The sequence below is a fragment of the Hippopotamus amphibius genome, chromosome 9 (genome assembly GCF_030028045.1).
Source record: "Hippopotamus amphibius kiboko isolate mHipAmp2 chromosome 9, mHipAmp2.hap2, whole genome shotgun sequence".
Taxonomy (NCBI): domain Eukaryota; kingdom Metazoa; phylum Chordata; class Mammalia; order Artiodactyla; family Hippopotamidae; genus Hippopotamus; species Hippopotamus amphibius.
In genome coordinates this window covers 49597771-49669859 of record NC_080194.1, presented here as the reverse complement: position 1 = coordinate 49669859, position 72089 = coordinate 49597771, and the positions used below count along the sequence as shown (strand labels likewise).

Below are 72089 nucleotides of genomic sequence, written 5' to 3'. Positions count from 1 at the left end.
GTTTGCTCTAGATGCACTGAGGGCTTTCCCAGGGAAGGCTTAGTGGCTCAGCCATTGGACATGAGTTCCTATCCTGGCTCTGCCTCTTTTTAGCTATATGACTGGGGCAAGTTCACTTAACCTAGAAATAGAGACACAGTAATACCCACCTCACTGAGTTGTTGTGAAGATTAAACAAAATGTGTAAAGCGCTTACACAGTGTCTACCACACAGTAAATGCTCAATAGAAAAGATCATTCACTGGGACTCACACACTGCTGGCTGGTGTGTACGTTAGGACAATCCCTCTTGAAGACAATCTTTTGGTATATATTAAAGCTGAACATATGCATAGATTATGACCCAACAATTCTACTCAAAGTTATAGTTTTTTGTTAGTTTAAAAATCACCATCATGGGAAATGTGTTCTGAGTCCTGAAGGGCCAACTAACAAAGTTTCAAATACAACCCAGGTATAACTTGAGAACTGTCTGTTTCATATTTTATTAATAATGCTGTGGTTTGGTGCTCTTTGGTACTTAAATACCTGAGCCTTACTGGCTTGAGGTTCTTGGCACTCCATGGTTAGGTCAGTCACGTGGTCATGTTTTGGAATTTGGGGCTCTGTTATTAGAAGAATAATTACATCTTGGGCTGTTCTTGGGATTGAATTGGAATGGGCTGACTTTCTCCAATAGACAGGAGTAAGTCCCATGATGCTAGGCCACTAGCAGGGTTTCTCAGTGTGTCAAATGTCACATTGAAATGCTTGACATTTCACTGTTGAGGACATTATTACTTGTGTAAGAACTAAACTCTCATCAAACTCTCACTTGGAGACGTTACACTCAAAGTTCTCCTATTCTCTCCTCAGTAGAATTTTCACACTTGGCTGTAATGTTTTATGAATAAAGCCTTATTGAAATACATTTTGATGCAATTATGAAATTGTCAGCTAATTCTACTTCTTCTCTTCCTACTGCTTTCCCTTCTTCCTTTGTATCTCCTCTGTAATCTGTTTTTAGATAGCTCATAAATACGAACATATATATTAATATGACATACTTTATGGCTTTTAGTTTGAAAACCTGCTGAACGATACTGTTGATAGGATAAAAAGTTTGAATTCAAGGTATGTCATTTTGAATGGCTCCATCCTTTGGACCAGGGCTACCCAAAATGTGGTCCATAGGGCAATGCCTGTCTGTGATCTGCTTGCTGCCAGTCTGATGACATACATATAGAACTTGAGAGTAAGTATTTATAAATTTTATAAGCAATTTGCCAGAGCAACTTTATGTCTATTGAGTATGTCGGTAATAATATCTTCCAAAGAGAAGCAAGTGGTTTTTCTCATGCTATTGCTTCTCTTCCTTTTTCACTTCCTCCCTTACCCTCCTTCTCCTCCTCCTCCTCCCTCCCTCCTCCTTCTCCTCCTCCCTCTCCTTCTCCTCCTACCCCCATCCTCTTTCTCCTTCTCCTTCTTTCTTTTCTTCTTTTTGTCCTCCTTGTCCTTCTCCTCCTCTAGCTATAAAAGTCCACGATATTTACATAGGTATATAAACAATTGTTCCTGTCAGTCAATGCAATGGCAACTTAGCTTAAACCATCATTGGAGGAGGTCATGAGAGGACATGACTCCTGGTTGACCCGAGAACTGGACCTGGGCAATTGGAGGCTCCTCACTCCTCCCCTGTTCCTGGAATGTATGTTCTGCCCACCGTTCCCACAGCTGAAGCTGTTTTCAAGGAGCAGCCTCGAGAGAGTGTGTTGTCATCACCTGGACTGGATATGTGACTTTGAATGAAGCCAGTTAAGATTGCTGTATAAACAAAATTCTGGGGGCAGGTGCAGAGATCTACTCACCTTGTGGTAACCCAAGACAAGCCTTGTGCATAAGTTCCCTTGCTTATCAAATCTGCCACCTACCAATCTGGAATGATCTGCCTTTCTTCGGTCTCTTTCCAGTTTCAAATTTCACCCAAGGAACTCCTGAGTTTGTGAACCAACAACCATTATTTAAAATACCCCCTTTCCTCTGTAGCTCCATTGAAAAAAAATTCCGTTTTGCCACCTGCATTTTTTTATTTTTAAATTTTTAAAATTATTTTTTAACTTTTAATATCACTTTATTTTTCTTCCTGGTGAATCCATGTCACCTGTTTTTCCAAATTATTTAGCATATCAGGAACGTTCATCTATTCCTTATGCAAATAATAATATGAGAACTCAGGCTACTTATCTGAAGAAATTATGCTGTGTTTTTGTTTTTTATTTTGTTTTTTTGGTTTTGATAATGTACTTTTTTTTCCAATTTACAAATTTCTCTTTATTGCCAGAGCAACCTGCATTTTTTGTTGATTAAAGTCCAGTTCTTCAGCTTGACCTCTAGGATCTTTCATAACATAAGCCCAATGTAACAGTCCGAACTCGTAATTCTCGTAAAAAGTTATATAATTTCTCCTTTTTGTCTATTTAAACCATTTCCTTTCCCAGAATGTCTTCTCTGCTTATGTATTTATTAACTTATTCACTCATCTAATGAATATTTAGCATCTACTAGATGCTGGGCAATGGGTTCCTGTCACTCAGTAGTTTTGTAACTAGTACTTCAAATATTTACCTGTGTTTTGGGGACAAGCTCAAGTCTTCTCCATGATGTGCAGTCAGAAAAAGTACTGCTATTATCAGAAGAGTTGAAGTCAGAAGACTTGGGTATGAATCCCAGCTGGTCAAGTTACTGTACTCCTTGAGTCTCATTTGCATATTCATCTGTAAAATGGGGATGATAGTGATGTTTTCTTCATAAAGACTTATTTTAAAAAAGATTATATAGAATAATGATATAAAATTGTCTGGCATAATGTGAAGCCGCTCAATGCTATTATCCTCTTTTCTCCTATGAAAAATTTTGCTTTCTATTCAATCTAATTCTGCCACCAAATGCATGTTTTTTCCTGTCCTCTACACTCTACACATTCTAAATTAGTTCCTTTAACTGGTACTTGCTATCTTCCTATTCCAACTTTTTCTTTTTCTGGAATCCCGCCCCCCCTTCCTATCTGCCCTAATTCTATATATTTTTCAGGATGGTATTCAAAACCTCACTCCTCCATAGTTACTCACAGGCCCCTTGACTTTTGGGGATTTTTTTATGGAACTCCTTCGGCTCTTAGCCATGCTACCTTGGGTGATGTTGGCGTCTTATTAACTCCATCTTGTCTGTCTAATGAAAATAAATATCCTTTGATGGCAAAGAGAATGTCATATGTTATTTGTATTTTTCTGCTCCCTGGAGTTTAGAACATATGATAGGTAGTTTAAAAATCCAGCAGATGGTTCCAGCAGTGTCCTTGGGCCCCTTTCTAACACTAACTCGTTGGAACTGATGCACTTTGTTTAATGTATGTGGTCCTTTTTTTTTTTTAAGCTGCTTGTTTGGAACAAAATGAAATGCATATTGCATTGTATCCTTCCTGCTTGCTGTTTTTCTCTTAATTTTAAAAGCATTGAGGATAAAGTACACTTAGGGAGAAATATGCACAAGAATACCTATTAAAATAACTCCCATGAAGTTTGATGGTTTAATTTCAAGGGATTAAAAAATAACTATTTTGGATGAATATTTTGGTGGGTTTTTTGTTTTTTTGTTTTGTTTTTTTGGTTTGTAAATAAGAGTATATATAAACATGTGGTAAATTATGACAGTTTTAAATAGTCATGAGAGAATTAAAACAGTTCTTAAGATATATTTAACTTCCTTTGACAGCAAGGAAGGCATCTTGACCAGAATAAATCCTTCAAAACTGTTTCCAGTGGGACCTCAGAGAATCACCTTTGAATGGAGGAGAAAGTTCCTTCCTGCTTCAATAAAATTAACATTTCCAGAATTCTCTCCCTTCTCCTGCTCTCTGATCCTTTCCCCTCTGGATTTGGGTACTTTTTCACTGCAGTTCAGAAAAGGTAGGAAGAGCGGAATTTCCCACAGTGAGCTTGCTCCCGGCACTGGGGACTCTGATTACTGAAGACTGCTTCTTGTTCTTTACATTTGCCTTGGTACAGCAGCAATGGGCCTTAGGATTCCTCCACATCTGGATGTGCAGAGCACTGCTTTGTCAATTCATTTTTCAGCTCTATGTGCAATTTTCCTTGAGCTGTGTCTTCAAGCAATTAATAATCTCCTTATGTCCAATTACAGTCTCTTCTGCTTTAAGTACACATCCTATTGTTTGGTTCTCTCTAAACATGAACTGTAACTGTTGAGCATACCCATAAGGGACCTTCTTAAACTTAAATACGGTAATGTAATTTTTCCTTACCTGTTTATTTTCATAACCTGATTTTCTGTATTTTCCCATGATCAATACTGGTGGAGAGTTTAAAATTTTATAAATTAAAAATCAATTTAATTAAAAAAAAAATCCAGCAGAAACTTGACGCTGGTGAAGGGTATTGACTAGTAAACCACACTGTAATGCAGATGCCCAGTGGCCAGCAGCATCTATTGCTCAAGTGCTTCTCTCATGCGCATCATCCTCACAGCGCAACAGCACCCCGTTTGTCCTTTAGCACAGGGGTCCCCAACCCCTGGGGATCTAATGCCTAATGATCTAAGGTGGAGCTGATGTAATAATAATAGAAATAAAGTCCACAATAAATGTAATGTGTTTGAATCATCCTCAAACCATGCTTCTCCCAACCCCCGGTCACTGGAAAAATTGTCTTCCACAAAAACGGTCCCTGGTGGCAAAAAGGTTGGAGACTGCTGCTTTAGCAAAATAATGAACCCATGTCCTTGGACACTTTGTGCTTGCAAAAAGCTGAAACTTCAAATTCCAAGGGTTTCTTATGCTTTTGATAAAGCTAGTTGTACCCAAAAACACTTAATGTAAAAATTCTTATTCAGCAAATTATTTTGGCATTGTACTGCTTCTGTAATAGACATGGCTCCTATTATCTGTCAGGTGTGGGTTAGAAGACTGGTTTCTAGGTGAATATAGACAAGGGAATAACTGCTAATCCTTGCCTGGAGGCTCTGGACCTGCCTGTATTTTCCCAGATCTGAAGGAGCAGATGCCAAGCGCTCCTTTAGGTGCTCAGTGAACTTCCAGAGGCCACATCAGCTGTCCTCAAAAGTCCCGCTCCGGGAAGTGCCCTTTCTCAAATATTCCATCTCTCTCTACTTTCTGAAGAACAGTATCTGGCAAAATGGAAGGAGAAAGCAGTGTTTTGATTTAGAAGACTGTCTTTAATTTTAACTTTATGTTGATTTTATTTGTAAAAGTAACTTCAAAAAGGAAAAATATAAGATCAAAGTCCCATCATAATATTAGGAACTAATATTAGAACTACCTTCCAAATAATGGCTAACTCTAATGGGATGCTTATAACATACCTGTGCAGTTTTTCTTAGTCTCAATGGATACGTGAAAGCACACTCAAAATCCAGCTGAACACAGAATTAATTATATGGGACTGAATAAATTGATGTTGGAAACTTTATTTTGGTTATTTATTTAAATTTCAAGAAAAATTATGGGACTTGGAAATGGAGAAAAAAGAGCATTGAGTGTTCTTTCAGTGGAGAAGTCCTGAGTGTTGTCTTGCTGATCCTCCAGGGATTGTTTGACTCTATTTGATTATTTCACTGTCTGATTGACTACTCTGTTTCATAGCTCTGTAGGGACAGAAACTAAGTTGCATAAAACTGATAACAATCTAAGTTTTTCCAGTCCACAGTAATGCAAAGTCTTGTCCCCTGAAATGCAAAGGCTCTAAAAAACAAACAAGTGAACAAACAGAACAGAAACAGTCTCACAGAAATTGAGAACAAACTGGTGGTTGCCAGAGGGGAGGGAGTGGGGGGTTGGACTAAGTAGGCCAAGGGGATTAAGAGGTAAAAAACTTCCAGTTATAAATGTCCTGGGGATGTGGTGTACAGCATATGGAATATAGCCAATAATATTTTAATAATTTTGCATGGTGACAGATGGTTACTAGACTTATCATGGCCATCAATTCATAATGTATGTAAATGTCAAATCACTGTGTTGTACACCTGCAACTGATACAATATTATATGTCAACCATAGTTCAATTAAAAAAACAAACAAACAAAAGGAATGCAATGGCATATTTTCTCATAGAGATAAAACTTTTAAATGTAAAATTTATATTTTTTAACCTATAGAATTTTAACCAGTTTTGTATTTATTAGCAAAATCATTTCAATGTTCCTAATTCCACATATAGATTCTCCAAAATCTCTCACTAGTATACCAATTAATTAGTTGAATAAACAAATTCTTTGATATATGTTTATTTTATGTTTGATAGTTATAATTTTACCTTTTAGAAAATTATAGTTTAGCAGTTTTGGAGGTTCCACTGAGAAGCCTCAGTGGGCTATCTTGGCAAAGTATCAAGTAAAGCGCATTTCCAGAGAAGTTCACTCATGGTTATTTAATCTGGACACATTCCTTCTTGGCCTCCAGAGTGAAGTCCAAGTAACAATAGAGCTTCAGCTTTGCTTACGCTGTTACTCTAGTTTTTCTTCTCTCTACTGATTTTTTGTTTTGTTTTTCTTTCTGATTTGCCCATAGTCAGTAATGTATTCCCGAGTGGTTGCATCAGTGACTGGATATTTGGTTTTATAGCGTAACCACTTGATGATCTTTCTAGATGATGGAAATGAATTCTCTGTTGGGTGAGAAACAACAGAGAAACTGATTGGTTAGTCTTTTTTGTTTGTTTTTCTGTTCATCTATATGTTTGTGAGCTCACATCAATTCAGAATTTTGTACCCACTGGGAAGGAGGATAACTTTTTAAGATCTAGGCCAGTTAATTTTTGTATTTCTGTGTTTATTCTTGACTCGCCTGAAGTGTGAAACTGAAGCCATAAGTTCTCTGTGTGCTTATATGTCCCTGCTTGTTAGTGTCTGTAACTGGAAAAGTTCTATCTTTTAATTGTGAAAGTAGGAAATGCTTTCCAAATTCTGGAAGGTATTGATATGAGAGGGTATTAATAAATTCGATTATAATGTCTTAAAGAAGCACTGTTCTGATTTTTTCATACAGGTAAATAAGCACTTAATATAATCTTTTTAAAAAAAATAAATGTATACTACATTTAAAAGGTGGTAACACTCTTCCCATTCTTATTTCTTCTTTTTCTCATAATGTGCAGTAGCAGGTAGAAAGATCTCTTGAAAGTTGCTCCAAAGCCCATGGAAGTGAATGTTCCTGTAAACCTGGGGCTCTGCTGATGGGGGCCAGGCCATGTGGGAGCAATGCTGGCACCAGGCTTAGTCCCCTCTGTAACAGCTGTCAGTAGTCTGATTGGTTTTGGCCAGATACAGACAGAAGCACAGATAGCTCCCGAGGAGGAAGCTCAGCACCAGCACAAAGCCCAATAGGAAGACAATCCTTGTGAAGGTCAGGAACAGGTACTGAATAAGAAAGACAGTGTCAACAACCTGCAAGTGTCCAAGGTCATCAATGTGAGTCTCCAGGTACAAGTCCAACACCACCAGCTGGACCAGAAGCACAGTGCTCACCACTGCCATGGTGCCAGCTGAGGCTGTCAATGTCAAGAGGTAGGAGAGGAAGTACCTGGTGTTCCAGGCCCCAATGCAGTTCACCTACACACAGTGATGGTCAAACCAGTGCACACACCAGTTACACACACTGCAGTGCTTGGATTGTGCTGGTTTCCTTAAGTCACAAGTAGAGCACCTCATGTTCTTTGGGAACATCGTTTCATTGAATTCATAAACTTGAAGGAACAGTAATTTGTTTGCTTTTGTTATGGTATGGGGGTTGGTTACACAACTTAGGGCTAAAAAGAAAGAAAGAAAGAAAATAAAACAAACAAACAAAAGGTTTAAGACCAGCAGCAGATAAGGCAGAAAAAGGTAAATACAAGGAGAACTCCAGCTCTTGACAAAGGCAAAATATTTCCCAGTTGTATTCAGTATAAACTATCCCTTGGGAGAGGAGATGTAAGATAACGAAGGTGGTTCTGTGTATGAAAGATGTAATGAAGCAATCTTAGCTTGGCTCTCCTAAGGCATTCTGGAATTATATAGGAAAATATCTGTGCTCCTCCTCTGACCAGGCCTTTCGAGCAATGGGTTTTCGAGCAGATGCAGATGGTAACAACACCAATCAGCACCAAAGCCAGGTAGAACAAGAAGAGAACCAGAAAGTCCATGCTGGGGGAGGTGACTCAGGCTTCCCAGCCTACATATTTCTTTTGTTTGGATAGATTTCAGCTGGCAGCTCTGGCTTCCCTCCTCCGAACCTTCATGGAGAATTCAGACGGGATCCCCTCTTGTGCAGTGTCGTATACCTGGCACAACATATGGCACCCAAAGCTGTCACCCAAGAAGGTATTGTTCCTCTAGGAAACTGGGTCTGGCGCCGGGATCTTTACGTAATCTTAATATGTCCCAGATTCACAGAAAATGAGAAAAGTAGTTTTAATACAGTAAATACATTATTTTTTAAAAAATTATTTTTTACAGACATTATTACTCAGAAACATCTTAATGATTTAAGTCCACATAATAATGGTAAGTCTTTGGCAAATCAGAATGGTTTAATAATCTTGGTTTTATGAAAAAAGCCATCTTTCCTCTAATTTATGAGTGTTAAGTATAATACAAGTATACATTTCATTGTATTTTAAATTAAGAAATGAGTTTGTTTTCTCATGAACATACTAATTAATTTGTACTTTCTCAGTGAGGCCTTCTCTGACAGCCCACTTTAAGTTAAAAGCTACACCTCAACTTCTGATTCCCAGTTGCCTGCCACTGCCTCACAAGTATTTTCCCCATAGAACTTATCATTTTCTAACATACTATACAGATTAATCACTTGTTATGTCTACTGTTTATTGCCTGTCTTTCTCAGGTACATTGGAAGTTCAATGAGGGCAAGGGCTTTTGTTTGCTGACATAATCCAAGAGTCAAGTAGATGCTCAATATATATTTTTGAATAAATTAATGTGGACTTGATGCTGGATGCCAGCAAAGATAGGAAGTCAGTAACAGGATAGGTAGTCAGCTTGACCAGTTCCTGAACAATCACGCCTCTCACTCCTTCTCAGACTAGACAGAAATAGCAGTAGCCCTCAGAAATTCTCAGAGCCTGATGTTGAATTTCTGAGGTGTCCCTGAAGGGAGGATCCACTATGGGGATGAGATATGAGAGTGGTTGAATCCAGACTTCAATACCAAGCTCCCTGCCCTGAGGTGCTTCAATTTCTTCCTAGCCCCTAATCTAGGCAAGAAAGCACAAACTAAGAGGAAGACCCTCATCCCTCTCCCAGCAGGGGAGACTGATAATCCCTGAAAATGTGAGCTCACAGAAGAAACAAGTGAGGCATCTGAGGAGAGAAAGATGTCCAAAAGAAAGTTCACATGCTGAAAACCTACATCTGTGAGATAGGCTGGGGCCCGGGACCGTTTACTGGAGTGCTTGCACCTGGGAAAAGGTCTCCCCCAGCAACAGAATACAAAGAAACTTATAAAAGACTAAAAATAATTGTTTGCATGTGCAGTTGGGGCAAATTATGAACAATAAGATACAAAAAGGCCAAAACCCAACTGCCAGGTCTGAGGTGTCAGGAGCAAAAGCAGTGTCCTGTGCATTATCTCTGCACACAAAACCGCCAAGGGGGTGGGCGGACCGCCTAAGCCACCCCTCTGGCCTGACCCATGGATCCACCCCTCTCATCCCATATAAGGAACCAGCTTGCCCCCCACCCTCGGGGAGCAAGCAAAGGAACCTGTTACTTGATTTCCCTCCCTCGTGCTGCAGCAACAAAGTCCCAATAAAGACTTGTTTGAATTCCTCATCTGGCCTCTTATCAATTTCTATTGATTAAAGAGTCCAAGAACTGGGATCAGTAACACCATGTAGGCTGACGAATGATTGGTCTCAGATGATTTCACCTAACAATTTCTGGAGATAGCGCCTATTGCTGTCAACACTGATGGCAAAGCCAGTGTGCTTTTACTCCTTGCTCCAGATCCCACAGGCCACTCATGCCTTGGCTCCATTCCATCAACCACGAAAGGGCTCCTGATGGGAAAGCTACCTCCAGCTTCCTTAGTTTCTCCCAGCAATGTTTTGTAGTTGTCAGTGTTTGGGTGTTGCACATATTCTATTAAATTTATTTATAAATATTTCATATATTTGATCTTCCTGCAAATGGTATTCTTTTTTATTCCAATAGTTCCAATTATTCATTGCTAGTATATAGAAATACAGCTGATTTTTGTATATGAAACTTGGATTCTGTGACATTGCTAAATTTACTTATTACTTCTGGTAGCTTTTTTGTAAATTTCTTAAGATTAATGTTTTTGCTATGACTTCTAACTTAATTTCATTGTAGTCTGAGAATAATATCTGGATGATACAAATTATTTTAAAATTTTCTGAGACTTACTTCAACTTGTTTTTTAATTTAATAAAAGATCAACTTTTTGCAAATGTTCTCTGTGTGTTTAGGTATTACCTACCCAGGTTCTTGGACTCTTTAACCAGTAGAAATTGAAGAGGCCAGAGGAGAAATTCAGGCAAAACTTTGTTGGGACTCATGCTGCAGCACAGGGGAGTAAAAACAAGGAACAGTTTCCCTTGCTTGCTCCCCAGTGGTAGGGGGATGGGAGTGGTGAGCTGGTCCTTTAAATGGGGTGAGAGTAGGGGTGGATCCATGCGTCAGGCCAGAGGGGTGGCTTAGGTGGTCTGCCCACCCCCTTGCTGGTGCTGTGTGCAGGGATCATGTGTGGTACCCTACTTTTGCTCCCCATACCTCTTTCGCTTTTTTGTATCTTACTGTTCATAATTTGCCCCAATTGCACATGCGAGCAGTTATTTTCAGCCCCTTATAGTTGCTTTGTATTGTGCTTAAGGAGACGTTTGTCCAGGTACAAGCACTGCAGCAAAGGGTCTCAGGTCCCAGGTTCCAGCCTGTCTCAGTGGAAGACCCTCTAAGAACTCCCAGAACTAGTTGTGAGGTATTTGAATCTGGCTGGATTTCCCTGAGATGAGAGGGAGAGCTCATCCCCATGGTGGTGGGACTCAGGAAACACAGTTTATATGTGAAGGCCATAAACCTAGACCAGCTGCCCTAGAACATAAAAATATCCTAGAGCCAGTGTCTTTGGTGTCTGGAAAGGTTAATTATGAGTCTTCTTTTTCTAATAAGCGAATAAATAAATATCCTGAATCAATGAATAAAGTAATTAATAAAGCATTCCCCATCCCCCTTTCCATATAAATAAAGACAGAGCCTTGGGCTGATGTGCTCAGGTCATAGAGAAATAGTGAGAGACCCCAGAATCAGATTGCTTGAGTTTTTCATGTGATATACTTTCCGAAACAGCCTTTACTTTCTGTAGTAGTTTGAAGCCTGCTTCTAATACAGTGAAATTTCTGTTCATATGCATGTAACCTATTTAGGTTTCAGGCTTTCATACTAAATTTGGTCTGACTGAAACTTATCCACATATTTTTGTGACTAACCTGTAATTAGCAAAGAGAGAAAGAGAAGGGGGAGAGATGGAAGGAGAGATACTGAGAGGGAGATTGATTATGTAGTTGTGTTTATGGGACATGGAAGTCCTGGCAGTTAAACCTAACCACTTTAGAATATTATGCTATGAAAATAATAGAATTGAACCTCAAGTTCACTTGCAGGAAGGAAAATCCAAGACTCCTTTCCTCTTTCCTTCTCTCTTGCCACATTTTCCTTATTTGGGTTTCTGTAGCCTGTGTGGTTCTTGTTACTCACTTGGCAATTAGTTAGCATTGATTTTACTCTCTGTACACATTTGTGTACATTTCTAGTCTTACCTGTGTAACTGTGGAAGTAGTAATACCTCTCAGGGTTATTGCGAGTCTCAAAGCAGATTAGGTGTGCAATGATGCTTGTGAAACTATGGTACTGAATATAATTCTGGGACACCAGCCAAATGGTCTGGGGTTCAAGGTAGGATTACAAATCTGTGTACCAGGAACAAACACTGAGGCAGAGGCCTGGTTGCACATACTGTGTCAGGAAGAAGAAGGTGTACCTCTCTGGGATTCATCCTAACTTGGTATTCTGGCCCACTGGAGAGCAAGACTGGCTCTTTTGATATGAGCTCCACTGATGGCTGGACTGAGGTTCCAGGCATAACGGTTGTTTGAACATTGACTTCGGTACTGGGGAAGGCCTTGACTGAGGTAAAGACATAGTGACTCTGGTTTTTAGGGAAAGACAGAAGAATGTGGTAGAGAACTTGCTAGTCACTTTCTCTCTAAGGCTTGGTAAGATTACAACTGGAACTGTTTTTCACTGTAAGAACAAAATGGATTTTTTTTAAATCTTGAAATTTCTTTTAACCTTTTAAATAAATTCCTAAGCTATCAACAGCTTTCTTCCAGAAGGGTAATCCTTAAGATTTTGTATTTTCTTTTGTAATTTATTCTTTGTTTTTTGTACCAAGAACTGTAAATACCAAGGGAGAAAACCCCTCAAAACCTCAAAAACTCTTGTTGAAAATTAAACCATGTTCTTGAAGAGGGGAAGAAGAATGGATTAGTAGACTGAGCACTGGATGGTGATTAAAAGACTGAGATCATTTTTATCTGCCTCCTTATTCTTTTATAATTCATTTTCCCCAAATTCCCTGTGGAGGAAGAGGGCTTGAAATGTTGTAGATAACAATATAAGGGCTATCTATGACTCCCAGATCTCCAGCTCCAAATTCCTTAAAGTCAAGCTTTTACATCTACTACCTAATTGGACAGCTTCTCTTGGATGTGTGATAGGCAACTCAAACCCCGTAAAGTCAAAATTGCACTCTTGATTTCCAGCCCTCATAAACCTGTTTTTCCTCTAATCTTCCTCTCTCCCACTTGCTTAGGCCAAAAACTTTGACTCCCCCACACACCCTTTTTTTCCTTAAATCCCACAGGCACTTCAGGAGAAAATCCTGTTGGCTTTGCCTGGAAAAATTTCCTCGACCTGACCGTTCTTAGCATCTTCATTGCTCCTTCCTTGGTCAGAACCACCATCATCTTTCCCCTGGGAAATGCCACTGTCTGGTGTCCCTGCACCCACTCATATGCTTTTACAAGCTTTTTGCCAGACTAACCCTTTGAAACCTGAGATCATGTTATGCACCTGCTCAAACTCTTCTCATGTCATCAGCGTTAAATTGATCTCCTCAGGTGGCCCACAGGCTCTGCTTAGTTTGGCTGGCTTCCTCTCGACCTCACCTTCTTCTACTTTTCTTCTCCCTCACTGCCTTCAGCCACACTGGCCTTCCTGCTGTGCCTCAAATGTGCCCAACTCCTTCCTAGCTCAAGGCCTTGCACTTACTGCTTCCCCCATCTGAAACCCGGAGACACCCATGTCTCCTTCCTTCCCTCACTCACACCTTTGCATAAATTTCCCCAACTCAGTTTATCTTTTCCCCACACACTTAACACCCTTTATCCCCTTCCCTGCTTTATTTATTTTTCAAGCCTTTCATTGCATCTAGATTTATGTATTCATTTGAATATGGAATGCCTCTCCCATTAGAATGTAAGCTCCTTGAGGGCAGAAGTTTACGCTTAAAAGCAGCTGAGCCTAGACTGGTGCCCACATAAAGTGAATGCTTAATAAATATTTTTTAACGAATTAGGAATGAATACTGAGGGTGATGGTGGGATACCTAGAGCCTTCAAAAAAGGCTGAATTATTTGTGGAGATAGAACTGTTTTAGGGAAGAGGTGAAGTCTTTCAAAATAAACGGTTGAAAAATTATTAACTTCCAGAAATTGCCAGCTCATATATGCAAATATGCCTAAACTTTAGTCACGTGACACACTGCAATCATTGGGCAGCCTGTGATTCATGTGGAACGTGCTCTAATAGGACTTTTGACATCCGCTCTTCCACCAAGGCCACTATGAACACTCAACCTCAAAAGCTCACATTATTTACATTGCATTACAGCCCTGAGATTTTCCAAGAATAAAAAAATTGTAACTATTTACACAGGCTTGCTCCCCCCTGCTGCAGATGACATAAAATGGATTTAAATAGTACTTTCCTCAATTGCAACTGTTTTCTCCTCCTTATCTTTTCTGGTCCCTCCCTCCACTCTTGTAGGAACAACATGCTGCACTGCGCAACAAAGGTTTAATTTTATCCCCAAACCATTTAAAATGATACATTGAATAAAAGGAAAGTATGTTGGATTAAGGTTAATGGAGAAGAGATTAAAATGAGGATATGTGCATTAGTAGTGTCCTCTTTTGGACCCCAAAGTCACTTACTCATTTCATACTCTAACTTATTTACCAGCAGGCTTCCCAATTCTGCTCTGTTTCAATTTGCAAGAGTCTAAGTGGTGAGAGCAAGGCAGAGATTATGGCATTTTGAGTATAACAGGATACCTTTTAGTCTCACCATGTTGACACGCCACTTGGGGATGGGAACAAGACCAAGACAGGCTTAGCAGACGGAAGATAATCAGAAGATGCTATTCAGGCCTACTCAGGCCCGTAGGAGAGAGACAGAGAGAATCTTTTGGCCCAGACTTTTCTATGATCCATTGTGGGAGTCTAAAACTCCAACCTGTTGACAAGCATTATGCATTTCCTCTTAAATGATACTTCATTGGGTAATTTGAGCTATAAATATTCACAAAAAACCTTCAATATCATTGTACATAGAAGGAAATGATTAAAAGCAGGAATAAAGAGGAAACAGGTGGATAATATGTAAATGAAAGCACTTGAAGACCCTATGATACGTTCTAAACATATCATACAGAATTCCAAATAAAAAACTGCAGTTCGTTTGTCATTTACTGTGTGAAATGGAAGTCCAAGGTGTTTCCGAATGAACTGGAAAAGAACAAAGGCAAAGTTGGGTCTGCCACTTCACACCAGGCTAACAGGGAGAGAGCTTGGTTCTAGCCATAAGAAATTTAATGCTGAGCGGTTAGGGAAGCTGCTCACTCAAGTGAATCCATTGGTCCTTCGGTAGCCTTTCTGGTGCTTACCAAGGCCACCCATAAATAGTTATTATCGAGGTTAATAGGGCAATACACAGAGGTCACCAGAAAGCAAACTCTGTTTTGCTCCCTCTTGATCTCAAAAGAAGCAGTCAAACCATACTTTGTTCAAAACTGTTATTTAAACAAATACTTTTGCACTGTTATTCTGAAATCAAGTGAGGCATATATGTTATAAATTACTTCTGCACAAAATTCCTCTTTCAGATGAGCATATACAAGTAAATGTTCTGACACAAAACAAAATCACTACTTCTTAGGCTTTAGAGAGACTATATCTTTCCAAAATACATACAACTATATCTGGAAGCCAGTTCTCTTACTCAACAAAGGACTAAGGATTTGTAAGAATTACTTTTGGGGAATGGTGCTTAACCACAGTCAGTATATTATTTGATTACTGATTTAATTTGGAATTTGGAAAAGAAAAATTTCAGGTCACTAGTTATCAATCCTTGCGGTACTATAGCTCAGCTATCTCAAGGGATATACACAAATTCTCCAAAATATCTCAAAACAAAATTTATTCTAATTGCTCCAAAAACAACAATTATAGAGCCCTTATAAGGTACCAGGGACTACCTAGAATTCTGCATATTTTAACTCATATATTTAAGCCTCTAAATATCCCTAGGAGGTAAGAATTATTCTTACTCTAATATTACAAAGGAAGAAACTAAGACAGAGATTAGGGAACTTGACCAACATCCCAAGGCTAAAAATCGCAGATCTGGGGTTTGAATTCAGTCAGGCCTCAGAGCACATGATTTTTACATCCAGTAACATTCATTTATTTAGTGAAGTGTCTACAATGGACATGCTCCTGGCCTGCACTGGACTCAAGGAGGACATCTGGTTGGTTGTGCTCAACACCAGACACCTTCAGGCTGATGCTTCGTTGGTGCAGGGTCCCTGTTACAGCTGGCCACATTGCACGGCCTGCACAGATCATCACACCACCTTGATCTCCTGGCTTATTATTTAAAATAAAATAGGTTTATTGAAATATAATTCACATACCATACAATTCTTCCATTTAAGGTATAAAATTTAATGGTTTTCAGTATATTCACAGATTTGTGCCAGCATCACCTTTAACGTGTCATACCCATTAGCAGTCACATCCACTCCCCCTCCCTCCAGCTCCTGACAAGCAGTAATCAGCTCTCTGTGTCTATGAATTTTCCTATTCTGAACACTTCATGTAAATAGAATCGTACAATATGTAGCCTTTTGTGTTTGGCTTTTTCCACTTAGCGTAATGTTTTCAAGTTTCATTCATGTCATAGTGTATATTAGTCCTTTTTTAAATTGCCAAATAATATTTCAATATGTGAATTTACCAGATTTTAAAAAATCCATTCACCATTTGATGGCCATGTTTCTGCTTGTTGGCTATTATGAATAATATTGCTGTGAACCTTTGTGTGCACATTTTTGTGTAGACATATGTTTTCATTTCTCACAAGTATATACCTAGGGCTGCAACTTCTGGGTTATGTGGTAACTCTAGTGTTTTGAGGAGATGCCAGACTATTTTCCTGCCTTGCTTATTGATATTAAGACATTTTCCTCAGCTGACTGTTTTTGCAAAAGTGACTTTTCTTACTCTATAGAGTCAGTTGATATTGGAAGCAGGGATGCCAGAATTTTTCTTCAACAGTCAAAGATTCAACACCTGGTTGGCTTAAATAGCCACTTTTAGTAACAGAAACCAAATGGAAAGTTTACAGTAACCTTGAGTAACTGCCCCATCCCTTCCTAATATTGTCTTTTTAGTGAGTGTATGAAACAAATTTAATAAGTGATGGTAATAATTACAGCTAATATTTGTTGAGTGCTGCAGATGTTCCAGACAGTCTATGAAATATGTTACATGTATTTTATCATCTAATTTTAGAACTATTAAATTCTTTAAATTGAAATATAGTTGATTTACAATGTTGTGTTAGTTTCTGGTGTATGGCCAATTGGTTCAGTTATATATATATATATATATGTATATACACATGTATATGTTCTTTTTCATATTCTTTTCCATTATGGTTTATTACAAGATACTGAATTTAGTCCCCTGTGTTATACAGTAGCTTCTTGTTGTTTTCTATTTTATATATAGTAGTTTGTATCTGCTTATCCCAAACTCCTAATTTATTCCTCCCCTTCCTTTCTCCTTTGGTAACCATAAGTTTGTTTTCTATGTCTGTGAGCCTCTTTCTGTTTTGTAAATAAGCTCATTTGTATCATATTTTAGTTTCCACATATAAGTGACATAGTATTGTATTTGTCTTTCTCTTTCTGACTTACTTTACTTAGTATGATAATCTCTAGGTCCATCCATGTTGTTGCAAATCGCATGATTTTATTCTTTTTTATGGTTGAGCAGTATTACATTGCATATATGTACCACATCTTCTTTATCCGGTCTTCTGTTGATGGACATTTAGGTTGCTGCTGTGTCTTGGCTGTTGTGAATAATGCTGATATGAACATTGGGGTGCATGTATCTTTTTGAATTAGAGTTTTCTTCAGATATATGCCCAGGGTGGAATTGCTGGATCGTATGGCAACTCTATTTAGTTTTTTGAGGAACCTCCATATTGTTTTCTATAGTGGCTGCACCAGTTTATATTCCCACCAACAATGTAGGAGGGTTCTCTTTTGTCCACACCCTCTCCATAATTTATTATTTGTAGACATTTTAATGATGGACATTCTGATTGGTGTGAGGTGATACCTCATGGTAGTTTTGATTTGCATTTCTCTAGTAATTAGCGAAGTTGAGCATTTTTTTTCACGTGCCTTTTGGCCATCTGTGTGTCTTCTTTGGAGAAATATCTATTTAGGTCTTCTGACCATTTTTTGATTTGTTTGTTTGTTTTTTGTTATTGAGGTGTATGGTCTCTCTGTGTATTTTGGAAATTAAGTCCTTGTCAGTTGCATTGGTGCAAATATTTTCTCCCATTCTGTAGGCTGTCCTTTTTTTCTTTTTGGTTGTCTCTTTGCTTTGTTTATAGTTTCCTTTGCTGTGCAAAAGCTTATAAGTTTGATTACATCCCATTTGTTTATTTTTGCTTTTATTTCTATTGCTTTGGGAGACTGACCTAAGAAAACGTTGCTATGATTTATGTCAGAGAATATTTTGCCTGTGTTCTTTTCTACGAGTTTTATGGTGTCATGTCTTATATCTAAATCTTTAAGCCATTTTGAGTTTATTTTTGTGTAAGGTGTGAGGGAGTGTTCTGTCTTCATTGATTTACATGCAGCTGTCCAGCTTTCCCAACACCACTTGCTGCAGAGACTGTCTTTTCTCCATTGTATAGTCTTGCCTACTTTGTCAAAGATTAATTGACTGTAGGTGCGTGGATTTATTTCTGGGCTCTCTATACTGTCCCATTGATCTATACATATGTTTTTGTGCAAATACCATGCTATTTTGATTACTGTAGCTTTGTAGTATTTTCTTAAGTCTGGAAGGGTTGTGCCTCAGCTTTGTTCTTTTTCCTCAGGATTACTTTGGCAATTATGGGTCTTTTATAGTTCCATATAAATTTTAGGATTATTTGTTCTAGTTCTGTGAAAAAAGTCATGGGTAATTTGATAGGGATCACATTCAATCTGTAGATTGCTTTGGGTAGTATGGCTATTTTAATAATATTAATTTTTCCAATCTAAGAACATGGGATATCTTTCCATTTCTTTGAATTACCTTTAATTTCCTTTATCAGTGTTTTATAGTAGGCCTACTAAAATGTAAGATTAAAAAAAAAAGAATGACAGACAGCTGTTATTTTATCTGTGCTAATGACTAGGTAGGAAAAAAAAGTTTAGCTTGACGTAAGAAAAACTAAAGACAAACTTCCCTAAATGGAAAGCTATTCAGAAGAGACCCACTTAAATGGGTTAAAGTTAGTTTCATTGAGGGCATTTTATTTTCAGGAAGAAGGAAAAAGAGTGAATTGCTATTATTTCTTCTGGGTCTGCATACTCATGATACTATCTCAAGGTTTGAGTTTTCTACATGTACACAGAATTTGTTGCCAAAGTGTGATAGAAGCTAGTAAACATTAACTAAAGAGAAATGAGGAACTGCTCTTATACAACATTTTTATTGGCTTGTGTTAAAAATCTTCCTGTTGCAAAGTGCCCGTCTCTTACCTAGCATGAAAATCCATTTGAGTAGGTTTGCCCACTATCACCTACTTCAAAGATTAGTGAGCACACATAGAGTTAAACAAACAAACACACAAACAATAAGAAACAAGATTTATACAGTATGTTGTCTGTGATATGTTTAAAGACGGATACATTTATATTCATCATAATAAATGTTAAGTCCAAAAAAGCCACTACTTGAAAAGAATTATTATAATTTGTATGGTAATGCTATTTCCTATTAAAAGAATTATAATACATGTCAGGGAATCCACAAGTAGGCTTCTTCCTGGAAATAAAAATCAAATTTATCAATTTGCCTCAGTGTATTAGGTAAGAAAAAAATGACGGGTGTCTAACTGAAGAGTGCATTGTGTTGATTCTGATTTTGTGTAAAGTTGACCATATAGGATTTCCATTTGGATTAAAATTCTGAATCCGAAACTAAGAAACAGTTTAGAAGCGTAATTATTTTCAATGAATTCTAAATTACCCTTAGAATTGAAGGCCACGAGAAGAATACGTAACCTGAGTTCTGATTTAGTCCTTAAGATCCAGTTACCAGCTGCTCTCAGTCATCTTCATTCCTTAGGAAAGACTAGACTTTTCTATTTAGCAACCAATCCAGGAACTAGATTTCAGCACACTAACGACATCTTCCTTTTCTGTATCATACTTGTATGCTTTGGGTCCTGAAAAGAAGTAAATGTAACCTAAAAGAGACAAAGTTGAAATTATGGTTACTGAAAATAACTTGCAAATTTATAAATGTGCTTGTCTTGTAGTTGTAACTTTCTTGAGGTGGCACCAAAGGGGAATTGGGAATGTGTCAGGTGGCAGTTAGCTAATCCTCTGTACAGCTCTCTCCTGAGCCCTTAGAACCTGACACGCTAATATGTCAATCTGTCTCATCTTTCTCTCTGCTCATGCTTTGTGCTTCTGCTCAGGCTGTTCCCCTCCAGGAAATGCCCCCCATTTTTTCTTCCCCTAGTCAAACCTCTAGCCATTCTTTAAAATCCAGCTGAAGTCCCACCATGAAATCTACAGCAACTGATATCTGTTTTGATTTTTTCTTTCTCAGATCACCTCTTGCAATTATTGTGAAGACTACCACACAGTTCAGTACTAAATTATAGATTGTCTTGTTTCCCAGTAATTTCCTCTGTATTGGATGGAGGGGCATTTCCTAGAGACAGTAACCATTCCAAGAGAGAGAGCATATCTGAAACTGTCTTTGCATTTCTGAACAGTGTCCAGCTCTATGCTACATACTCAGGAAGACTGTTTTCACAGATTCAAAAGATTCAATTAAACTTCTCAATCCAGTTCAATTCAATTCAACTTTCCCAGCTATGTGTTAAACTTCAGAAATGGGGTGATGGAGTGGGGAAAGGCACTGGGAAGGTTAAGAGTGTGTGCATTTTAAAGATGAAAAAGGTGATTTTGACTGGATGGCCTTTATGATGTAGCTGAGTAATGGACTGAAGCTATACTTTTAAAACTTTCCATTTGTAAAGAGAGAACCTTAATGGCAAGCTTTTTATACTTTTTCTGGTGGTTAATCTGGTTAGCTAAATTTATAAGGGACTCAGGGCCAAAAAAACAAAAAAACAAAAAAAAACCAAGAACTCCTATTTGGAAATCCATTTTCTGTTATGTTAAAGCAGACCCCAGATTTCTTGTTACAATTTCTACAAAGAAAGTTTTCAGTGGAAACACTCACCATTTAATTCCACAGCAGCGTCTATTTGGCCATTAACTCCTGAAAATTCTTCTTCAGTATTCTTTGGATAGTCTTTTTCCATTTTCCTTTTTCGTTCATCATAGCTGGAAGAAATGTTATTTCATAAATAACATAAACAAGAGGTATTTATTGATTGTAGAGGGCACTGTGCTAATCAGGCATATTTAACCAGGGCTGACTTACGATTTTCTTTAGCTCTCTCTCTGTCTCTCTGTCTCCATCTCTGTCTCTCTCTCTCTCACACACACACTTTCTGTCATTACTCTTCCAGGTTCCAGAGATTCTGGGACCATGAGTCTGGGAGTCATTTTCTCTAAGCATTCTCTTTAAAATATTGTCAGATATATTGTTTAGAATTAGTTATATTGTTTAGAATTATAGGATCATATTTCTATAATTAAAAAATACTGCCTTTCAATGGGAACACTACATATATTTTTAGTCCTTTATTTACTATCCTAATTTCTCTCTCACGTTCTGTATGTATGAATTTCTTGGCTTAGCAAACAGTTGAAAACCCGTCACAGCGGCTTTTGTTAATGAGCTTCTTGCTGTGTACCCATAGAGGAGGGATTGAACAAATAATGTACAATGAATGAATAAATAAATGTGTGAATGGTCAATAGAGAAAGACAAGAAATGAGAAAATCTGGAATAATGGAGACTCTGCCTTTTAAATTCTTTTAATTGAATTTGATTGTTTTGTTTCCTAGAAAGATTATACAACAGACCAAAAAGCAGATTAGATTTCTTTCTCTGAATCCACAATGTGCAATGATAACTCTGAAGAATGGTTAATACATCTCTTTGTGATCTAATATGAAAAAGACTGTGACTCATGTGAGTCAGCATAACTTGTATGAGTTCAGCATGTAGGCAGAGCAGACTCTCTTCCCTTCAAGAAGACTTCATTTAAAGTGTGAAAAAGTCCCTTCTTCATCAGCATAGCGCTCCCAATGGGGGCATTCCCAAGGTGGACATCCCACTCCTTTCCCACCAAAAGGTCAGACAATTTCTCCTGTGCCTGGGCCACTGGGAGTTTCCTGCAGCAGCAGATCACACCCACCTTCTCCTGAAATGTGCCTTTCATGTGGCTATGACTACACATGCCAGGGGACAGATCTCTCATGATGTTGAGTGGATCAAACATTGGGAAAGAAGTATTCAGGCTGAAACTGACTAGTGGGTTGAGGTGCTTTATGAGGTGTTGAGGATAGAAGTGGAAGCTAAATCCTAGAAGTAGAAGTCCAAACTCCCTTTCCAGGAGAGCCATTAGAATCTGCCAGTAGACCAAGGGGAAAACTGAGCTATATGAGTTACGATAAGCACAAATAAAAATGGAAGCCATTTATGGTATTTTGTTGTCTTCAGAAGTGCCAATAAAGAGTGGGGACAGGGCACTTGCATGCTATTAAGAGTGGTTGCAAGGTATCAGGAAAGACTGGAAAAAAAAACAGCCAGGGATATTGCCTCTCCCATGGCTTGGACTTCTTTTGTTTACTTTGTTCCAGTGTCTGAAATCTAGAGTCCTTTGTTAAAAATGGAAGTACAATTTGTTTACATATTGATCTTTGTTCACTAGGTTTTCTTCTCTCACTTCCCTGAGACAGTTTTATTGAGGAAATGGATGCTTTGACTGGAGGGAGTGAGGAGAATAATTATAAAGCTTAAAATATTTGGGGATAGGGATGCAAAAGGAAGAACAAAGTGGCCAAGAGGCATTTGGTGTGTCTGTAGATATAGACGGAAATGTGTGGTGAGGTATGCCAGAGAACATGACATTTTGAATTCTTTGCTTAATGCTGACCCCTCAGCTCAGGGAAAATGCTGAAATGCCTCTCATGTCTTTATCCTCTTTTGTCTGCTCTGAATAGAGATTAGAAGCTGAGCTATTACAATTAGAAGTATGCCTTACCTTTGTGTTCATTAAACACTTATGAGTGATTTTGAGAACTTAAGTATTTATATTGTTTTATGGCAAAATGTGTTCTCAGTTCCAAACAAGTGACTGACTACAGAATATCTGTAGAGAAACCTATTATAAGTTGGGATCTGCTTGTATTATATTTAAATTGGAGTGAGAAATCTAGAAAGTATGAAAGGAGAGAGTAAAGATCTTTTGTGGGAATAGAAAAACTGTTTAAATAACATAGGAATAAATTTTAAAGAGAAAATTATGACTATTAGAAAGATCCAATAGAAAGATCTGAAAAAGATATTGCTCTCTCTTCATCTGTCTGTTTACCAAGATGGTGACATCTAAAATTTTATATATACATTCAGAGGATAATGGAGGTAATAATATTATATGTAAATAAAATTTCAGAGGAAATTTTAGAGAAGCCAGTGTCCAGCTGAGAATTTTAATTTTCAATTATATTTATAAAAATGTAGGCAAAATTTTTGGCAAAACTGAAATAATTTTTTCTTTCCTCCATTCCTTCTACCACTTATGTATTTAATAGTTCCCTTCCCTTTCTATCAACCCCCTCTCTGCCCTCTCGCCTCTTATCCTATAACTGCTTTCCACGGAGTATTATTCTCAATAAAATCTATCTCAAAGTATCAGTCTGACACATAAGTCACCATTTTAAGATTAGCCGATAACATGTATATTTCACTTGGACCTTTTACATAGACACCGTGTAGATGGGCCTATATAATTAACGTTGGGTTACCTACTTTTCATTTTACCAAGTAAGGACATTACCACCAACCATCAAAATAAAAATTATTACCTATCTTCATTATCATTTCACAAAGAAAAGAAACTTTATTACTAAAAAAGGTAGAAAGGACATAATCTCAGAATAAAACATGGTTCTTGCCAATAATACTGACCAGGATCACACTCCCCTACATTATAATATTGTGCTATTTTTATTTTTCTGTGGACTGATGAAAACTTTGTGATGATCTAGGCTATGGTTTTTGGAGAGAGAGTTGAAGATTTCTGTCATAGAGCAAAGAGCACAGTCAGATGGCTCTGGGTTTGAGTTCTGACTCTTGTTATCTGCTGGCTCTACGATCAGGGGAAAGTTCTCTGAGCTCTGAGCCCTGGTTTCTTTATCTGGAATATAGTAGTCATGAGGATGAGAGAAATCACACACACACACACACACACACACACACACACACACACACACACACACGCCTAGTACATGTCAACATCAAGATCTGGCCCAAGCTGTAAAAATTTGTAGTTTATTTTGGCCCCAAGAACCATTAACTGACTGGCTAGTATGAGGTTGAGTGAATGTTATGATTTGGTCTCGGATCCTATGTCATCAAAGAGTTTAGTCTTTACCTAATTTTTTAAACATACCTCATTAAGATAATATTTTGCAATAGCAGGCAAGGTTGACAAGAAGAGGAGAAAGGAGGGCTAGAGAATGTTGGAGGTAGCCCAGAGACCTCAGCAAAAAAGGGATTAGAAGGTCTACTAGTATATTGAGGATTTTGCTGAGGGTAAAAGAAAATAAAATTATATGACAGGATGAGAATTATGGGCATGGGTATTTTAATTGACAGTAAATAAGTAAATTAATGGTGAAGAGAATGAAAAGTAACTATATATGACAGATGGGAAGGACCTCTGGGTTTGGATTCAGAGGGCATAAAATATAGCCTCAGATGGGCTATTTTAAGCTGTGTGACCTTGGTCTAATCACTTGATCTCTTAGATGCAATGCTTTTAACTGTGAAATGGAGATAGTATTACCTACTTCTTGAGATTGTTGAGAAGGCAGATGGGAAAATGAGAGAATATGAAAAAATACATGATTCCTAACACGTAATAAATCATCAATATTTGAATACTAAGAAAATATTTATTGTAAGTATACTAGATACCTGCTAAAATCATTGCATACATTTTCTCATTAATGAGGTCTTATTTGTGAAACCTAAATACTAACTAAAAATGATTGACCAGTAACTATGTTTATTTCCTTTAAGGGTATTTGTTCCATCATTTAATACTGATTAATGGGTATAGATATTAAATAAATCATTACTGACAGTTAAACTTTACTAGCAATATTGCTATAGATATCTGATGTGGTTTTTTATATATATTATCTTACTCTCCACCTTTATAATCTAAGGCTTTGGGGACTATATTGGTAAAGTACCTGCATATTGTTTAATTTTATGCTCAGACCTTAGATTTGTTATGAATTTCTAGCATTTTCATTGTGCTTTCTAACTTATGTCAATGGCAAAAGTTAACTCCATTCTGCCTTCTTCGAAGTACTGAATAGGGAGTTCAGTCTGCTAAAAGATGTCTAAAGAAAATATGAGAAAGGATGGCAAAAGAGGAATTTATTAATAAGTATTTAAGATATATGTTTCAGGAAGTTTCTTCAAGGAGACCTTTCTAGTGAAATCTAGTGGAATTTTAGTGAAGTTAATAATCTACTTCTAGCTGGGAATCACATGGCTTTCATGAAGGAAGGGACCTTTGTGATCCACAGTAGAGAGGGCAGGGCGGAGAGTGGTCAGGAATGAAGAGAAGGGAGAAGAGTAAGAAGCTGCCATGTACCATCCTAGATAAGTGTCAGGAACCAGGTCCCCAGGAGGAAAGAGACTATGAGAGAATTCTGAAACAAAGAATTGGTAGCAATGTTGAAAAGTATTGATGTTCTCAATTACTACCTGATTGAATGATGAAATGCAAATTTATATCTCCAGCCAGAATTCTCTGAATTCAATACCTGTATGTGCAACTCCGTTCCAGACATTTCCATTCTTTGGTCCCACCAGCATGTCAAACTACATATGTACAAACTGGAATTCCTGCTCTTCCCCTTAATTTTGCTTTACTTGTTAATTTTATTCTTTCCTTATTGAATAACCTTAGCTTCCTTGTAAAAAAATCAACCAAGCATAGATAAATGGATTTATTTCTGGACTGTCAATTTTATTCCATTTACCTATATGTCTGTTCTCATATTAGTATTACATTGTCTTGATTACTGTTGCTTTCTAATTTTGAGATTGGGAAATCTGATTTCTCCAACTTTGTTCTTTTTAAAAATATTTTGGCTATTCTGTGTCTCACGAGTTTCCATATGGATTTTAAGATCAGCTTGTTACTTTCCATGAAGAAATCAGTGGCATTCTGATAGGAATTGTGTTCAGTCTATAGATCAATCTGGGGAGAACTGCCATCCTAAAAACATAAGGCTTCTGATCGATGAACATAAGATAGCTTTCCATTTAGATCTTGTTTAATTTCTTCCAACTATGTTTTGAAGTTTTCAGATTATAAGTTTTCTACTTCTTCTGTTAAAATTTATTTCTTAGAATGTTTCCTTCTTGATGCTATTGTAAGTGGAATTGTTTTTTTAATTTCATTTTTACGTTGTTCATTGAAGTGTATAGAAATACAATAGATTTTTTTTCATATTGAACACATACTCTGCAAACTTGATGGACTCATTTATTAGTTCTAATGTTTTTTTTCTTCTTTTGAGGATTCCTTAGGCTTTTCTACGTAAAAGATTATATAAAATACAAATATAGTTTTACTTTCTTTCCAATCTTTTGTATCACTAATTTTTAATATCATCATTCATTCTTGCTTAATTGCCCTGGCTGGAACCTCCAGTAAAATGTTGAATAGAAGTGGTGAGAGTGGAAATTTTTGTTTTGTTCCTTATTGTAGAGGGAAAGCATCCAATCATTTACCACTGAATATATCAACTGTGGGTTTTCAGAGATGCCTTCTATCAGATTGAAAAAGTTTCCTTCTAGTCCTAGTTTATTGCATGTTTTTATTATGCAACGGTGTTTGATTTTCTCAAATGCTTTTCTACATCTATTTAGATGATAATATGGTTTTTAATTTTTTTATTCTATTGGTATGGAGTATTATATTAATTGATTTTCAGATGTTAAACAGATCTTGCATTCTTGGGAAAAAATTCCCACTTGGTCATGGTGTGTAATTCTTTTTATATGTTTCTGGATTTCGCTAGTATTTTTGGAGGATTTTTGCAGCCACATTCACAATAGATATTGGTCCCAAGTTTTATTTTCTTGTGATGACTTTGTCTAGTTTCCTTATAAAGATAATGTTGGGCCTCATACAATAAGTTGGGAAGTGTTCCTTCCTTGTCTAATTTTTGGAGGAGTCTGTGAAAAACTGGCAATAATTCTCCTTTAAATATTTTGGTAGAATTCACCAGCGAAACACGTAGGCCTAGATTTTTCTTTATGGATAATTCTTTTTATTATGAATTAAATGTCTTCACTTGTTATAGGCCTATTCAGACTGTCTATTTCTTCTTGACTCAGTTTCATCGCTTTGTATCTTTCTAGGAATTTGTCTATTTCATCTAAATTTTCTAATTTATTGGCACATAATCTTTCATTCATTTATTATCCATTTTATTACTGTAAGGTTGGTAGTAATGTTCCCTCTTTCACTTCTGATTTTAGTAATTTTGGTCTTCTCTTTTTTACTAGGTCAGTTTAGCGAGAAGTTTGTCAATTTTCTTGACCTTTTCAAAGAATAAAATTTAGTTTTGTTGATTTTCTCAACTTGTTTATATATTCTCTACTTTCATTTTCACTATAATCTTTATTTCCTTTTTCCTGCTTATTTTAGGATTAATTTGCTCTTTTTTTCATGTCTCAAGTGGAAAGTTAGATTATTGAGTTCTTTCTTCTTTTTTAATATGGGTTTTTACAGCTAGAAATTCCCTTTGAGCACTGCTTTAACTGCCTCAATAAGTTCTCATATGTTGTGTTTTAACTTTCATTTATCTTTAAATATTCCCTAATTTCTCTAGTGATTTCTTCATTGTCCCATTGGTTGTGAAGAGTATGATACATAATTTCCACTTATTTATAAATTTTCCAGTTTTCTTTCTGGTAGTGATTTCTAGCTTTATTCCATTGTGATCAGAGAAGATATTTATGACTTCCGATGGTTTTAAATTTATTAAGGCTTGTGTTGTGGCCTAACTTATTATCTATCCTGGACAATACTCCACATGCACTTGAGAAGAATGGTAGTCTTCTTCTGCTGAGTAAAGTGTTCCATATCTATCTGTTGGGTCTAGTTGGCTTATAGTGCTTTTCAAGTCTTCCCTTCCTAATTGATCTTGTTGTCCAGTTGTTCTATCCATTATTGAAAGTGAAGTATTGAAGTCACCAGCTATGATTATTTCACTTGTTGTTTTCTCCCTTCATTTTTGTCAGTTTTTTTGCTTCATGCATTTTGGGGCCCTGTTGTTAGGTTGTCTTATATTCCTGGTAAAGTAACCCTTTTATCGCTATAAACTGTCCCTCTCTATTCCTAATAATACTTTTTATTTTAAAGCTATTGTTTCAATACTTTTTGTTGCCCGATATTAGCATAGCCACCCTGGCTTTCTTATGGTCATTGTTTGCACAATATATTTTTTCCATCCTTTTACTTTCAGTGTATTTGTATCTTTGAGTACACAGTGACATCTGATTTTTTTATCCAGTCTGACAACCTTTGCAATTTGATTAGATTGTTTAATCTATTCACATTTAATATTATTGATATAATTAGATTTATATCTGCCATTTCACTTTTGTTTTCTACATATCTCATGTCTTTTTTGGTTCCTTTTTTCCTCCTTAATGCTTTCTTTTGCATTAGTGAAAAATTTCCAATGTACCATTTAAATTTCTTTCATGATTTTTTTCACTTCATTTAATAAAGTTATTTCCTTAGTGGTTGCTATAGAGCATACCATATATATATTTTAATTTACCATAATCTGCTTCAGAGTTCATATATATATATAAAATCTTTCTATATGTTATAGGCCCAACAATACAATTTTTTATATTTGTGTGTGTGTATATATATATAGTTTTATACAGTTAACTTAAAAATCAGTTAAGAGAACAAAGATACATTTATACTACATTTCATAGTTACATAATTACATTTACTTGTGCTCTTTATTTTTTTATGTGGATCAAATTTTCAGATTACTGTCTGGGGTTATTTGCTGAAGCCTGAAGAATTTTCTTTAGTGCTTCTTGTAAGGAAGATGCTAGCAACAAATACTCTGTTTTTGTTTACCTGGGAATGTCTTTATTTTGCCTTCGTTTTTGAAAGATAGCTTTGCAGAATATAGGATTCTTGGCTGAGAATTTTTTTCTTTAAGCATTCTGAATATGTTTCCTGCTACTTTCTGGCCTAACTGGTTTGGCTGACTTCCAGTCTTATCCCCTCTAATCCAGTCACTGCTGCCAGAGTGATATTTTAATAACACAAATCTTGATGGGTTACTTCCTTGTTTAAGACATTTCAAAAAACATCCCTCTTTTCTATAAATTAACGCTGATCTCCCTAGAAAGGCATAGGCCCTTTTGATCTCTGTCCTTGGGCCACATCTCTCATTCTAGCCCATGTTCTAATCATACTGAACTGTTTGAGGTTTTCCTCCTATACACAGGCTTTTTCATGCATCAATGCCTTTGCTTCAACTGCTCTCTCTGCCTGGAAGACACCGTGCCTCTCTTGTCTGGTAAACTCCTACTCAACTCTCAAGATGAAGCTCAGTCATTGCTTCCTCTAAGAACTCTTTCTTGACAGTTTGGCTAGAATTGGCCATTTCCTCTTTGTTTTGCCCCACTGATCCCTGTGCAGTCTTCTACGAGGCCACTTGTGGCACCTGGATTGCTCTTAATTTCTTATCTATACATTTACTCTCAACTGTAAGACTTCTTGAAGGCATTAATAACACCCAAACGAATTGAGTACATACTATATGACAGGCATTTCACATTTTTCTCATTCGTTTCCACAACTTAATGAAGTAGATACTATCTCTGCCTCCATTTTGAAGAGGATTAAACTGAAGAAGAAAGGTGATCCAGGTTGCCAGATGATTGCTGTTCGAGTTGCAGTTAACATTCTCTTACTCTTGTCTACAATCTTAAACAGCAAATTTTGTGCCTTCTTAAGAGTGTCAAGGTCCTAGTATAGAGCCTGACATTTAGTCATGCCCAATATATGTAGGCTGAATGTGGTAGTTTGGCAATACATTTAAAAAAATAAGATTAAAAAACCAAGATTTTGAACTCTACACATCTTTCTTATTTTTATTACTTATTATTTATTTCTCTATGGTGACTAGCTATAACATCTTTAAATAAACAGACCCAGTTCCAGTATTCTTGTGGTATCTAGGAAGGAAAGAATTTGGAAGACTGTATCCTACTTTGCATCAATCATGCCTCCAGTCTACCTATATAGAAAGAGTGATTTAGGAGTGGAAAAGGGCTGGAACCTGTAGATTTGTAAGTCACTTTATACAAAATTTAGAAAACACTGACCATCTCAAAGAATGATGGAGCTGATAGCAACTCCCCCTCCCACTCCCCAGTTCTCAGAAACTCCTTGGTGTAATCACTGCTCTGGTATTAATAGGCAAGGGAGAACACCTATAGAGAGAAATTAACCATAGGTGGTGGAAGTAATGTAAAGAAAAAAACTGGCTGAATTCTAGAAAAAGGAAAAGAAAGAATAAAAGCAAACAGATGTATGGGGAAGTAGCCCTTGTTAGTAAAGTTTAATCAGTATGTCATTTGGTGATGTAGCATGTGACAGCACCAGCATGGCAGAGACCCCTTTTGGATTTCACTTTGTAGTTCTGTGGGCTGCCATCTGTAAGTTACTGTCAATATTACACTGACATGTGGGATCTTACTCATAGAGCCTGAATCAACCTGGCCCCAAGCCAATACTCAGTCCTCAGTGGAGGAAGTTCTTCAGTAGTTTTCTCATGCCACTTCATTCATTAAAATGGGCCCCCAGCCCTAGGGGTTCATGGAAGATTTCCCTGACAACAAGCATATCCAGAGACTTTCCTTCCCTTGGCACATTATTTGTGTCACAGACTGAACTAACATGAGGACCAAAGAAGAACCTGCGGAATGACTAAGGAAAATAAACTCTAACACACTGTCAATGGGTGCCACTGTAGTTAAACTATTGGTCTGTAACTTGAGGCTTCTGTATTTTTGAGTGTGTCCATGTGCCTTACCTATAAAACTTCATTGCCTCCTTTGCTCTTTCCTTCCAGCCCTCCTTCTTCCTATTTAGAATAGGATGTAATGGCTGAGATGCCATTGGCCACCTTGAATCCTGTGGCAACCATGGGAATGGAAGCTGTTAATACTAGAGCAAAATGTCAGAAGGAACTTGGGTCTGTAATGGCCATGGACTCACCTTACCAGCTCTAAATCTGTTAAACTTCAGACATTTTACATATATGAGAAAAAAGACTCTCATGTGTTTAAGTCACATTTATCACTGGGTCTCTCTTACTAGCAGCTGAACATAATTTCTAACCAATACAGGGCTTTGCAAGACAACAAGATGTCATATGCATGAGCAAAATGTGTGGAATTCAAGGGGATTTATTAATAAAAATGATACATAGTTTTTCCTGAACTTCTGAGCTGTAGGTCAAGGTTTTTTGTCTTATTCCTTAGTGTGTAAACCAGTGTGTGTGTTGGAGAGTATAAAGTAGAAGACTCCCACCACTGAAAGGACTGTCTCTGCTTTGCCAAACACAGAGATTTCAGTGCAATGTCAGGGCCCTTCAGTATTTAAAAAGGAAATTCCCTTTGACCAGCTCTTTGACTGGATTGCTGTTGATAGGAATATTGAAGTTTAAGCAATCATTTGTTAATTATCACAACTTTTAAAGCAATTATTTGTTAATTACCATAAAGTTCCTACTATTACTGAACAGTCACACTTTTTGAGCAGCTACTATGTGCCAGGCACTGTGCTAGGTATCTACCTGCATCATATCACTTAACACTCTCAATAACCCTGGGAGGTTAATATCCAAAGTGTCTACTGCAGTTTCTTTTCCTTTCCAGCAAAATGAACTCTTTAATATTTGAAATAATGCTCTAGGCCAACTTTTTAATGAATCTGTTTTATCTAGATTACTGAAGACTTTTCCTTAATACACACTCACAGAGGTTCAGTTGGAAAGGTTCAATACTATTTCCTCAGGGGGATCAGGCATTGTTAAAATCAGAGACCCTCTCCTCCACATCCTTAAATTTACAGAATTAAAAACCTCTCACCAAGCCCCTTGTGTTAGTTGCTAAGTGTCAGTACTGCCTGGGTGGAAGTCCATGCTTTACTGTGGGTGCTGGTGGGTGGTAGATTAGTCCAAAGACCAAGTGATGAATGGAGAACAGAAATAATAGAACAGTGGATAATCCCCCCAAGGAGAATCAGGCTTGGACAAATTAACTGAATAATCACAACTCACACTCTAACACACCTGCTCATACATGCATCTCTGGATGCCATTCTCTGAAAACCTAAAGTGGAAGTTGGGTTTCTCAATATCTATCTTCCTGTATGTCAGCACAGTGATTATAGCCACCTTAATTTAAAGAAAGACTTTGGAGAATATGCCCAGCAGATATTAGGGGCTTAATAAGTGAATAACTATTGCTATTTCATAAAGGAAGTTCTGAAAGACAATTAGCTGACTTAGTGATTTAAACACTGGACTGGAAGTGACAACTTATAAGAGCACACGATATTTTGAGCAAAGCTGCCAGGACTCTTGGTGGCCCAGAAAAGTCAGTAGGGTCCACATTTTGACATCCATTTTTATGAAATAAATTTTCCTTTCCATGAAGTATATCTGTGCTTCAGTTATGTTACTTCCTCAGCTCTAAATTGAGGAAGATATCAGTCAAGTGGAGGAAGATGACAGATATTTATTTATAAATTTATTTTATGCCACCGAAATGGCTATTAAAAATAGTTAAGGTAAAATAAAATGAAAACCCTTGGACCAAAGCTGGGTCCTCTGCCAACCAGATCCTAACATGGACCTAAAGTATTTAGCATAGTTGCTTGTTTAGAATCTGTTTTTTTCTTCTCTCTTAAAGTTCAGAAAAACAAGCAATGCTAAAATGAGAACTGTGAAGAGAGAAGGTATACTCATTTCTTCAACATGAGTCAACGAAAGTGGTGAGATGAGGCAGGAGAGATGAGGTGTGACCCTATGTACAGTGATTGGATCTACTTATAATAACCTCCTGCAAGACAGGCATGGAAATTACATATGATTCTCTTTTGATGAGAAGAATCTTCAAGTTCTGGGTTAAAGGACTTAACAATAAGACCTGTGCCTTTCAGCAAAAATTTCCTTCAAAAATTTCCACAGTCGTGACCACATTCATTTTGCACAAAAATCACAGACTATTCTGGAATGCATAAATACTCACATAAGAGGGAATCAGTTCTTCTTTCAGGCATTCCCTATGGGTAGTTAGATATTGGGAGTGCTACACCCACGTTTTTAGGCCACTGGGGGTCCAGTTAAGGAGTGATTTGAAAGGTTAGGATGATCCATGTGCTAAAGTCCAAACAATGGGATTATTGAATGAATGTTTCACTTATTTGAATGGTTCTGCATCTTGAAGACAGTGTCACCCATCAGTAAATGACACCCCAGTGGCTGAGAAGAGTCAATGGGCCTATCGCAAATTTGCCTTGCATTCTTTTCTGCAAAAATATTTTTCCTTCTCACTGAATACATCTGGACAAAAGGAGAAAAGCCATACCTGTAGTATTCATCTCCCACAAAGAAAAGGGTCTTCTGTGTATCCTTGAGATAGACGGCAGCATCTATTCGCTGCACGTATCTTGGGAACCCAAAGTCATAAATAGTCCGAGGAGGACCTTGCATTTGGAATCCTCTTGTTATCCAGTAGTGGGGTCCTGGAAACAGAAATTAAAGTTTACAAAAACTGTGTACCATTCAGTGATGCTCTTCACTCATGAGGATTTCTATGCAGGATCACAAATGGGGCTAGTTTATGGGATGTTTACCATGGCTAAAACCCAATAGGAGACAAAAGCCTCTATTCAATTCAGCAGAAGATTTAAAACTTGCCCTGGAGGCAAAATCCCTAGTGATGCCTTAAGAAAGCAATACTAGTGATACAATTGTGTCTTAAATTTAACACATTCATTTTTTTCAAGATACCTTTCATCTGTATAGGCTCATTTCAGTCTCATATGTATATGAAAGAGAAGGGACAAGTAACACACAAATGCTGATTCTTGCTTAAATTGGCACTAACCTTCTATCCTTAGCCCTTGGCATCAGAAGATGCAAGCTAAAACTGATAGTTACCACTTATGGGACAACTTCTGTTGCCTAGCCATTGTCACATTTTCAAGGTTATTATTATAACTATTTTGCACAGGAAGTAATGAAGACTCTGAGCAGTTAGATAACTTCCCAAAGTCACTCAAATAGTAAAGGGCTGGAGCCAGAGATTGATATTGTGTGTGTCCATCTCCTGAAGTTGCAGGTGTCTTTCCACCCCCAGCTGCTTGTATTGTTCTCCTGTGGGTTCTGTGCTGATTTTTGTGAATTAGAGGCTCTCAGTAGAGTATACCATGTCACTCAAAGTGGAGGCCCATGGGTCAGGGACCAGGTTTCTACCTCCCTGGACACTATTACTTATCACAGTGCCTCACTAGACTACATCTTTGGCTCTGAGAAGAGTTTGATAGTCACTGTCACTCCTGTTATTGTCACAATACAGTAGAGGGGTGTTTTATCTCCAATCTGAGGAGAAGGAGTGACTGGAACATGCTCCGTGATCACTAACAAATGCTGACAGTACTAGGTATTCCAAACATAACAGGCACTGTACCCTGCCACTTCTTTCTTTGAGGGATCTTTAGGGTACCTTTAAAAAAGTAAGCTGTGCCCCTCTCAGCCACTTCATAAGCTGCATCCACGTTGGACATAAGCTGGGGGAAGGAGCTGGTGATGGTGCTGGGTCGGATCCCTGACATCAAATGAACCTGCCGACGCCAGAAAATCCTATTGGGTAATGGAAAAGAAATCAAGATCAAGGGTTGTCTTAGATCTTCAATTGAACTTGGACTGAAATATACTGCAAACCACACTTCAGAGGCCATTTTTAGATGCCTCTTGCTCTTGCCTTGTTTTTAAGGAGAACATAATTTTTTTGACTTTAGTAGACAGTTTCTTCTCCCTTTTCATTCTTTTAGCATCTCTGCAATCCCCTTTCCTTCATTTATTTAAGGATGTTCAAAACATGAAAGGATATAGCAAGAATTGACATCAGTGATTGACATCAATGATTTATACACCTTCTTATTCCAAGTACCATTTGCTACAAATTTCCCTTTCCTCTTCTGATGTTTTAAAAATTAAAATCTCATAAAGATAAATACCATCAAGGTGCACTTTATGGATATTATATAAATGAGCCAAATTTTGTGGTTGGGAGAGGCTAATTATTTCCAGTAAAAACAGCAAAAAATATTAACAATTATAAATTATGTTGCCTATGTACTTATCTGTTGAAAATGTCTATATCTTTGGACCTAGTGGCTAGTTCAAAGAAACTCTTGTACACACACGTTAAACTAAGTTTTAGCAACTCAACAAGCCATTTATCCAATATTATTTACATAAAATTATGGGAGTATACACGAGGGTACTAGGCTGAAACTTTCAATGTAAATGTGGTCCATTTTGAATTTTGGAGATGAAAGTCATTCTTATAAAATATGAATAGTTTTCTTGACTACATATAAGCTAGAATCAATACATAAAATTATTTGTGAACAGGGAAATTGTAACAAAGTTTTGACATTTAATTTTTCACATGGTAAGTTTAGGCACTCCTCAAATCTTATGTTAATTTTTAATTAAATTAACAAATATTTATGGAGCACCCTTCAGCAGGCACTGAGGTAGACATCAAGAATAAGACACTGAACAAGACTCAGGCTCTGCCCTCAAGAAACTATAATCTAGTAGTAGAGGCAGATAAATGATGAGACAATTATAATTCAGAGCAATTCATACCATGAAAAGTTAAGCTCATGATGCTCTGGGAACACAGATTATACCCCACAGGAGGGATGCCACTGCGTTTAGGCGTCTGGTGAAGCCATCCAGGTGAGGCACTTTAAGCTGATGACAAAATCTAAAGGAGAGCTGTATTGAGAGAGAGAAATACTTCTTCATGTTCCTAGCAGCACCACAATGCAGAATGAAAAGCACATTGTGTTTTAGAAGGCTGTAAGCTGGAGTTGCAATGCCAATGCTGACCAGTATCTCCAAGCCTGTTTCATAATCTCTTAAATGCAAATAATAATACCTGGCCTATCTCATGAGATCATTATGAGGATCAATTGAGATAAAGCATATGAAAGTGCATCATAAACTGTGAAGTGTCACTTGGCGGGATATTGTCCATTTTAAGAATTATTATTTGGGCACCTACCGTAGACAATACTCAGTGTGGCAGGAGTCCACTGAGGGTATACTTCCTCTCCCCAAGCTGTACACATAACAACCTTATCTAGACATATGTATTAACAGGTGGAAAACTGAGACCCTGAAAGTCTGATGGGCCCAAATGTCAGTGGCGGTTAGGGGCAAACAGAGCCAATTAGACTCCAGCTGTCTTGATTTTCATCACATTCCCTAACTTATCTACTTGCTCCTTCTCAGCTTTGTGACCTCTGGTTTTTCTCTATTTATAACTTGATCCTTTACCCAGTGAGACCTAGCCTTTGCTGAAGATCAGAGGGACTGCTTTCTCCCTCTGCATTCTCTTCACCATCACAAAATGAGCACAGGTTTGGGTATCCAAAAGAATCAGGTAATGAAAATAGGAAAAGAGATCATGTCAACAGTCCATAATCTCATCTTTGATAAGGAGAAAACAATGAATTAACTGGGAATCTGATGAAGAATCCAAAATTTTCCCAATTAATTCAATTTAATATATACTTCTGAAATGCTGACTCTGCACAAATCACTGTGCTAGATTCTCACTAAGGCACAAAGCATGCCTTTCAGGCAATTATCATAATGGGATGAAGAAATGAGAAAAGTGGGCAGGGGGAGCAGTGCTATTGGAGTCTAGTGAAGACCAGGGATGACATTTTAGTTTACATCTTACAATGCATAGGACAGCCCAACATGACAAAGAATTGTTTGGCTCAAAATATCAATAGTGCCAAAGTTAAGACACCTTAGTTAAAACACTCTTATGACATATTATAATGTATACACTGTATGCATAAAGTAGTAATAGACACTACTTATATGTGATACTTATGTAAAGTATCACAAATTCCAAAAGAATCTGTATTCATGAAGATTTTCAGTACATTAATGAAGAAAAATTATGTCTGGTGGGTAATAAAGCAATAGAACACATACTCAGAGGATTTACAAACTTAGACCTATAGATTATACTAATAAATAAGTTAAAACTGACAAAAAATTTATAGCAAGTAACCCCCTAACACAGCTGTAAGTGAATTTAAAATATGAGCAAAACAAAAATCTATAAAATTTTTGGAAAAGAACAGCTGAAGGGGGGGGGGGGGGTGGAAAAGGTATTCCATGCCAATGGAAATCAAAAGAATGCTGGAGTAGAAAGTCTATTTTGTCTGATATGAGTACTGAGTAGCAATACTATTGCTACTCAATACTTAAAGACTGTTACAAGAGACAAAGAGGACACTATATAATGATCAAGGGATCAATCCAAAAAAAAGATACAACAATTGTAAATTTATATATACCCAATATGGGAGTACATCAATACATAAGGCAAATGTTAACAGACATAAAAGGAGAAGTTGACAGAAACACAACAATAGTGGGGGACTTGAACACCCCATTTACATCAATGGACAGATCAAGATCATCCAGATAGACGTCAATAAGGAGACACAGGCCTTAAATGACACATTAAACCAGATCAACTTAATTGTTATGTCTAGAGCGTTCCATCCAAAAGCAGCAGAATACATGTTATTTTCCAGTGCACATGGAACATTATCCGGGATAGATCATATGCTGGGCCACAAAGCAAGCCTCAGTAAATTTAAGATAATTGAAATCATATCAAGCGTCTTTTCTGACAACAATGCTATGAGATTAGAAATCAACTACAAGAAAAATACTGCAAAAAACACAAACATGTGGAGACTAAACAAAATGCTACTAAACAAACAATGGATCACTGAAGAAATCAAAGGGGAAATAAAAAAATACCTAGAGACAAATGACAATGAAAACACAATGATCCAAAACCTGTGGGATGCAATAAAAGCAGTTCTAAGAGGGAAGTTTATAGAGATTCAAGCTTACCTCAGGAAAAAAGAAAAATCTCAAATTAAGCAACCTAACCTTACACCTAAAGCAACTAGAGAAAGAAGAACAAACAAAACCCAAATTTAGCAGAAGGAAAGAAATCATAAAGATCAGAGCAGAAATAAATGAAATAGAAAGGAAGAAAACCATAGCAAAGATCAATGAAACTGGAAGCTGGTTCTTTGAAAAGATAAATAAAATTGATAAACCTTTAGCCAAATCATCAATTAAAAAAAAAAGGGAGAAGGCCCAAATCAAAAAAATTAGAAGTGAAAGAGAAGTTACAATTGACACTGCAGAAATACAAAGGACCATAATAGACTGTTACAAGCAACTATATGCCAATAAAATAGACAACCTAGAAGAAATGGACAAATTCTTAGAAGGGTACAATCTCTCAAGGCTGAACCAGGAAGAAAGAGAAAATATGAACAGACCAATCACAAGTACTGAAATTGAATCTGTGATTTAAAAACTCCCAACAAACAAAAGTCCAGGATCACAGGTGAATGACTTCACAGGTGAATTCCACCAAAAATTTAGAGAAGAGTTAACACCTATCCTTCTGAAACTATTCCAAAAAATTGCAGAGGAAGCAACACTTCCGAACTCATTCTATGAGGCTACCATCAACCTGATACCAAAATTAGTAAAAGATACCACCTAAAAAGAAAATTACAGGCTAATATCACTGATGAGCATAGACACAAAAATCCTCAACAAAACACTAGCAAACCAAATCCAACAGTACATTCAAAGCTTCATACACCATGATCAAGTGGGACTTATCACAGGGATGCAAGAATTTTTCAATATCTGCAAGTCAATCAGTGTGATACACCACATTAACAAACTGAAGAATAAAAATCATATGATCATCTCAATAGATGCAGAAAAAGCTTTTGATAAAATTCCACACCCATTTAGGATAAAAACTCTTCAGAAAGTGGGCATAGAGGGAACATACCTCAGCATAATAAAAGTCATATACGACAAACCCACAGCTAACATCATAATCAGTGGTGAAAAGCTGAAAGCATTTCCTCTGAGATTAGGAACAAGACAAGGATGCCTACTCTTGCCACTTTTATTTAACATAATTTTGGAAGTCCTAGCCACAGCAATCAGAGAAGAAAAAGAAATAAAAGGAATCCAAATTGGTAAAGAAATAAAACTCACTGTTTGCAGATGACATGACACTATACATAGAAAATCCTAAAGACACTACCAGAAAACTATTAGAGTTCATCAGTACACAGAAATCTGTTGCCTTTCTATACACTAACAACAAAAGATCAGAAAGAGCAATTAAGGAAATGATGCCATTTACCATCACATCAAAAAGAATAAAATACATAGGAATAAACCTACCTAAGGAGGCAAAGACCTGTACTCCAAAAACTGCAAGACACTGATGAAAAAAGATCAAAGATGACACAAACAGATTGAAAGATAGCATGTTCTTAGATTGGAAGAATAAATATTGGCAAAATGACTGTAATACACAATGCAATCTACAGATTAAATGCAATCCCTATCAAATTATCAGTGGCATTATTCACGGAACTGGAACAAAAAAATTTTTTAATTTGTATGGAAATACAAAAGATCCCAAATAGCCAAAGCAATCTTGAGAAAGAAAAATAGAGCTGGAGGGCTCAGGCTCTTTGACTTCAGACTATACTACAAAGCTACAGTAATCAAAACAGTGTGGTACTGGCACCAAAACAGAAATATAGATCAATGGAATAAAATAGAAAACCCAGAGACAAACCCATGCACCTATCATCACCTAATTTATGATGACGGAGGCAAGAATATACAATGGAGAAAAGACAGTCTCTTTAATAAGTGGTGCTGGGAAAATTAGACAGAGACATGTAAAATAATGAAATTAGAACATTCTTTACCACCACACACAAAAATAAACTCAAAATGGATTAAAGACCTAAATGTAAGACTGGATACTATAAAACTCTTAGAGGAAAACATTGGCAGAACACTCTTTGACATAAACTGCAACAATATCTTTTTGGATCCATCTCCTAGAGTAATAGAAATAAAGACAAAAATAAGCATATGGGACCTAATTAAACTTAAAAGCTTTTGCACAGCAAAGAAAACCATAAACAAAATGAAAAAATCTACAAAATGGGAGGAAATATTTGCAAATGATGTGACTGATAAGGGACTAACCTCCAAAATATACAAGCATTTCAATATAAAAACAAACAACTCAATCAAAAAATGGGCAGAAGACCTAAATAGACATTTCTCCAAAGACGTACAGATGGCCAAGAGGCACATGAAAAGGTGCTCACCTTGCTAATTATTAGAGAAATGTAAATCAAAGCTACAATGAGGTATCACCTCACACTGGTCAGAATAGCCATCATCAAAAAGTCTACAAATAATAAATGCTAGAGAGGGTGTTGAGAAAAGGAACCCTCCTAGTCTGTTGGTGGGAATGTAAACTGGTACAGCCACTATGGAGAATAGTATGGATGGTCCTTAAAAAACTAAAAATAGAGCTACATATGATCCCGCAGTCCCACTCCTGGGCATATATCTGGAGAAAACCATGATTTCAAATGATACATGCACCCCAATGGTCATTGCAGCACTATTTTCCATAGCCAAAACACTGAAGCAATGTAAACGTCCACCGACAGATTAAAGGATAAAGATGTTGTATGTATACACAATGGAATATTACTCAGCCATAGAAAAGAATGAAATAATGCCATTTGCAGCAATGTGGATGAACCCAGAGATTATCATACTAAGTGAAGTAAACCAGACAAAGACAAATATATGATATTGCTTATATGTGGACTCTAAAAAAATGATACAAATGAACTTATATACAAAACAGAGATAGACCCACAGACAGAAAACAAGCTTATGGTTATCAAATGGGAAGGTGGGGAGGGATAAATTAGGAGTTTTAGATTAGTGTATGCACTAATATAAAACAGTTAACCAACAAGGATCTGCTGTATAGCACAGGGAACTAAACTCAATATTTTTTAGTAACCTACAAGGGAAAAGAATCTGAAAAAAAATAGATATGTGTGCATGTATAACTGAATCAGTTTGCTGTACACCTGAAACTAACACAACATTGCAAATCAACTATACATCAATTAAAAAAAAAGGACTGCTGCAGGATGTGTTGGAACTGGTAATGAAAATAAACAGATCATATCAATAGTCTGTAATCTGATCTTTGAGAAGAAGGGCAAAACAAAGGAGTTTATTGATATTATAGACCTGCTGATAGATATTTTACCACACTGTTTATCTCTGTGTAGCCAGGAGACAGTGCTGTGCCTGGCACGTAGGGCTCAACAAAGATTTGTTGGCCAGGTAAATGGGTGTCACAGGGTTGTGTGGAACTTATCTAATCATCAGTTTTCATATTCTCTGAAATTTTCATTCCCTTTAACCAAAGAAGAGCAACTAAATCATCAAGTTTGAGATGACGTCACTGGTAACATTTTTGAACATTTTTGCCAGTCCTGTGGGCTCCTTGGGGCAAGGTCATGTAAATATATATCTATGTATTCTCAGGCTTAGCAAGTGCCTTGCACACCTGGGACCTGATTCATGTTTGTTGAACTTTTTAATCTTTTTTTGTTGTACTCGACTGTCTTCACTCCCCTTCTGCCTAACTGATCCCCTCAGTCTTCCATTTTCGGGACAGACCTTCACCTCTTCTCTGCTGATTGTCAAGGTCATCCAGCAGGAGCTGATGGGTGCTTTCATTTTCCACTGTCTTCACCTCTTAGTCTTCTTGACTCTCTTCTTCTCTGTTACCCTAGTGACAGGGGAAGAGTTGTCTTTCTTTTTTCTGTCTTTTTGATGCTATCAGTTGAATTGATGTTTCTCCCTCCTGAGACTGGGCACAGTGGTGCAGTGAAAGAAGCAAGGGGTGCTTGAGACCTTGTTTCATTATTGGATGTGTGACCTTGTATGAGTCACTGAACTTTCCTGAGAGTCAGTTTCTTTCTGTCAAATACGAATGATAATAATAATAATATCTGTGCCAATATTTCAAAGGATCAATTGAGAATGCATATGAAAGTGTTTTATAAACTCTGGACTACTCTTATAATTTTCTGTAGATACTTTAAAGAGACATGTCTTCACTCTGAATTTATTAATTATGTAAAACTTAAACTTAGAGTTTATCAATAGAGCTAAGCTTCCTTCTAAATTTGCTTCACTGATATAAAATTTTGTCACTGGAAATTTTGAAGTACTGACAGTCACATCACTGGCCAAGAAGCAAGAAGCTCACTTGCAGGGAGCTCACTAACCAGGCCTGTTTATATCAGGATGTTTTAGAGGCCAAGAATCAGACATGCATCACCCATCTCACTGAACCCAAGAGAAACAGAGCTTATTAAAAACCCATGTGTAGACAGTGGTTAAAATAGCCAAAGCTGTGCATAGTGTCCTTAAATTAAGTGTTTATATCCACCTGAGGAGCCTACGGGGATCCACATTTGTAAGCCGTAAGCTATGAAGATGTAAAGAGCCTCGTCCTTAGTCAGAAGAAATGACAATGAATTGGCAATCTTAGTACACTTTCTGCCTCTTTGTCTGAATTTTTAACACATAAGAGAGAACCATTCTAAGTAAATAAAATGTCTTGTGTTGACTTTCAGTGATGCAGCCTTATAGACAGAAAAGAAACATCCCCAGGGAGACTGGAGGAGGAAGACTTCCTCTTTAGTTGTGCAGGCTTTCCTCAAGTCCATGGAACCCTGGGAAATGCTAGGTTCCAACGGTGCCATCTAATAGTAGATGTTACTGATTTTATTGTCTCTCCTTTGCACAGTGCTTTGCGTTTCTTTTTCTTCATTGGCTCCTTTTCACATCTTCAAATGCACTCAGGTATTTCTCATCTTGAAAAATCCTCATTTGACCCTACTGCCTCTTCCAGCGATTATCTTAACTCTTTGTTATTAACAAGATTCTCAAATGAATAATCTACGTCTACCATCACCCTTTGCTCCCCACCATTTGCCTTTTGACTCCTCGGGATCTGTGTTCATTCCTTACCACACCGCTAAAAATACATTCCTTCATCATCCTGCCTAGTCAGTCCTGTTCTTCAGTCCTCAATCTGGTGACCTCAGCAGCATTATCTGCTATTGATCACTTGGAAAAAAAAAAAGATAATCCTCTTTTCCCTGATTTATCTGGGGCTGCATTATAGGGATTCTCTCTCTGATGTCAAGTAGACCTAGGTGAAAATTCTAGCTGGGAAAAAGAACAGCATGGATTAAATGAGCAGATGTCTATAAAATACTTCGCATAACACACAGCACATTGCAAATGATCATGAAATGGCAGCTATTGTTGTCATAATTATTAGAATCTATTTTCAAATCTTTCACTGCCTCATCCATGTGGGAGATTCTGTAACCTATGAAGCCTCTGACTGTGACCTCTCCCCGAGCACTGGCTTATTTCCATAAAACCGCACTAGAATTGCCATCACCTGAAATTCAACACATCTAAAATTGAGCTTTTCTTCATGTGTCCAACAGATCTTTTTGATTTTCCTACCTATGTGAGCGATGCTTCTGCCTTTGACTCTTCCTTTTCCATTGTTCTCACCTGCTGGTGACTCCTTCAGGACACCTCTTACATTCGCCCTTCTCTTCAGTCCCTACTTGCATGACCCTTAAACATATTTTTCTTTCCATTCTAATCTATGATACACAACATCTTTCAAAATGTCACAATTAGTGATTGACAGATGTTTTTAAACAAAGAATCCTATTTGGAGAATAAAATAGAATGTGGAGAAGCCTAGCAAACATTTTTGGGAAACCTGGATCGTCCAGAACCTCCTCCTCCTTGTGGCTCTTCACCCAGCCTGAAGGCCAAGGGCCCATGACCATGGGAGCCACCCCAAAGCGCGACTCACTCAAATGCATTCCCGTCAAAAGGCATTGCTCATTCAAGTCCAAATTCAGCATTCTCTTTGTAGACTCACCGCACAGTCAGAAGGTTTTCTATGTGAGTCGTAGGAGTCAGCAGACCTGGTGGCAGTGGAGGGTCTCTGGGCTGAGAGACCCGGGCCTGGTTTTCTTATCTCCATAATGAAGGATTCGGACAAGATCAAACTTTACGCTTATTCCATGTGTAAAATGCCATTATTCTTCTAAGGTCTATAGCTGATTGTGATATTCTTGATTTTATCGTTAAAGTTACGCCATGTAAAACCCAGAATAATCAGAGAGATGCAAACATCATTTGGGTATGACTGGAGTTCCATTCATCTTGAGGAAATCTGGGATAACCTTAATATTTAATCATCTATTATAAAGAGAAATCTATGTGAATTAAATCTATACATATATTTATATGAAAGTCATGTATACTTATGACTTTCAACTTATTATAGCTGAAGTTTATTTTTCTTCAAACAGAACATTTGAATGTACCAATGTACCTTTATACACTGCAGAGAATATGTAACAATCTCACAGTGACTTTAAAAGGCACTGCATTCCATCTTGCTTTGGAAACAAACTCTGTGGTTCTTACATCCACAGCCTGAAACGTCTCATTAACAGTTTGTTGTTGGTGATGGGGAATTCCAGGCTGGCGGGTGGGAGAGAACAGACTGGGAACTCTTTCATCATGGCCCCCAGGTTGCCATGATGGCTGTGGCTTGAAAGAATTCTTTGTTCTTTGTCCAGGCTCAGCAAGCACTCGGGGACTTTTGGTGACAGCTGGTAGGGGATCAGAGCCATGGGATTCTAGCTCTGGACATCACCTTAGGAGGCAGTAGGGCAGGGCAGTTAGGAGCACGGGCTCCGGCAGAGGACAGTGTGGGTGTGGGCCCAGCTCCACCCCTCACTAGCTATGTGAGCTTGAACAAGATATCTTTTCTATGTCTAATAAAAAGGAAATAATAGTCCATACCTCACAGAGCTGTTGTAAGGAGTTTGAAAACAAAGTGCTTAGCGTAGTATGTGCTGGACACATTGAAGTCGCTATGAATGTCAGGTAACACCTCATTTTAAAGAGGAGAAGGAGAGGTTTAAGGTCCCAAGTTGAGTTAGTGGAAATGTCAATGCTGAAAGGGTACCACTCCTGGCTCCCTGTCCTGGTGCTTCCTAGACTTTTGGAATTACCTGCCCTACTGCAATAGCTCATGGGATCTGAAATGGGAGGAGACGACAAAGTAATGGCTGAGCAGATACAAGTTCATATCTTTCTTTCTCTAATCCCTTCCCTGACCACTCCTTTCTAAATGTCCCTTAGGTCTATGCCTCCCTTTCTATACTGTTACCACCCTCAGTATTTACAGTCAAGATTTTGTCAGAGGATGTATTATCTTCAATGAGTCATTAGCAATTGTTGAATCCTCATTGTTTGATAAACAGAAGATTAAAAAATTTTTCTTTTGCTTTTTTAAGAAAACAATTATACTTGTGTGAAAGGGCATACTATCTTTGACTTCAGTGTCTCCTTTGCCTCTATTACAACCACTGATATTACCAAAAGAATAAGTTACATGCTGTGCTGGGGCACAAGTGCTACATGCACTTGTCTGGGCAGTAGAGTCTGACAAGGTCAACCCTCAGATGAAGCCAGCGTTACCTTGCATGGCGTTCAGGCATCTCCTGTTCTGTGCCTTGCCTATCACTCCTGGGTCAATGCCTACCAACCCTGCTTGGGTTTACTTTTTGGTAATAAACAATAAAAACAAATTCAATGTCTTAATAAAAAAGAATTAACAAAAACAGATAATAATTAAAAATATCTCAGGTTAGTTTCTAAGCCTTAATCCATTGTACATACTTTTTGATTCTCACTCCTAAATATAGTAACTGCCTTTTATTGAGCGCTCACTAAGTGTCTGGCTCATGACTTGTCCGGTGTCACCTGATCAGTAAGAAGCGGGGCCAGAATTTAAACCAACTTAGCCTAAGGCTAAAGCCTGTGTTTCTGGGCTTTCATCTCATTTGCCTTTGAAAAGTGTATGCCCATCCATTGTGGTAGATTTAATTCAGCTGTCCCTAATTTTTAAAAATTAGAAATAATCCAGATGTTCATTAGTTTGGGATTGGTTAAATAAGTTACAATGTATCTATATATTGGGATAATATATACATATATAAAGTAAAGATGAAAACTAAAACTCATTGACATGGAAAAATGAGAGATTGTTGAGTGAAAAAGTTTGCAAATCAGCACATCTAGTAAAATGCCACCTTTGTGGACATCCCAGTCCCCCTCCTGTATTGACAACAAATCTCTCTATCCAGGGAAAAGGTCTGGAAGGACATCCAATAACATGTTTAACAATATGATTACTCTATGTTATGGGCTGAATATTTGTGTCTCCCCATAATTCATCCTATCCCTCAATGTGATGGTGTGAAGGTATTTGGATGGGACCAGTGGGAGGTAATTAGGGTTTGATGAGGTCATGAGGATGGGGCTGATGGGGTTAGTGCTCTTATAAAAAGGGATCCCAGAGCATTGTCTTCTGTCTGAACGTTCGCATGAGCACACAGGGAGATGGCAGTGCTTTTTGAATGTTCCTCTCCCTCGTCTAACTGTGAGGTGTGCAAAGGCAAGGGGACTATTGATCCATCTTTATAACTCCAGTCACTACAACGGTGTTTGGCACCCTGTGTGAGCTCAACAATTACTTTTGCAATGAAGAAAAGAGAATAAAGTATAAAGTCACATGCATATGCCTGAGCCACCTCTGCTGATTCTGATGTGGTTGAATTCCATCCCCAGTAAAGGGAAAGTGGAGGTGAGAGTTGGGATGTTTCTCTTTTTGTCCAAGGAGAGAAGTAATTACAGCCATCGCAGCCATGTTCCTCGAGAAGCCGCAGTGCAAGGGAAAAAGGTACAATTGAACTTAAACTCCTGAGACTTCCAGAAACTCCTCATGCTTGACCTTAGTCACTATCTGCTTCCACTAATGGGGCTGTGGCTGGTGAATCCGCCCAGCTTGGCCTCACTCATGACTTCTCTCAGCCATGGGAGGCCCAACACTAGCTTCGGCTTCATTCAAGCACAATACTTGGAGCTTTTATTAATTTGCTTTTACCATTGATAGAAAATAATAAACCTATTCAAATCATTGACACTCTGTCTAGGTGCTATCACCACACTAACACTTCACAGCAAAATGACGTTAAGCATATTGCTGTCTTCTCTACTTCAAGCCAGTTAGGCCTAATAGTAGTTACTATTGATATAAAACTACCATACTCAGTCTCCTTCACATCTGCACACATGCAGTTTTTAAATCCATATTTTTATATGCTCTGGGTCTGTTATTCATAACTTAACGAACAAGACACCTGAAAAATAGGTACCTTATTTAAAGCTTTACCCTTTACTTCAACCTCACTTATTATCAGAAGCCTAGAGCTCACAGGTAGGCCTTCCCTTACACGCTTTTACTCCAAAGACTTAATTATCAAAACTGCTATCACAATGTATACCGATGCCTGAGCCCTATTAATTACTCTCATTGCTACTTCCTCAGCAGCTGCCTATAGTATTCAAATTATTTTCTTCACATGTCTAGGACAATCTCATTTTTCAACCCTAATTCTAATGAATGGAAATAAGCCTCTCCTAATCGATTCCATTAAACGTCTTTTAATCGGAAGCATTTTCATTAGATTTTTTTACTTACAACAAGATTACTCCAACAACTATTCCACATGTAACTATGGACTGCGACCTAAAACGAGTAGCTCTCACTGTAACTGTCTCAGGTTTTATTCTAGCACTTGAACTTAACTTTATAACACAAAACTTAAAATTTAATTCCCCTTTATACCTATGTAAATTTTCCAACCCTTTCAGGTTTGTTTCCAATTATTTCTCATTGCCAGTCATCATTCATCAATGTTTCAGCAAGCCAAAAAGCTAGAATCATTATTATCACACTTAATTTGGCTAGAAAAATTTACTCCCAAAACTACTTATCTTCAAATAAAAACTTTCACATTAATTTCAAACCTCCCAAATTTAATTTTCCTCTTTTTCCTTATTACACTAGTGTTGAACTTACTTTTAATTTCTATGAGAAATCTCCATAACAATAAAAATACTAAAAAATAAAGGTCAACCACCTACCACCACTAATCATAGCTATACCTGCAGCTACTCCTATAGTATCTTGACTAAAAATTATAGTATAGTATTATAAATTACTCAATCTCCTATGCTATTATTAAAGTTAAATACCAAAGCTATCTCATCATTCTTTACAACTCGCAGAACTACTGAAACTTCTATTAGTAAGCCCAAAAGGAACATTCCTAAGGCAACAATAATAGAAACTCAAACCTCAGGGTATTCTTTAGTAGCTATAGCTGTAGTATAACAAAATCCCACCAATACTCCCTCCTTCTTTATGCTTTCTGACAGCTTATAGCTGAAAAGTCAGGAGGCCTTGAGAAACAGGGGTTTAGGAAGAATACCAACTTTAGAACCATCCACCCATCTATCTGTCCACCTGATTACCCATCCATCCATTCGTGTATGTATCCATCCATCCATGCAACAACCTATCTCTCCATCTTTCTATCTATCCAACCCAAGTAACAAACATTTATTGAGAATATACTATGTGCTCTTACTAGGGATACAATGGTGAACAAAACAGACATCAGATAAATCTGGGCTGGTGTCATAACTCAGTCACTTAATACAACTGTGTTACCTTGTGAAGTTATGTGTTCTCTTGAGCGCCTGTCTTTGTAAATTTGAGATTCAACTCTGCTTCACAGGGAAAAGTGTTAGAAAAAATAGTCTCATGTAGAAAACGCTTGCACAGTGGCAAGAGCATAGTAGGTGCTCCACGGACAGTAGTTTTGGCAGTTTAGTATCTCCCCAAAAACTCCTGCCTCCCATCCGACTGCCACACAGGACAGCACTTCTGCATGATTGTCACCATGGCAATAACAAGTTCCTCTAGAGCCACATGTGTCTGGATATGGAGCTGAGGTCTGATAAGAGTTGGTGGCATGTCTTAATGCTTACCGGTCCCTGAAGAACAGGAGCTCCTTTCCCAGCATTGTCACAGCATCAAAGGATGAGCCAGAGTCACAGAGGTTGGGGATGGACGGATTATGAGGGGGGCCGTGGGGCATAGCAGGCTTCCCTGGGAGTGTTTTCCGAGGTCCTAGGATTCAAAGTGACTTGGTCAGAATGGTACCAGGGATGTAGAATCTATGCACTTCTGCTCCAGGGACCTGCTTTCACTGTATAAGACAAGGTGATATACGGTATGGCTGTCGATGACAGGCAGACCTGGGTTTGAATCCTGGCTTTATTAGTTGCTGATGTGTGATACAGGTGATTTAAATAATGCCTGAAAAGCACTTAGTGGAGTGCTTGGCACATAATAAAAGTTCTGAAAATGGTAGCTATTATTTCATTATTATGCAAAATTTCTTTGATAGCTATGGGTGTTTCAAATTTGGAATCTATTTGGAAAATTGCCTCTGATTTTTTTCTTTTTGATAATTAAGTGCTCTTGTTCTCAATAAGATTATAACTTTCTTGTGTGTTTTCTTATTATTGTCGAACAAATTCTGGGTGTCCTGCCCTGTGCACAAGCCTCTTCTTAGGCACCCAGAAGAGACTGAGCAAATTCTTGGGGCATTGAAGTACCTCGGAAGTGTCTGCCATTTAAGGGCATCTTCTGGTGGATCCCCTTGGAATGCAGACCTGCCCCTTGGGAGAGCTGCTGGTGAGTTTTCATCCCCCTTTCTGTTCCTGAGGACTGTCTGACAGCTACAGGAGTGAGCTGGGGCTGCCTGAACCATTGCCGCCAGCAGGTCCTAGCCGGTCCCTGTGCTTGATCACGTCTTCTTATGACCAGAGCTGAGGATCAGGGAAGGAGTGAGGCACAGGGGAGGGTCCACCAGGAGGGAGAGATGGGTGAGGTCGGGGTGGAGAAGGGTCAGCAACGGGGTAAAGATCAGAGGTGGGGTGAGGCTTTGGGAAACGATCAGAAACCAGAAATCGGGCAGATCAGAAGTGTGCTGCCAAGCACCTACCACAGGCCAGGGTGGAAAGGTGGTCGGGGTGGGTGCTCTGTGTGCTTCTTGGCAATATGAAACCATGTTTCTGTATTTTGTTCACCTGTGTAAAAATGGCCGTGTGAAAATATAAGCTGCAGCTCCCGGCCGAGTGAGAGTGGCCGTCGGAAAGGTGGTGACTCTCCAGTTCACAAGGACCCACAAAGGGCAGGCATGGATTTGGAGTGGGTTCCTTCTTGGTGGCCCCAGGAAGTGTTTCACATCAGAACCCTAGGGCCAAGTTGATTATATGGAGAGATTCACAGTTGTTGATTTCTTTTTTTTTTCTGTCACTCTAGGAAGGAGCAGGACTGGCATATACCCCTCCCTGAAGAGACACAGCAGGCTGAACACTTCTTGGGATAAGACTTGTCTTTTACACCGCAGGTAAAACCTGACAGCAGATGTACGTGCTCATTTCTAAGCAGCAGGTGGGCTGGCCAGCACACAGGGAAGCATGGACGAGCGGCCCTTTTCTAGGCTGAGAGGAAAAGGAGGGAATTCTACGAGTAAAGGCTGAATAACCAGGCTCTAAGGCTGAAGGGAAAGTCAGTTTCCTAGATTCTTCAGCTTTTTATCCATCAGACATAAAAAAATGTCAAGGTCTAATGATATTTCAAGATTTCTTCTCATGGACTAATGAATTTGTCTTTCTATTAGGGAAAATTGGATACAGCGTTCCTATTAATCCTTTATTACCTTTGAAAGAATGTTAACACGAGATAATTTTGAATATTTTGGGATCGTTACTGTCTTTGAACCTCAGCTTCCTCAACTGTCGAATGCAGCAAACATTTCACACCCCACAGGCTGGTCATGAGGACGGTACGGAGATGGGCTCGTATGATCATGATTTGTAAACTGCAGATTGGCTGCATGAATGGTACAGTTATTACCATCATCATTGCTATTTTTAGGAAGATAAGATCACTTATCTGCAAATGGATAAGCATCATATATATGAACTGTAAAAAATATCCATCCTCTCCCAATGTCTAACTCCTGATCGACACTCAAACACAAACAATTGTATTTTCTATGGCCATCAAGGGACCAATATGTTCTGGAGGAAAGATGTAAAGTTTAATTGTGCATCTTAAAAAAGAAAGCAATACTCATATCTGGTAAGTAAGCTCTTCATAAGAGGGCACAGTTGGGGCTGTCGTTTCTAGCTTAATCTTCATCTGTGCAGGTAACTCCTGGCAAGGTATACTTTCTTTAAGTTGGAGACCAAATGCCTGCCACTTTCAGGGTTTGTGGTCAAAAAAGTGTAGTGCTTGTACCGTACAGTGCCTGGATCCCTTTCACGTCATCCTTGGGAAGGTGGAATCCATAGGGATGCTGATACTTATAAGTTGGGTACATCAGTGCCGATGGGTCTGTGGAATGGGCCAGGCCCAGCGCGTGGCCAAATTCGTGAGCGGCAACCGTGAATAAATTGAAGCCTAGACAATATGAGAGAGAAAAAGACAGCATCAGCACAAGGTTTTTTCGATATTTCTTGTCTTCACAGGAGAATTTATGCCCAAATCACAGTTTACTCATTTTCTTTTCATAACCGGGTCTTTCAAAGATTGGTAGGTTGTTCTGGCACTTAGCTTTGGTGACTTTAGTCCAGTTCTTCCCCTCTTGGCTAGGAGGGGCTTGGGGTGGGAGAAGATGGAAATGTAAATCAGTTCACCTTGTTCATAGTCAGTGGTGCTCAATAGATTGATAAAAAGGGCCTTGGAGCTAACAGTGGCAATAATACCTCCATTTAGGCCACAGATGCCTTACTAGTTCCCCGCCTGCTCCCTTTTATCCACACGTTTCACACTGAAGATTTCCAGATGACACGCATGATGTTCTGGAACTTTTATGCCCATCCCCATCACAATTCTCAGGAAAGTGCTGCCTCCCCTCAGGTCATTTCTGAATGTGGCCTATTTCCAAGTACAAGTAAGAAACAAAAAATACTATGTAGTTGAAGAAAAATAGAACTGTGTGTTGAGCAGGCGATTGCTGCTTCTTGAGACTGTACGCTATGAATCAGAGATCAGAAAAGTCTACGGCATATATGAGGGTGGATCTGTTTCCCTTATGGTGTTCCCTTTTGAATTTTTGGCTTACTTGTTTTTCCTAGCCAGCCCCCCTAGTTAAAGGGTGGCTTGGGACGTTGAACCTCAAGGTTTCATGATGGAGGCCCAGAAGAAGGTACAATATTTTCCAGGTTATGGTGAATTGTGCATATATACCATTCATTCCCATAGTCCACTTCTCAGCATTGTCGAAATGTGTATCTCCTCCCAGGCCTTCTCCAGGTGCAAATGCATGGGCTAGAGTCCCTCGAGGCCCATCGAATGGATAGGAATCCCCGTGATCTAAACAAGTGGGGAGAAATGCCAACAGGATTTCGTCTTTCTAGCAATTTTTGAGGGGTACATAATATCACAGGGAATGGACAACTTTTTGAATAGCATTGACACTTCTCATACAAATAGGTTTACTTTTCAATATTCATTTTTTATAATAAGAAGCTCACATGCCAATGAGTAATCTGTCCATTAAAAAAATTACAGGGATTTTTTTGTATTTTAAAGACAGTAAGTGTTAGAACTAAAAAATTTTCTATTATTATTGTATTTGTTGCAATGTCTGTTAATTGGCACAAGGCATGCTGTAGACTATGACCATGCCGCAGATCACAAAAGGAGAAAGAGCAGATGGTCATTCCATTGCAACCTCGTCCACAGCCTGGACTGTGGACACGTTGGCAGAACGCTTTCAGTATATGATTGGGGGTAGAGGGGTGGGAAGGCATAAATTCGGAGTTTGGGATTAACATATACTCACTACTATATATAAAATAGATAAACAACAAAGACCTACTGTGTAGCACATGGAACTATAATCAATATTTTGTAATAACCTATAAGGGAAAAGAATTTGAAAAAGAATAGGTATATATACATATATAACTGAATCACTTTGCTGTACACCTAAAACTAACACAACATTGTAAATCAACTATATTTCAATAAAAAAAATTAATAAAGAAAACAAAAAGCAAACAAAAATATGATTTGGCTAAGAAAATTATAGTAAATTGAACAAGCACATGCTCTCTGTTTCTCAAGCACAATATAATACAATTTAAAGAAGTGTCAAAAAAAGAAAAAGACAATTTCTTTGTAGTTTTGATATACTTTCATGCACAAAACTCATGAAAGCAATAAAGGTGTTTATAAAATTACAACTTTTAAAGCTTAATATGCTTTTGTTTTATTATCTATATTTAACTAAAAGTTCATTGCAAATATAACGGAAAAGAAGGAAGAACAAAACGAGGGATATTATAGAAACTACATTTCACAGTTTTTCAGGATTTTAGTGAGGATAGCTTGTTTTACTAAAAACCAACAAAACAAATTCTGGTGTGCCAGTCCCCGGGTTTCAGGGCAGTGTCGATTAATCACATTACCTGCCCTGAAGGCCTGGTTAAATGGCAGTACCGTCGCTAGTCAACTTCTGTTTTAGGGAACAGAGCACAGGCTGGGAAGATCAAGAGAGAACCAGATGTGCACTCCATCACCCCCAAAGCTGCCCTGAGCCACACTTCCCTGCCACTTCACGAGGGTGGCCTCAGTCCTCCGCAAGGAACAGGGTCCACCATGGGCCAGGCTACACCCAGGGCCACCTCTCAAGGGGTGACACTCAGGACTTGTTTGATCTTCTCTCTCCCAGCTTCCAAGCATGTATTTCCGCAGTGATATTGGATTAAAATTAAGATAAAGACTTGAAATAGGACACAGAAATGTTACCTATGGAGGGGAAGAGGCAGGGATACTCACTTTGACTCTGAGGAAGCTGAGAAGGGAAAGGAATTACATGACCTTTCCCTCATCTACTACTAGGCGTGTTTCTCTGAAAAGGGCTCCACTCCTCACTGGGGGAGTGGGAGAGGGGGATGGAGAAGAAGCAGGCAGGTTGGAGGCAGGCCTGGCATCTCCAAAAGGTGGTCTGCAAGTGTGGACAAGATAGCAATGCCAGCCACTCTCCTAAACATTGCTGCATGGGAAAGCTGCCAGGGCCCCTGTGGAGTTAATCCTCAGCGAGGATTCGAACTGGGAGGTCCTTGGCTATTATGGAAGGGGGTATATGGCGATGGACTTCATCATGGGAATGGGATGAGGTCAGAAGGCCTCCTGGCCAATGGGAAAGCTAAATCTGACAGCTATGTACCAGATGGGGCAATACCACTCTGAAAGCTGGTTATGCTGGGTCCATTCTACAGCTCAGTCTAACGATGACAAGAAACGCTGAGAACTCCTCCAGTTCTATTTTCTGGCCAGATGAAGATCATGGCTTTGCTGTGATTTTGGCCTCTGCCCTTCACAACAGTGTGAAGGAGGATTGTGCTAATCACATGGATTAAATATTGCAGAAGGAAAAGTATTGAAACATTTCTCCTCCGTAGTAGTAGACAAAATCTAAGAAGCACTACAGTACCTCCAGTTTCAAAAGATATCATAATATCGGCTTCTCCTGAATTTATTCTGACAAAGCTCAGAGGGACGGCACTACTCCAGGCCTTCAGGGCCATCTCCATTGCTTTGTCCACTTCTGCAGGAGTCATGGAAGGTGTGTATTTGGATATTCTGTGAAAAGAGAAGGGACATGTTTTGCTTTCAGGAAATGCTCCTAAGTGAAGAAAGAATTATGTCAAAGTTGTATTAAAAATAAAAATATTGAACATAAATCTACAATTTAGATTTTTTTCTCCAAAATAATAATTCTTATTTTGCTTTCATATTTGTTAAATTACTGAAACACATTAAATAAGAAAAACAAAGGGGAGAAATGAAAGAGTTGAGAAAATCTGGTGCTGAAACAGTTTGTCTTTCATTGTTATTTTATGAGTATATCACTAACTGTAAAGAATAATACCTTGGGTAACTTTACAAGTATCCAGAAGTCCATTTTCCCTAAAGTGGTTTTAATTGAGAAGGGACCTCTTTCCCCAAAAGGGACTGAAAATTTTTAATTGTAAAAAATAAAAACATAAGAGTTTTGAGGTTTTGCAAATTCTTATTCAAAGACCATCAGGATTTCCCCGGGGCCAAAGGGGAATGTTTTTTCTTAAAATAATGTGTATCTTAAAGAGGAACTGCTAGTTTCTCACAAGGATGCTCAGTTGAACTGAAAAAGGCTTGAGTCTTTCATGAAGTCCTGGCCTGGCAATGACATCGGAAGGCAGACAAATGCAGAGTATTTTGGACAAACAGCGTGTGGAGACAGCTGGTATTTTTGTAGGACATGCCGCTTTGGGGGCCAGGGGCCGGGGGTTCTTGGCAGCATGTAAAGGAGGGTGGGAGAAAAGAACTGCCACCCAGGACCTTGGGCTCAGATGGAATCATGGATGCAGAGTTAGAAGTTAATTCTGTGAGAGCCAACCTTGAGAGCAGACACCGAGCCTACTTTCTCTTTCTCCAGCTCCTAGTCCAGACTCTTGCACATAGTAGGCGCTTAGTGAACACTTACTAAGTGGATGAACTAATGAAAAAAGCTAGTGTTTTTTAGGGCCTACTCAGTAGTTCTCAAAGTTTAGGATCTGTGATAATTACTTAGGAAGCTTATTAAACAAACAGGTGTGATCCAGAAATCTGCATTTTAACAAGTATTCTAGATTATTCTGATGCAGGCGGTGCAATCTCAGTCTGAAACTAACAGTGGTTATCCCCGGGGCCCTGAAAGGAAGGTACCACGTCCCACAGAGAGGATGGGAAATGGCTAAACCTCAGCAATGAAGAGGGATGGAGCAAAGAGATCTCTAACTCCAGGGACTGGGGCCAAGAGAAGGGAGCTAGAGTGTCCAGGGAGGAAACCAGAAGAACCCTCGAAGGGACCATTTAGTGTTTGCAGAATATGCCACCCCCACTGCATAATATGAATCTGTGATTTATCATGGCTCTGTGTGTATCTTGAAATTCTCTCACATTATAGACAAGTTATCCATCCCCACAGAGCTGCCTGTGTGTGTTGGGCTGGAAAAGACAGGGATGTAGAAGGGACAGAGGTCCTGACCCAGGGTCTAGAGATTGATACAGAAGCAGTGATGACAGCTAATGTTCTGTGAACACACTCTAAGTGCTGGACCCTGTTGTGGGCGCTTTGGAATGTGGTACACCCTCTAACTCTCACAGCAACCTTCAGAGGTACTAGTAACACTCTACGTTTTATGACTAGTCAGGACTTGAGCCCAGTTCTTTACGACTCCAGAGCCTATGCACATAAGCACTATGCTGTATTTTGTCTTTTTCAGTCCTCTGGGCTATGTTAAAAGGAGTCATTCTGAGATCCAGTAGCTATATACACGGAGTGTAAGATAGTCTCTAGTTCCTCTTCTGGGGAGGTGGGGAGAAGGAGAGTTGTTCAGAAGCAGGTGGACGGCCAGTGTGGGTGTGTTGAGGAGGCTTGGGGGCTGCCCAAAGAATATCACCACGAGGATATTATACTTCTTCAAGTCCCAGAGTAGCTTGATCTATCCCCTTGTCTTTGCTGTGCATAATCACAGACTAAAAATTCTACGATACAATTCGCCTTAAGAAATGATGGAGTAAGTCAGAAAGAGAAGGACAAATATTGTATGCTAACTCACATATACGGAATCTAAAAATGGTACTGATGAACTCAGTGACAAGAACAAGGATGCAGATACAGAGAATGGACTGGAGAACTCGAGGTATGGGAGGGGGCGGGGGGTGAAGGGGAAACTGAGACGAAGCGAGAGAGTAGCACAGACATATATATACTACCAACTGTAAAATAGTCAGTGGGAAGTTGTTGTATAACAAAGGGAGTCCAACTCGAGGATGGAAGATGCCTTAGAGGACTGGGGCAGGGAGGGTGGGGGGGACTTGAGGGCGGGGAGTCAAGGAAGGGAGGGAATACGGGGATATGTGTATAAAAACAGATGATTGAACCTGATGTACCCCCAAAAAAATAAAAAATAAAAAATAAAAAATAAAAAATTAAAAATTAAAAATAAAAAGAAATGATGGAGGACTTTGTGACTATATATAAAAATTCCCTCTCTTACCCTTAATCATCTCATAATCTCTTGGGTATTCTATTCCTTACAGGGTGTTTCTTCCTCAAACGCTTTGATTTTTGTGGCATTCTTATGCTTAAGCAGAGACTAATAATTGTGTTCAGAGGGCCACCTTATGGACTCATAGGCTCACAGCAACTAACAAGCGGCCTAGAGCATCCTTCTGGGCACCAGGGACTGGTTTCAGGAAGACAGTTTTTCCAAGGAGTGGGTGAGTGGACAATGCGAGCGATGGTGGGGATGGGGAGCACCGCAGATGAAGCTTGGCCTGCCCACCGCTCATCTCCTGCTGGGCGGCCCGGTTCCTAACAGGCCACCAACCGGTACTGGTCTGTGGCCCGGGCATTGAGGACTCATGGCCTAAAGAAATCATCTGATCTCCCCTGGGGTTTGGGCCACGATTTGAGCACAGGGAATCATTGGTGTGCTTGTACAGTTTAACAATTGGTTCTATGACCAAAACTCCTCCTCTGCAGGGTTTGCTGATTTCCACATTGTACATATTCTCACTATGGTTAATTTCAACCACCAACTTGCTGCCAGTGAACATAAAGTTGGGAGGAGATGAACAGCAGCACTTTGTTTCCATCATACAGATAAGAGATGTAAATGACCTTGTGAACAAGGATAACAGTAAAATGTAGTATAATAATTAGGAAGCACCATGGACAGTCCAACGGAGGGTGGACCGACCAGGGAAGGAGGCCTGTACTGGCCCTACAAATGGATGCAGGCTGCTGGGCTGGAATTCTGGCCTGAGAACCCAGAGCACAGTGAGGGTGTAGGTTCTGGTTGGGTGGGTACCCTTAGATCACACAGAATCCTTGTTCCATCTAGGGCAGAAGGAAGCCAGAGGATGGCCAGGTGGGGGCCATGCTCAAATGTGGAGACAGAGAGGGGATAAGGTGGGAGATGGGGGAGCCTGGGACTAGGGGCTGACTGGCTCCCGCTTTGCCTTCAAGTCAGGCTGAGATGTCACTGGCCAGTCCCTGGGTGACTTGGTAGCTCCCTCCATGTGCTGCCACAGTTCCCTGCTTAGACCTGTAGTTTCACACTCCTCACCCAGAGCTATAACTGATTGTATGTGTCTCCCCCAAAGGAGAGGAAAGGTGATCTACTCACTTTTATATCTCCAAAATTGAATGCCTATGTGGACATTTAATAAATTGTCAATAAATTATTTTTGGAATTAATACAAAATTAATTTATTAGTAGGTGAGTTTATTTACTTCTGATTTAAGAGATGGTTTTAAGAGAACTGGTTGGTACCATCAGGTTATTAACCCTAGACTAAATTATTTTTCTTTAGAGAAAAAAGTGTTGTCTCTAATTGGCAAAATTGTAACGCCAAAAAGGGCCAGCCATTATGACACTCCTGAGATCATATTTTCTAGTAAATTCTCCATTGTCCTTTTCCAAAGATTAGACCTAAAAAGTTCTTATTCTCTCTTATGATTGTGATAAGTCATGATTTGTATACAGATCAGAAGGAGGATATTTTTAAATGAAAAGAAAGAAGGAGAGAGAGACTATTTCTCTCTGAATTTGGAAAGACTCGATCTCATTACCTGTATGTCAAAGTATTTTTTTTCCATTTGGGTTCACCTGGGAAGAGGCGATAGTTTGCCACATCAGGAACTCCACAGCGAGGCCTCTTGATCACATCCATGGTGGTCCGGTCTAACTTCCCGGTGACTCGGAGGCCGAAGAACGCCTGCAACTCCTTAATTTTTTTAACCATGGAATTGCCTCCTCTTGCAACCAGCTCACCAATCTGGTGCCCGCCTTTCTTTGTGTAATACTTGTCAAGGTATGCCTGAAACGGAGAGGCAGGCTGACGTTCACAGCACGAGCTCGATCTCTGGGCAACACTCACTCTCAAGCAAGACAGGGACAGTGTTCTTGATATGCTAAAGATAGTGTGCAGAGCATATTCCCACTTTTGAAAAAATTAGAAATATTTGCATAGATAAGCTTAGACAGATAGATGCCGTTATTGACAACAATTATCTTTGGGTGGTGGGGTTTTAGATTTTTTAATTTGCATGCATTGTCTTCTACAATGAGTAGTTATTTAAGAGGAAAAAATGAAGGAGAATAATGTGAACATTTTCCCCACAGACCATTTATTTATCATTGAAGTCTTTACCAATCTATAAAACAAAGACTATCTTATTTCTCTGGAAAGCAGATATTAGTGTCATATTTTCATTATACATTATGCAAGATCAGTATGTTCCTAACTCTCTGAGGCCTTCTATTGCAGCCTCTCATCTTACATGAAGGCAGCGGGTCAATCTGTTTCCCACCTGAGACTTTTAATTAATTCAGGTGTGTTTAATACGTGGTGTGCAACTTATTTTCAAGGGGCGGGTTTCTAGGATGGGCTCTTTTTTCCCTGAAGCAAATGAAATTAGCCATAAATTATAAGGCTTTTATTTGCACTTAAAGGCTTAAAACTCCTAATATATCACTCAGAACATTCTGTATGACTTCTTGGGTGAAGTGAATGAGACAGGGTTACGCAAGTGCAGGGTCAGAGCCTGCTGTTGGCCCAAGAATTTCAACCACCCAACTTATTTCGGGAAAACAAAAGTCAGCTAAAGGTTTGTATCTATATTTTATTAAATATAAAACTTTATATTTGTATATTATTATAAGGTGTTTGTTGCATATAAACACATTTTTATATATTTTTGTAAAATATTTAATGACATGGAATAATAATGTTAATATAATGGCAATATACTGAGAAAGGCAGAAGTGAAGTATTTATACAGATTATAATAATAATTTCATAAACAAACAAAATCATATAATGTATATATACATATTATGTTCATGTGTATTATATCTGTATATTAATATAATAATGTTAACATATTAACACTTAAAATTGACATTAATCAATACATTGATAATTAGCATTTATATAATTTATAATGAACATAAGTAACATATATAATGGAAAGAAATATATCTGAATACTAATCTTGTTTATCTCTCGATTTTATAATTATGGGTGACAATTTATTCTTTATTCTTTCCTATATCCCAAAGTTTTCGGCTATGAACATGAACAGCAATTGTTTAGGAAAAAATGAAAAGGAGTAAGACTCGCTCACTTGTTCGGACAAGGTGCTCTGTGTTCTTACTGTGGAGTCAACCAATAGAGGAGCTCACTTCCCTGGTGGTCGATCTTTGTAAATATCTTAGTGAGATGAGAATCCAAGAGGAGGAAATGGGCGATGGAGTTCTGAACCCCAGGGCAGGTGCCCTGAAACAAAGGTGTGACTATCTGCTTTCATTTCCATGTCTGGTTAGGTCATCTTAAGCATTTTACGTTGCTGATCTTTTTGGCAGGAGAGGATGCTGATTCTCTGAGCCATTCTGTTTGCTCAGGCTGATGCTGTGGCAACACGATTGCTCGTGCTGAGTCTAAATGACTCTCTTTACAGGGGAGCTCTGTGCGGAAGGCCAGGTGCTCCATGTTTTCTGAGGCTGTTTTGACTTTAAATATTTTGTTCCCTTGTTAGGTTCTGTGTTACACTCTAAATTCTAATTTTGGTTTTACAAAATATGGTCATATAGGAAGATGCTTATGATCTATTAAGTGAAAAGAGGTTTACAACTATTATTATAGGACAAGCCATGTTTGTAGACAGAAGTGTGTGCATATTAATACACACAGATATATAGTCATAAACTAGGAACTAGGTGGAGGTTGCCAAATACTCAGTGATCAAGAAAAATAATATTTAATGCAATATTTTTTGGAAAAAATAAAAATTAATGCATAAAATCCAATGATGGACAAATCATCAAAATTTTAAATAGAGACAGGGTCCAAGCTTGTGTCATTCCTTCACACTAGTTCCAGCCCTGAGTCATAGAAAGCGTTTTGAAAAATATAGACTAAGGGATTAACAGTGGGTATATTTTAGTGATAGAATTGAGAATAATTCTGTTTTAGTCATATGCATTTTACATATTCTTTTGCTGTGAATATACACAATTTTTATAATAAAACGTTTTCTCTTCAAAATGTACTTAAGATGCTAGAACTGCAGCTCAAAAGGTTTAAGGCCAGTCATAGTAAATAGGATTAAAACTATCTTTAGTGAAGTAAAGATAAAATCAGAAACTATTTCTACTTAAAGAGCACACAAGGGTTGGTTACTGTGGTGACACAGGTGAGTTGCTCCCCACTGGGTGCTCCCACGGGATGTGGTTCTTAGACTAGTGAACACTTGCCAGCTTTTGCTACAGTCCACCGCCTTCTCATCACTCTCACCTGCGGGCCCTGGCCTGACCCAGTTCTAGGTGCACAGTAGATGTTCAATTACCACTTGAGCTCTTTTTCTTTAGGCAAAATATAGAAAATATGCTTCTTTGGAGGATTATCATATGTTCTGAGGTACAGAGCCCAAACTCTTCTGCGCACTTCCTTGCCAAAGATATTGGCGAGGTTTTAGCATACATTTCAGAGTCAAAATGTTCAGTTAGGCACAAAGATGCACACTTAGAACTGTGTTTGTGTTCTATTCTAACACTTGTGTGCTGTCGGCTCAACACCTGATTGTGCGCCTGGGTCAAAGATTTCAGGACTCGCCATAAGTGTCGTACATGGCCCCATCCCCCATTGTTGAAACCCCAGGAGTCTAGGGTTGGGGATCAGGTGGTCCGCTCTCCGCGTTTCTAATAATGTTTAACAGATAATAATAGCAGAGGCCTCAAGGGGCATCCCAGAAGCTAGTGTCCCAGGACCCTCTCCCAACTTTCCTTTCCTAGTGTCCTTCCTGAGAGTGAAGAACTTAAAGCGCAGATTTAAGTGTGCTTCCAGACAAGGCGAAGTTCAAGACATGGTTTATTCTGGCTACCTAGGTGGTGCAGTGGTTAAGAATCTGCCTGCCAATGCAGGGGACACGGGTTCGATCCCTGCTCCAGGAAGATCCCACATGCCACGGAGCAACTAAGCCCGTGTGCCACAACTATTGAGCCTGTGCTTTAGAGCCTGTGAGCCACAACTATTGAGCCCATGTGCTGCAACAAGTGAAGCCCATGCACCTAGAGCCCGTGCTCCACAAGAGAAACCACCGCAATGAGGAGCCCACACACTGCAATGAAGAATAACCCCTGCTCGACACAACCAGAGAAAGCCCGTGTGCAGCAATGAAGACCCAACACAGCCAATAAATAAATTAAAAGAAAAAAAAAGATTTGGTTTATTCAACATTTCTTTCTGTTTTGGCTCAGTCACAGAAATGGAACTGTGGGAATTTTTTGCTGTGTGATAAATCCTAAATTCTAAAATCTTGGGCAATTCCTTTGAATTTCTTTTGGTATCAGCTTTCTTATCTATAAGATGGGGTTGGTGTCTGTCCTATCCACACCAGTATGAGGATCCAGTGAGATCCTTAGCATGAAGATGCTTTGAAATATATCAAAAGACTTTAAAATGTGCATGCTCATTTACTCATTAATTCTACTTCTGGAAATCTATTCAGAAAAAGTAATCCTTTAGATTAGGCTGATGTACAAAGATGTTCATAGAAACATTATTCATATGCAAATATTCCATGTACCCCCAAAAATGGCTAAATAAATTATAACTCACTTATATTCTGAAATATTTGTAACTTTTTAACATGATATTTATGAACATACTATAAACATCAAAATTTTATTATGATACAATAATAAGAAAGGTAGGAACCAAATTTTGAGTATAATGACAATTAAAAAAATCTTTATGCACAGGAATTAAAATAGTAGTAAAAGTGCCTGAATTTAACAGTTCATATTTGGAAGGTTTTTATTTTTATTTTCTTTAATTATACATTCATAATAATGTGATAGCAAAAGCTTATATTATTTTAAGGACAACTTAACAGCCTGTATTAAATGTTGCATTGATATTATTGTTTTAAAAAAAGTAGAATATAACTCTGGATTATGAGACTAAGTATTTCATCATTTTCCAAGACTTTATGATAATTAGCCAACTGGAATTTAAAAGATACAAGTGAGCATTAAGTAAATCAACTAAAAACCTGTTTATCTTTTCAAGCATAGATTATCATGTTTGTGGGTTTAGGAAGAAGTGAATAGTATTTGGAAATGTTTCCTGTCTGGAGTTTCCAGGCACAAGAAACCATTTGTTCTCTCTTAGTGAGTGATCTAGAAAGAAGAGAGCAGTGGAGAAATTATTCAACCTGACCTGGCCTCCCAGTCCCCAGGAGTGTGCTGGCCTGGCCTGACTCTGGGACTCAGCCAGTATCCTCTTGCACACTAGCCTGATGCTCCAATCGAAGCTCCTTTAGCCTTGGGCTGCTGTACTTCCTCTGTCCCCTGCCTGGGCTGCTCTGTCTCCAGATCTTCACACAATTGTGAAGTTCAGGTTCACATAGTTCTTTATCTCAAGTGTCACTTCCTGGACTACTCAGGTGAAAATGCCCCCCACCCAGGGTCCCAGTAACTCTCTATCATCCAGGTTAGTTTATTTTTTAATATCACTTGGGCACTCTTTGGTTGACTTGTCTTCTCCCAGCATCTTCCTACTCCTCCATCATCTTCATGTCAGGGCCGTAAGAACAGGGACTGACTTGTTTTGTTCACTGATGTTTCTCCAGTGCTTAGAACAGGCCCTGGCACATAGCATACAGTAAGCATTCAATAAATAATTGCTGAATGAATGAACTTAAGCCATCTTTATGAAGTAAATCTATTTTCATGTTGTTTCATTTGCTGTATTGCAAGCCTAAGTTCTTAGGTATTTCTCTAAACTATAAGCTGACACAGTAATTCTTTCTAGGCACTGGGATCCACTCGAGAGGTCTGCCCAGATCATTCCAGCCTGCTGCAGAGTGATACCTGTTCCTGCCCAGAGCTGATGGCCAGGGCCAGGGCCATGGCAGGCAGGAGAAGGCCTGTTTGCCAGGTACTGGCAAGTTTCCTTGATCCTTGGTTGAAGGTCTTTCAGAGAGCATGTCATAAGGGAGACTGAGGAGGGCTGACTTGCTTTGGAGAGGAAGGCATATGGGATCACTAGAGATCCCAACATTCCAAGAACACCTAATTCTTTCTAAATACTCCTAGAAAGGTTAGCTTTTTCCAAGACTTGATGGCCTTATTGCTGCATAGACCACTATGGGTTCAGCTAATTGTTTTCATCAAAGGTTCAATAATTAATATTTTTGGTTCCATCATGTGGTTTCTGCCATTGTGGTACAAAAGCAGTAGTAGATGATTTGTAAACAAACAGGTGTGGCTGGTTTGGGCCCAAGGACCATAGTTTGTCTGAATTTGGACAAAACCGTGGTTTTCAGCCACCAGGTCAGTTCTGACCTCAGTGTGACCCTCCTTCTCAAGGTCCCAAAGACTCTAGCTTCTGAATCAGAGTGGCATGAGGCTGGGTGAGGGAGAATCACATTTGGGGAGAAGGGATTCAAACTTGGTGGCACCAGCAAAATACAATTTGAAATAGACTTCCCCGCTCAGTATTCTGAGATGTGTTATTTGGAATTTAGTTTGTCTGAAAGTGGACTCAAGTCAAAGGTAGTTCCATTCAACAAGTCCGTACCCGGCATCCACTGTGCTGTTTATAGGCAGGGCTGTTTTCAAAATGTTTAAGGACTGGTGTGACAGGGGGATTGACCAATTAGAATGGAAGAATGTAAACAATGGGTAGGTACACACCAGTGTGTACAGGTGAAAATCAGCTTTGCAATGCAGTACACAGGTGCAGCCTGGCAGGTAAGAAAGCAACCTTGAGTTAGGGTTGGCAATCACAGATGTGCTGTCACTGTGACAGACGCTTGAAACAGAGGCCCTGGTGCAAAAACATCTCATTTACACACCTTTCACAAATCTTGGAAATTCCTTCATTGAAGACTTGTTTCTTTAGGTTAAACTTTGCCACCTTCCTTTTAAAGGTTAAAAAAAACCCACAAAAACCCAAAAACACTTGGAAGCAAACATACATTGAATCACTTTGAGTCACATTTAGTCTTTGAAGAAATTGTGGTATGAATTATTTTATCAGATCCTCTCCAACAGTCAGTTGGGAGAGATTTTAAAAGAGCCGAAGGTACAGAAAGTGTAAGTAAATAAGGTACTTGGGGAATATGCTTCAGAGAAGAAAGACCCTCATGTGAGAACAGGGTAGGTACCCAGGAAAAACTTGGTTCACTTCAAATTCTGATCAAGTTTGCCCTGAGTACGAGCCATTTTTCTAATAAGTGCACGCAGGAAATCTTTCTGTTGTGACTGTTAGGAATCGTAGCACTAAATTTCTGACCCACCTCTACTGTGCAAATCTACACTTTGATTTTTATTTTTCTGCCCTTATTTTTCCTCCTATGTTGTTCCTCAAACACTTCTTTTGTCTTTTTGTAATGCATGTATTTTTGCAAGCTGCCTCAAATTCTGTGTGCAGCAAGATACCTGGATAGATATTCATTCATTTATTTATGCAATCATGCAACACAGGCCTCAGCGTGTACCAGACACCAGCCACAGCTGAACAGGGCATCGTAGCCATTAGGCTTCACTGGACTTAGAAGATGATTTTAAAACCATAAGAGATTTTCCTTATTTTCTCATTATTCTGCTTAGGTTTTCTGGGGCAGGAGGGGGAAGAGGGAATTGTGCAAAGATTTACAAACCTGTGCGAGGTGGTAGCTGTTCCTTGAGGTCCTGGGGGTGGCTGCAAATAGGGAGGGGGCAGCGGTGGAAAACTTCAGAGCCGTGACGAGGAGGACAGCAAGGCCAGATGCAGGGAGCACCTTCATCTCCTCTCAGTGGCTTGGTAATTATAGCAGCCCGGGGGACAGCAGACAGTGCACGTTTGCACTTCGACCTTGAGCTGCTTTTATAGAGTCAAACAGGTCTGGGCCCTGAGAGCAAGGATGATTCATGTCTCAAAAGGTAATTATACAGCTCCTTTCTCCCCTGATGACGGGGTAACACAGCGGTACACAGGAGTCAGGGAAAGCTCCATTCTTTGCGATTTACCAAGTGGCAAAAAGAGAAAAACAGTCACTTTTAAAGCAGTTTGTCAGCTACTTACACGAATTGGAGTAAACACGATTAATCTGAACCCAACTCAACTGAAACCTTTGATGAGTCTCAGTTTGGGGCCTTTTCCATTCTGCTTGCAGAAAAGGTAAATGAGTAGAATATACTTAAATTTGTCCTCAGTAATTCTGGGCTCCCCACACATTCACCCCAATCACCTTCTTCTGTATCCACTTGGACATTTCTCAGAAACAAGTGCTTTTTATAATGATGGTTCTGAGACACGTAAGACCCTGAATCATCAAGGAAACATGACATTATACTGTGCTGACTTAGGGTGTAAGATGCACCGGTAATTGTTAGAAAGCTTTTGAATAAGTTAACACAAGAGAGATGTTCTTTGTTAACCGAAACAGTACATTCCCCATTCTCTGTGCACTCTGGTTACCTGGAGTCATACTCTTGTTCCTGGCTCTGATTTAGATGGTTCCTGATTTAGAGACAGCATGGAAAAATGGTGTCATAGGGTGCAAAAAGCACTTTGGCATCAAACTGAGATTAAATTTTGTTTAAGATACTTCCTAGCTGTGTGACTTTGGGTGAATTATGTAACCTCTCTGAACATCAGTTTTGTTTTGTTCTTCAATCTGCAAAAGACTGACAATAATACTGTGTATAAGGCCCTAGTGTTACAGAGGTAGCATAGCACGTAGCATGGTGCCTGTGGGTGCCACTTGCATCCAGTAGACATGAGTTCAAGTCCTAGTTCTGACACTTGTCCAAATGACTGAGCAGGTTACTTAATCTCTTTTAGCTGTGGTAATTTTGCCTAGAAAAGAGGGGAAAAGGTATTTACTTTGAAGAATTGTCATAAAAGAGTAAATTAGGTCATAACAAAGCCCTCAGCAGAGTGCTCAGTAGACATCAGCTCTTACAGAATAATGTTCAATTTATCTTTTTACTTTGATACCAGGCACTGGGTAGGTTCTTAATTAATGTTTTTGAATGAATGAGTGGATGACTCAATCAATGATTCTCAAAATGTGGTTCCTGGACCAACAGCATTACCATTACCAGGGAACTTGTTGGAAATACAAATTCTCAGGCCCCACCCAGACTTACTGAATCAGAAACTGTGGGAACGGGGCCCAGCAGATGCATTTTAACAAGCTTTCCAGGTCATTCTGCTGCATGCTAAATTTGGAAATGAGCAAACAGGATTATGATGTATGGGATGAAACGAAAAATATATACAGAGTGCCAAGAACATCCCAGTCACAGAAAGTGTTCAGAACTGCCCTTGCCATCTACAGCAGTGTGTTTTAGTGGTGACATGCCTGGTATTTAAAGTCATTTGTGAAGTCTGCTGCCGATAATTTAATGCTATTATTTGTTAAATGATAAATATAGGTGAATGTCTTACTTTCACACTTAGACTAGATTCAAGGTTATTTCTATAGTGCTCTCTCTCTCTCTCGCTCTATTGCAAGCTAACATACTTTCCTACATGAAGAGAAAACAGCAGGGCTATGGGCCATGTATGGGGTCTAGTGAGTAACCCCAGGTACTCAACGAGAGTGTGTCACACATGTGAACATCATCTCTGTCATGCTGTAAGCCACACAAAACATGATCCTCAGAAGAAAAAAGAAAGAAAACCACAGATCTAGTAGACTAATTCAACTAATTAAATTATAAGTTCCTTGAAGAATGAATGATACAAAAGTCACTTAAGTTTGTTTTATAAATGAATGAATGAATGTACAGACATATACTCATTGCTACTTTTTGGTCCGAGGAAAGGAAAAGACTATTACAATAATCTTTCAAAATTATATGTTATCCTGTCCTCTGCACGGCTACTAGTACACCTTCATAGCAGCTGCCACAATTGAAGAACAAAGAAAGAGTCTTTGACATTTCCTTCCTTTTGATCATCGCATTGCCGTTTTCTCCCCAAACCACTGTTCCAGTGCATCGTGATGACCCCAGTGCAGACAGGGAGTGGAGGAATGACAGCAAGAAATTCTGGGGCCAACAGAGAGGACTCCTAAGAGTTTGCTAAGTCCCATTTTTGGAAGCAGATTGAAGTAAATAACTACTTATAAGGTATAATCTAGATATTTCTAGAAGATTCCAGTATCCACTTTTCATTTGCATGAATGCAATGAGTCCCAATACTCCCAAACATGACCCTTCAATTGTTAAATGCAAAAAATGAAGAGGAGTAACAATTTATGTTCTTATAAGTCACTTACACTTATAAGTCACACATGAATAGGTATTACCTAAGGCCATCGCTAGGCAATACCCTTGACCCTTCCAAAGAGACAAACTCAAGCTGGTAATCTCTCACTAGGTGTTTTCTTGTCCTGATTTTCTCTCTTCACAGGGGTGCAAAAGTTGGTTTTCTTTCTGTTATTCTTGTGTCAAATTTAAATTAAATCTAAATCATTCCAACCTAAAAAGATCATATCGAAGCAAGTCAATGACTAAAAGGGAATGAAATGAGATTGTATCACAGAGAAATGTGGGAAGCATAGTATCTGTAGAAAAATTGGATGATAAAATAATATACATGAAACAGGAGCTTGGTAGCCTCTGTTTCATGTATATTGATGTTTGAGTTGATGTTTTGGGGTCTTTTAGAAACTTTATACAGAACTTACATTTCCATGTACCACTAATATAAGGGGATAGCATTTTATAATGTAGAATCAAGTTCACTGCAAAGAACTGCTTTTTTCTAGACCCTAGCTGAATTCAACTCCATAGGGATTTCAGTAAATCCTCAACATTTAGCTTGCTGAGATGGTACCTTCTTGCATGTGATGGATTGATGAATGATTGTTGAATAAATTACTGATTGCCCAGTTGACTTATTAAAGGGCTCTGTATTTAGACAGACCTAGAATTAAATATTGACTTGGTCACTTTCTGGATGTATTACTAGTCAGTGTTATTAAGTTTCAAGTATGAAAACCAGTTTTGGATAATTTAAGAGAAAACTTTTTTTTTAAAAAAAAAGGTATCAAGTAGTTCAGAGAGCTGCCAGGAAGGCTGGAACATCAGGCTGGGAGAAGCAGCAGGACTAAGGGCAGTAGAAACCAAAGCCAAGGACCTCGCCTCTTACTACTGGACAGTGTTCCAGCTGGACAGTCAAGGCTACTGATGCTAGGCTCTTGTTTCTAATTGCCTTTTTCTCACTCCTTCAGCATTCGGAGTCTTTAATGAGAAGTTCTGCTGGTTGGGCCTGGGCACTAAGAGGCAGAACAGCTTCCATAGAGAACACCAATTATATATATATATGTATATCAAAACCAGTCTACTACAATCTGTGAAGCCTCCTAAACTCTCTCCTGCACTGTAAAGTGGCGTGGGTGGGGAGAGGAGGTGGGAATAATGCCTATCTCAGAGGGATGTTTAGGATTAAATGGCTTATGGATGCTAATGTTCAGTCCATTTCATAAATAGGAGACTTCAGAGTTGCTTTTTCCATGATTTGGAAAAATTCCCTGGAAATATTGTGATAGATTAATAAAAAATGAATATATGGCATTTTCTTACTTCTAAGATACCATTGGTTTTTTTTTTTTTTTAATTTTATTTTTTAATTATTTTTTGGGGGGGTACACCAGGTTCAATCATCTGTTTTACCATTGGTTATTGAATTGACCATTGATTAAAATAACAGGTATGGGGAAAAATAAAGCACTACATCATTAAATGTATACATTGACATGCTATATATTGTTTAAGTGCTTTTTGACTGTCTTTCACTACTAGAATGTTAGCTCCATAAGGATAAAGACTCTATCTTTTGTCTGTAGCAATATCCCTAGTGTGTAAAACAGTGTCTGGCACAAAATAGGTTTTCAATAAATAGTTGTTGAATAAATGAATGCATGAATGAGTGATTGAATGATTAAAGCTAGGAATAAGAAAAATAAGAGTGTCCTCAGGGGGAGAAATTTTTGCTTAATCCATGTAATGAATCAAACAAAGGTGTGTAGCCTTACCCTAAGGTATTGAAATTTTAATTAAACCCTATTATATGCCAGACATCGAGCCGAGCACCATATGTACATTTTCCACAAATATAGAACATCCCACTTTTGAAATGAAAAAACTTGGGCTTAGGGAGGGTGAATAATTAGTTGAAGTGCATATAGATATTAAGTGGTGGCTCTGTGATTTTAACCCAAATCTGTTAGAATTCAAAATCTGTGTTCTTGACAGTTACAGGAATACACACGTTGGTGTGTGTGCACCACTCAGTGTCCTATGGAACACTGGGCTCAGAGTTGGCTGGAGGTGAACCACTTGGCTGACCCCAGTGGCCAGGCAGCTCCCTAGCTCTCCTGGGAGTCTTGCCAACACTGAAGGTGGGCCAGCCAGGCTGCCCAAGCTCCCTGACTGATGTTATTTTTCTCATTGCAAATGACTCAACTCTTACTGTAGTTTCTACATCTCAATCTCTAGTGAGTTTAGCTTTTATAAATGATTACATTTCTTGACTCTCAAGGAGTTCAGCCCCAGACTGGATGAATGCCTTCCAGTGAGGCAGGCTCCTAGCAAGCAACCACCAGCTGGCCTTCCAGCCCACAGCCAGCCTGACCACACTCTTTCTTTCAGACTTCTCCAGTAAATATACTCTACGTTGAATGCTTGACTCGTAAAAATGTTTTCTTTAACCCATATACCATATCGTACCCCATTTTGTAATGAAATATATATATATATTTAGAAGCTTTTATTAAGAATAGAGAATAATATTAACTGATATTCTGAATTTCTAGATAAACAAATATTTTAGAATCAGAGGGAATGAAAATAGAAGAAAGAAAAGGTGTATTTGAAACAAAAGACTACCCTCAGAACCCCATACAGAAAATGAGCAAATGATCTGATCTGACATCACTTGTGAGAATGAAAAGCTCAAAAAGGGCCTGCAAGTTCCTATCCAGAAGCAGAAGCCAACTTGTTTATCTTCACCAAGAACAGGAAAAGGAAGAAGGAGAGGAGAGAAAGGAAAAGGGAAGATTTTATATATATATATACACACACAAATATATATACACACATATATATTCATATATATGACTACCTACGTTCATTCACATATTCAATAAATATTTATTGAGCATCGATCATTTGCTAGGCACTGGAAGTACAGAGATATGAGACGTTGTTTTTACATTTTAGGAGCTCAAATTTTTCTCCTGTAATAAGGTTGAGAACTTGGAGTAAGATCTTAGAAATGGCCTGAATCTGGGCTTCCTAGGTGGCGCAGTGGTTAAGAATCTGCCTGCCAATGCAGGGGACACGGGTTCGATCCCTGCTCCAGGAAGATCCCACATGCCGCAGAGCAACTAAGAGCGTGTATCACAACTATTGAGCCTGCGCTCTAGAGCCTGTGAGCCACAATTATTGAGCCCATGTGCTGCAACTACTGAAGCCCACACTCCTAGAGCCTGTGTTCCGCAACAAGAGAAGCCACGGCAATGAGGAGCCTGCGCACCACAAAGAAGAGTAGCCCCCATTCACTGCAACTAAAGAAAGCCCGCACACAGCAAAAAAGACCCAACACAGCCAATAAAATAAAATTAAATAAATAAATTAAAAAAAAAAAAAGAAATGGCCTGAATCTTTGTGACAAAAAAATGTGCCTTTACATTGCAAATTGGTAGAATCCTTCTAAAAAGCACTAGATACCAAGAACCATAAAAGG

At 38.6% G+C, this 72089-nt stretch overlaps 1 protein-coding gene and 1 pseudogene across 1 annotated transcript; both read right to left on the bottom strand.

Annotated features, from left to right (window-relative positions):
- Positions 1-7140: 7140 nt before the first annotated feature.
- On the bottom strand, positions 7141-8278 carry LOC130829373 (palmitoyltransferase ZDHHC4-like; annotated as a pseudogene).
- Positions 8279-19819: 11541 nt separating this feature from the next.
- Positions 19820-66132, bottom strand: MMP20 (matrix metallopeptidase 20). Its single transcript, XM_057695100.1, has 10 exons — positions 66007-66132; positions 58909-59156; positions 54739-54887; positions 52485-52610; positions 51534-51695; positions 49208-49349; positions 34695-34831; positions 33555-33711; positions 20931-21034; positions 19820-19920 (listed from the first exon to the last, which is right to left on the bottom strand). Exons 1-10 carry the CDS (start codon positions 66130-66132, stop codon positions 19820-19822), a joined length of 1452 nt encoding a protein of 483 aa, XP_057551083.1.
- Between the last annotated feature and the right edge of the window lie 5957 nt (positions 66133-72089).

Coding starts and splice junctions, on each gene's coding strand:
- MMP20 (XM_057695100.1), bottom strand. CDS start 66,132: ATGAAGGTGCTCCCTGCATCTGGCCTTGCTGTCCTCCTCGTCACGGCT. Junction 49,350..51,533: donor AGGGATCCAGGCACTGTACG/GTACAAGCACTA, acceptor TTTGAATCCTAG/GACCTCGGAAAACACTCCCA. Junction 33,712..34,694: donor CACAGCTTACTTTTTTAAAG/GTACCCTAAAGA, acceptor TTCTGTTTCCAG/GACCCCACTACTGGATAACA.